The sequence below is a fragment of the Octopus sinensis genome, linkage group LG2, assembly GCF_006345805.1.
Source record: "Octopus sinensis linkage group LG2, ASM634580v1, whole genome shotgun sequence".
Lineage (NCBI taxonomy): Eukaryota > Metazoa > Mollusca > Cephalopoda > Octopoda > Octopodidae > Octopus > Octopus sinensis.
Genome location: NC_042998.1, coordinates 70,538,886 through 70,608,709, shown reverse-complemented (window position 1 = coordinate 70,608,709; position 69,824 = coordinate 70,538,886). Strand labels below are relative to the sequence as shown.

The 69,824-nt window shown below is 37.4% G+C and overlaps 3 protein-coding genes across 9 annotated transcripts in view; 2 read left to right on the top strand and 1 right to left on the bottom strand.

Annotated features, from left to right (window-relative positions):
• LOC115224877 (ras-related protein Rab-27B-like) overlaps nt 1-3,318 on the top strand; it is a 31,698-nt gene extending 28,380 nt beyond the window's left edge. For all 3 annotated transcript variants that reach the window (XM_029795834.2, XM_036514087.1, XM_036514084.1), the window contains 2 exons: nt 542-769; nt 2,010-3,318. In XM_029795834.2, the coding sequence (XP_029651694.2) occupies nt 542-769; nt 2,010-2,205 (424 nt within the window). In that variant the 3' untranslated portion in view covers nt 2,206-3,318. The remainder of the gene's footprint in view (nt 1-541; nt 770-2,009) is intronic.
• Nucleotides 3,319-15,498: 12,180 nt separating this feature from the next.
• Nucleotides 15,499-37,366, top strand: LOC115224868 (ras-related protein Rab-27A-like). The gene is made up of 7 exons (XM_036514069.1): nt 15,499-15,702; nt 18,519-18,681; nt 25,908-26,014; nt 30,368-30,462; nt 32,003-32,230; nt 35,055-35,325; nt 37,168-37,366. Exons 2-6 carry the CDS (start codon nt 18,519-18,521, stop codon nt 35,236-35,238), a joined length of 777 nt encoding a protein of 258 aa, XP_036369962.1. The 5' UTR covers nt 15,499-15,702; the 3' UTR covers nt 35,239-35,325; nt 37,168-37,366.
• A 13,421-nt stretch (nt 37,367-50,787) lies between these two features.
• LOC115232652 (SAM and SH3 domain-containing protein 1) overlaps nt 50,788-69,824 on the bottom strand; it is a 382,483-nt gene continuing 363,446 nt past the window's right edge. For all 5 annotated transcript variants that reach the window (XM_029802657.2, XM_029802662.2, XM_029802660.2 and 2 more), the window contains 9 exons: nt 67,380-67,451; nt 66,255-66,389; nt 65,614-65,674; nt 63,934-64,079; nt 61,782-61,997; nt 59,617-59,767; nt 56,594-57,774; nt 56,275-56,406; nt 50,788-53,832 (listed from right to left, as the gene is read on the bottom strand). In XM_029802657.2, the coding sequence (XP_029658517.1) occupies nt 53,542-53,832; nt 56,275-56,406; nt 56,594-57,774; nt 59,617-59,767; nt 61,782-61,997; nt 63,934-64,079; nt 65,614-65,674; nt 66,255-66,389; nt 67,380-67,451 (2,385 nt within the window). In that variant the 3' untranslated portion in view covers nt 50,788-53,541. The remainder of the gene's footprint in view (nt 53,833-56,274; nt 56,407-56,593; nt 57,775-59,616; nt 59,768-61,781; nt 61,998-63,933; nt 64,080-65,613; nt 65,675-66,254; nt 66,390-67,379; nt 67,452-69,824) is intronic.

The window sequence follows — 69,824 nt, the reverse complement described above, 5'->3', positions numbered from 1 at the left end:
GACCACAACATACCAAGCAAAACTCAGTATATGTAATGAAGTATCTTATTTCAAATGTGACACCTGACGAGATACAACCGTCAGTGGTGCAATATCTCATCCGTAAGGGAGATATGCAGGATGTGTCGAAACGATCGTTGTGTTGAATAAGGATTCTTGCTAATTCCATTTTTCGTTTCCCTCATTCATTGTGTGTGTGTGTGTGTGTGTGTGTGTGTGTGTGGTGTGTGTGTGTGTGTGTGTGTGTGTGTTGTGTGTGTGTGTGTGTGTGTGTGTAAAAGAAAATGAGATGACAAAGGAATAAATAATTGTAGACTTCATTAGCTTACAATTGTTTCTGCTATAAGATGCACTGTACCCATAGTTCAGTGTCTGAATAACACCTTACAGTGTGTATGTATCAAAATAATATATATATATATATAAAGGCTTGTGGGGTGAATGTGTGTGTGTGTTGTGTGTGTATGTGTTTGTGTGAGTGTGTGTTCGCGTGCGTGTGATAGTACGTGGATCTGTCTAAAATTCCAGCAATGTGTTGCAGGTTTCGAGCCTTGACTTTGTCTTACTTCAGACAAGCCAGGGGTTTCCTTCTAATGGTTGATCTGACCAATGAGAATACTTTCGTCAATGCATTTGATTGGCTACAAAAGGTCGAGGAACTGGCTCCTGTTACAGGCTATGACATCATTATTTTGGCCAACAAGTGTGACCTCAGGAGTTTCAAAGACGTCAACGATATAACTTTAGAAGAATTCGCCATCAAAAACAGGTTCGTCTCTTCAATTGATTCATATCATAAATTCCTTTTCTTTTTGTTTTGTTTTTTTCTTTCTTTTGCTTTACATTTCATGTAACCTTCTATCTTCTAAGTGGAATATCACTTTACTCAGTCGAAACATAGCTAGAGACTTTGTGTATTGCTTCGTGACATGGAAAACCTAATCCCTTGCTGAAAACATTCTCATTTTCTTCCTAACAAGTGTTAGTGGCAGAGTTGTCAATCGGTTGGAGTTGCAAATACCATTAGACGCACCTACAGAGGGAATTGAATGAAACACTGCATGTTAATAAAACATTCGTTAACTTTACAATGCTACTGCTGCTTACAACAGAGAACTATTCTGCATTCATACTGCACTGGCAAAGACTTGGTGGATGTAAACACTATGCTGTTATATGTCTAAATGTCATGGTGGATTTAGACACAATTCTTGCTGTCTTGGTTGGAGTTCATACAGTAAAGTATTTGATACTTTGGTACATGTAAATGCAGACGAGTTAACTGTATCGTGGGCGTAGACATAGTGTAGTTAAGTGTTTTGTCGAATACAGGCTTAATACACTTCAATGTCTTGGTACGTTGGTATATATAAACACAATATTAATCACAATATCTAAAACACTGATTCCTCAGATGTTTTATCGATAATCTTCCACTCGGACAAATACACGTCTTGGAATTTTAATCATCCATGGTATACGCTTCCTGAAATATACATTACATGGCATACAATGTATTATACACATTACATGGTATTTATATATACATATTCCATAGTAGATTCTACATCACTATATGATATGTATAATATAGTATATATTCCATGAAAATATGGATAACTAGTCCATCTTTCTACCACTTTTACCAACATACGTCACCTTAACCATATAATTACTGTATAATGTGTTCTAAACTCGATTTCGACGTTCATCCATCAGCAGCCCGAAAGTAAATATCAGTTGTATACTGTGGTTCTTTGAATCGACTCTGATCTCATTTGTAGCTCGTCAAAAACAAAAATTATTATTAATCTTTCCTCTCTTTACATTTGTAAACCAAACATTATTCAGACAGAATTATTCGATTTGATTTTTAATTGTATCACAGTTATGTGTTAATTGGTTAAATGAACACGTACTTCATTAGAATTCTTTGAAAGTTGATGTAAAAGTTTTTTGAAGTTTTGCCATAAATGTTTTATTATTTATCCATGTTACTATTTCAACAGCCTGGTCTATCTTGAAACAAGTGCAGTCACTGGTAAAAATGTTACAAAAGCAATTAGACTCTTGTTACGAATGGCTGCTTACCGTAGACATGGTTCTCTTACCGATGGATGCCAGGAATTGAAAGAAAGCGACATAAAACTTGGTTTCAATAAGTTAACTCAGAATAATTCTATTTGCAACTGCTGTACCAACTGAAAAAGAATTATAAGTATCGAGATAAAGTACTAAACTAGATTGGTATTCTGGTTTTTACGAAGATTCAGTTCCAGAAAAGAAAATTCATTTAATTATTCTTAAACAGTCGATAAAAAAATAGACACGCCGATTTTTTTCTATGTTTTGCAGTTCATTAATAAATCTAGTTATGTTAAACTCGCCTATTAACCCAGAGAATAAGATGAACTAAATTAGTAGAAAGAAAAGGACAATAGAATCGCGTTTATAGTAACAGTGGGTCGGTTTCATTCTGTCTATGGTATACTATGGTATATTAACAGTGGACGAGGTATTAGTGATAAGCAGCAAGAGACAAAAGTAACCAGTAGGTGGATCTCTAATACGAGGTTGTCACACAAAATTACTTTTGGTTTTAGAGTGACTTGGCTTTAGATTCAGGAGTGAAAAGTGAATCAGAGATGAAGTATTCCATAGCACTTAAGTCAGTCTTACAACAAGCATTCATTTGATCAGGTTGTCCATTCTTCGTAGCTTGGTGAACTGTAGTATGATTAGATATATTGACTGAGTCAAGGACAAAACGAAGCACCTGCAGAGGTTTTGCACGCGTAGCTTATTGGTTATTTATTTCGTCTTCATTCCCATACAGCAGGGTATTTTTCTTTTACGTTTTGTCAAAAGGGAAGGCAGTACCTAAGTCACGATTAGAGAGTCTCTGACGCAGTTGGGGAGGAAGTAGAACATTGTCTTCATACTGCAGTTCTGATCTGAATGCTTGGACCCTCTTAAAGGTAGCCAATGTGTCAGGTCGTTGTTTTAAATCGGGTGAGGGTTTCAGTATACCACCTAAATCGGCCATGGTAAATTTCAAACTCTAAGAGCCGAAATAAATACCGTAAGATGTTTTTTCTTTTTTCTTTTTGTATTGGTGCTTTTTATCGACTTCGAATAAATGAAAGGTAACGTTGAACTAATCGGGGTTTGAACTCAGAATGATAATAGATATTTCTTATTCCATAAAACTTAAATACATTGAACGAATTTGGGGAAATTCTGGTAACTTTTTCAAGTTTTGCAAACTGGAATACTTTTGAAGTTTATTAACTCTTGAAATAAATTTGTTGTTTGATATCTTTAGTTCCAAGCTGCTATTATATTCGAACACAACCCAATACCTGCTCTTTTATTGTAAGATATAAACATTAAAGTAGAAAGAAGAAGGCATCTCATTATTACTTTTAACTAATTTAATATAGTCAGATATCGCAGCGAGTTAGTAATTCTTTTAAATTATAAATTCTACCATAATTTGATTTCCTGACATTCATATGATAGGAAGACTATAGTTTTGTTATTACATTTCTTTTTTTGTATTGCTTTTTGCACTTTTTTTTATTTTAATGGCATACACAGTCGGGAAAGGCCTTTGAGACTGGTGGAAGTAAGGAACGTTATTCTCAGACTGGTAATTTGATTCGAATGTTTGGAACAGTGAGGACTCCGTTAAAGACACCCAAAGATCGGGTGATAGTGTTAAACCGGGTGACTAATTATGTCTGCCGCTCAAAAACAGGAACGGTCTTTCTCACAAACTTCCACACAGTTTCGTCAAACAAATTTTGCTCACAACACTGTTATCCATCCGGAGAGATGGTAAGAGCCAAATGCCCAAAGTACCAGGCAGTATTTAAGAACCCGGAACATATAGTTAAGATGAAAACCTCGTAACAAAACACCCAAGACTGCGTTAGCACGAAGAATGTCTTCCTTCAAACATTTGTGAATGAGGCAAATATGAATTATTAAACATTTCTAATGAGTAGGTAGAAGGCGGTCAAAAGATTTATTTTAGCTCCAGCACTTCAATGGCGTTTCTTTCAAAGACACAGACGGAAAAGCCTCGTGAAGGGACGTGCATAAATAATGCACAACATTTTTCTGACAATCCAGGAATGGTACTATTCACAAAAAAAAAACAACAATCATAATAATAGCCCTTTCTGCTATAAGCACATGGCATGAAACTTTGAGTGGATAAGGTTAGTCGTTTCCATCGACCCAGGTGTGCAACTGGTAGGTTATTTTATAGACCTCGAAAAGATGAAAAACAAAGTCAACATCAGCAGAATTTGAACTCAGAACGAAAACTGCTGCGCATCTGGCCCAGCGAGATAATTATTCTACCAGCACACCGCCTTAATAATCATTTCTATTATAGGCACAATGCCTGAAATTTTGGTGAGGGGTTAGCCGATTACATCGACCCCAGTACTCAGATGGTACTTAATTTATGAACCACGAAAGGCTGACAGGCAAAGTCGATCTCGGAGGAATTTGAACTCAGAACGTAAAGACACGAAATGTCGCTAAGCATTTTGCCCGGCGTGCTAACGACTCTGCTAGCTCACCGCCTTGGTGATGAGAAGAAGAAGAAGAAGAAGAAGGAGGAGGAAGAGGGGAGGGGAGAAGAAGAAGAAGAAGAAGAAGAAGAAGAAGAAGAAGAAGAAGAAAAAGAAGAAGAAGAAGAAGAAACTTTCAAAATACAAAGATCTGGAAATATAGGTAATTTTAATGTGGACCGTAAAAACGGAAACAATTCCTATAATAGTAGGCGCATTAGGTATGATAAAAAAAACATAACCAAAATATCAGGACTTACAAATGTAGATAACATACAGAAAATGCACCCCTGGGCACTGCACACATCCTAAGCACTTTCAATACAGTAAAAGAAAGTGCACCACAACACACCACAGTACATACCCAAGGCACACAGAGCTGCGTTCGGTAATGCAGTGAAAGCACGTGATACTACTACAGTGAAAGCACGAAAGATAACTACACTCCCTTAAAATTTGAAATAGGAAGAATTTGGAGCATGCGAACAGTAAAGGTCGTGCCTATGATAATTGCTGCGTTTTGATTGTTTAAGCAGCAATAGTAGCCGAGGACGTAGGCAGCGAAAGAGAAGAAGAAGAAGAAAACGAAGAAGAAGAAGAAGAAGAAGAAGAAGAAGAAGAAGAAGAGAAGAAGAAGAAGAAGAAGAAGAAGAAGAAGAAGAAGAAGAAAAATACGGACGTGGTATGACTGTAATAGGGTATTGGTGGAATCCTCTTAAATGGTCAAGTGACCTAAAAGTGCCCAGTTGTGGTTGTAATAGTAGTGATTGGAATTGTTCCGAATAAATTCATGGGTAGTGACTGTTCTGAATATATCGATTTTAATATTTGCGTGGGTATTATTCTAAGTCCCTAGTAGTAGTGTCATTTGTGGCGGACGCATTTAAAAGGGGGTTATATTTCGTGATGAAATATGAGTCTTTGCTAATGCGCTGACTGCAGGTTGTATTGTCCCTGAATTTATAGAGGGGGGAAAGTTCTGAAGCCAGGTTGTTCGTTAGTGGTGCAAATGTCGATGTGTTCGCTGAAGGCTATTTTTCTGTATTCCCGAATTTTGATCTGAGATCTATGTAGAGCCATCCTTTGACATAAACTGTTTTTTGGTTTGGCCTATGTATTGCTCTCGACACCCTGAGCAAGTTAATACATATATTAGGCTTTCCAGAGCATATGTGAAGTTGTTAGTCAGCGCATTAGCAAAGAGACATATTTTATCACAAAATATAAATCCCTTCTGAATGCGTCCACCTTAGAATAATATCGATGCAATATTAAAAACGATATATTCAGAACAGTCACTACCTATGAATTTATACGGAACAATTCCAATCACTACTATTACAACCACAACATGTCACTTTTAGGTCACTTGACCATTTAAGAGGATTCCACCAATACCCTACTACTGTCATACTACTCCCGTATTCTTCTGCTTCTTCTTCTTCTTTGCCGCCTCCGCCCTCGGTTACTACTGCTGCTTAAACAATCAAAACCATAGACTCATATCAAATATTCATTTAGGACTACTACGACCTACTACCTGCTACAAAGCCTTCATAAGAGTAAAAAAGAGACAGACAGACAGAAAAAGGAAAATGTCCCTTGTATTTGAAAACTATCGAAATATTTTTAAAACATTTCATTTAATTTTTCCACAATTTCATTGTTTTCATGCTTAAATCTAAGTTGAAAAAGTCGCAAAGACTGAAACCGGTACTAAAACGCTCTTAATGATAAGATTATTTTAGCATTTTCTACCTTGTCTTATTTTCCTTATCTTTCTATATATATATATACATACACACATATGTATGTTTATATATATACATACATATATATGTGTGTATATATATATATGCATGTTTATATATATATATATATGCATGGATGTATGTATTATATATATATATATATATATATATATATATATATATATATATATATATCTATATATATATTATATATATATATTATATATATATATATAATATGTATTTATATACATATATGTATATATGTATACATATGTATGTTTATATATATATATATACATATATATATATGTGTGTCTGTTTGTATATACACACATAAAAGACTCCCATTTTCCCGACCGTCAAACCATGTATACATATATATATATATATATATATATATATATATATATATATATATATAGTTCAAATTTATAGTAAAACAAAAGACGAAGACAGGCGTAGGAACAAGAAGGACGTGTATTGGTTTGAAGATCGGGAAAATGGAAGTCTTTTATGTGTGTATAAACAACCACACACAGACACACACACACACACACATACACGTACACACACACATGCACATTTTCTATATATTAATTTTATCTATGGTAAGCGCATTATTTGGGGGTAGGGCGCGGATCGAAGAACACAAAGAGTTAGGAAACACTGAAAATCATTTCTATAGGCGCAGGAGTGGCTGTGTGATAAGTAGCTTGCTAACCAACCACATGGTTCCGGGTTCAGTCCCACTGCGTGGCATCTTGGGCAAGGGTCTTCTGCTATAGCCCCGGGCCGACCAATGCCTTGTGAGTGGATTTGGTAGACGGAAACTGAAAGAAGCCTGTCGTATATATGTATATATATATAAGTGCGTGTGTATATGTTTGTGTGTCTGTGTTTGTCCGCCTAGCATTGCTTGACAACCAATGCTGGTGTGTTTACGTTCCTTGTCACTTAGCGGTTCGGCAAAAGAGACCGATAGAATAAGTACTGGGCTTACAAAGAATAAGTCCCGGGGTCGATTTGCTCGACTAAAGGTGGTGCTCCAGCAAGGCCGCAGTCAAATGACTGAAACAAGTAAAAGAGTAAAAGAGTATACCCAACAGTACTTTCCTTCAAAATAAAACTATAAAGCAAAGTTATAGAAGAAAGAATTAAGTAAAAAAATTCATTTACGAAGTACTACAATGAGAGCTCGAGGAAACTAATGATTAACAGATGAAAAACTCTTCGTAAAACAATCAATTATCATACTTTGCAAATATTCCCGAAATCCCTCTCAGTACACGATCTACGAAAAGGCTTGCGATAAATATTAATTATATCAAGGGAAGTAACTTTACCAATACATGAAGTTATTTCCCATGTTTGTTTGAAATATTTATTTTCTACAACGATTGATTTTATTTTTAGAAGGCGGTGGTAGGGAGGGGTTTCTCAACATTGCAATTAAAATTCAAAATTTATTTGCAAATCAACTTTATAAAAAAGAGTATGTTGAACTTAATTCATTGAAAAAATATATGCACTTTTAAATGAATATTTTGTGATAATATCAATTTATGGAAATATCTGATTTTTATCAACTGAAAATCTCAAAACGAAAAATGTTTTTTTTAAATAAAAATTTGAATTTTAAATATCCACACAAATATTGTAGCTTCACTTGAATTTAGAAAGTATCAGCAAATAACTCATGGCTCAATGAGATATAATTAGTTTCTCTTTTACAAGATCAGGTGGCGTAACGTTCTTGGTGCAGCGATGTTCTTGCAGGAAATCAACGATATGGTGTTAAGTTTTAATCAAATTTTGATTAAAGTTTTAATTTGAATTTCAGTTTCAAGAAATCTCTTTTCTATATAAATTATTCGGTTTGAAAACCAGGAATTAGAAGCCGTAGACAAAAAATGTAAAATTTAAAGAAAAACCGAGGTAATAAAATCTTGAAAGATGCAACATAATCTCTGAGAAATAAACTCCATAAGATTTCATAAGAATGGGTCTCGTCGAATCACAGTGAGATATAAATGATTCTTACAGGATAGAGCAAAACTGAGGGGAAGGCTTTACTCATGGAGAATTTATCATCATACCAGCACTTCAAACTTATGACAACTTGCAAGGGTTTCAGAAATAGATTAGTACAGAGGATGTTGGACAAAATAAAAGTGTCCAGGTAATGTATCTAGTTAAGTATAGTCAACCATGAAATTCAACTGTTTGACGGAGAATAAAAACTAGGAAAAGTGGTTAGGATGGGACCTACCTGGAGGGAAACACTCTACTGAAAGGTGGCGGCAGCGGTAGAGGGGGTAAGGAGAGGAGGAAGAAGAGGAGGAAAGGAGGAGGGGAGGAGGGGGAAGGATGAGACAGAGAAGAAGCGGAGCAGGAAGGGGAGAAGGACGAAGAGGGGAGGAGGAAGAGAAAGGGAAGAGAAAAGAAAGAGGAGGAAAGGAAGGGAGGAAAGAAAGTGGGGAAGGAAGGGCAAGAAAGGAAGAGGAAGAAAAAGAGGGAGAGAAAAGGAAGAGGGGCAGGAGGTGGAGGGGAATGATGAGGAGGAGGAGGAGGAAGAGGAGGAGATTTGCTAGCTTCGAGGATCAGACACCTTGTGAGGAGGAGCATGGCTGTTTTAACTGCGTTATAAACATTCCTCGGATCTATAATACTGTTAGTTCACTTGGCCCTATAAAATATATATATATATATATATATATATATATTGACACTACCTAAACACTGAATAGATCCTTAATGCTGTTACCATCGACCTGTCCAGTCCCTAGGTAAGGCGGCCCTGCTGGGTGAGATAGGAGTGAGTCGTTAAGCGATTTGATGCTAACCATTTGGGTAGCATTTCTTCGGTTGCAGCCTTGCATGTATGTAAGACAGAGAGAGGGGAGAGGGAAAGGTGTGAAAGAGGGAGGGTGCTGTGTGCGTGTAGTAACACCGTTCTGAACGTGTGAGCAATACTCGATCTATTTGTATGCATATACCAGAACATGTCATAAGTTTTACTGGTGGCTAATTAATTTACGAGTATTTCATTAGCATAGGCGTTCCCTTTCCCCTTCATCTTCTCCTTCGTAAAATAACAATGAAATACACTCCATAAATCTCACATTAGAGAGAATAGATCAAGAAATCAAAGAGGAGCTGCGTGAACAGGCGACGTCCTAACGACAAAAATTAATATCATAGATACAAGGTCACAGGTCTATAGGCAAGGATATAATTGATTAAATTCATCCTAGTACTTTATTTTATTGAATCTGGAAAGAAGAAGAAATTTACCTCGCTTGTATTTGAACTCAGAACGTAATGGTCTATTCTAAACAAATCAAACTTTAAGATAGAGAAAAAAGTAGTCACAAGTTTAAACCTCAATACTTGAGTGTTATTTCTGCCAACAACAAACACGGAAATAAAAATAATGGTTTCAATTTTTGGCACAATGCCAGCAATTTCGATGGCTGGGTTAAATAGATTAAATCGACTCCAGTGCGCAACTGGAACTTATTTTATCGACTCCGAAAGGATGAAAGGCAAAGTGGACCTCATCGGAATTTGAACTCAGAACATAAATACGGACGAAATGCTGTGAAGCATTTTGCCCGACATGCTAACGATTCTGAGTTTGACTGATTGGAAGAGTTAACATGTACATTCCCTGATGCAGTACTAGACAGTGGCTTTCATGGATTCTGATCTTAACTGATTGGAAGTTTTGTCAAGCACATGCGTTTGCTACAGCAAATATTCTACTCCATACCGCAGATTTGCACGTAAGTTTCTTGAGCTTAACCAGCTGAGCATGTCCCTTAGTGGCTGACGATATGTGCATCTCTGATCACCAGCAGAGTAAATAGTGGAGGAGCATGATAGCCATATGTTGAGAGGGGTTCTTTGGGGTTTTAATAAGTCACCGATGCAAACATGGAGGTTTCATTCATCATCCTTAACCTTTATTCAGGGATCTTTTGAGCGAGATGGGTTGTTTGACCTGAAGAAAATTCTAACTGGGTTCCACTTGCAAGATCATGCCCAGTTTATCTTGATATGGGGTCACCATGTCACGTACATATGATCGTGATGCTTGTGCCTGGTGAACTCTTATCAGATGGGTAGTCATGATAGGTATATTGGGCTTCGTATATTTGTACCCTACCATCACTGACAACATGCCCTACTCTCTCACTCAACAACAACAACAACAACAACAACAATGATAATATAATAATAATAATAATAATAATAATAATAATAATAATAATAATAATAATAAAGGATTATCAGGAGGGTTTTAAGCACTTGAAAGACATCGAAAACTTGTGAATACCTGAGGTAGTAACCCGCAACCCACAAATCTTACAACGAATAAGACCGAACCTGAGCCAAACCAAAATAATGATAGTAGTAGTAGTAGTAGTAGTAGTAGTAGTGGCAACAACAATAATAGTCTCCCGTGAAATTCGATGGCAAAGGTTAGAACGCTAGAAAATATAACATATCTTGTTTCTTTAAAATTACAAATGAAACCTATTACGTAATTGTTTCTGGCCACCGACCAACCTCTCATCCGTTGGATGATGAACATCAACCAAGCTGATAAACCGCATAGGCAATGAATAAGGACGAGACTGCTCAATCCACCAAACGAGCCAAGGTGGAAAAGCTCCAATCTACAAGAGCCCATTTCTATGTAGGGCAGTTTATGATGGGAAAAAAAAATCTACTCTGAAATTTGATACTATGTCATGTGATCAAATCACATGCCACATAGCTTGTTGGGCAGAGATAAACAGGAACAAAATGCATAAAAGGAGGTTTTCGTTAGTTCATTCCTTGGTAGTATTTTAAGAGTAAAACATGTGATTGGTGTGTGAGTTTCTGAAGGAGTAAAAAATTGAATACATCGGCCTGATTGAGAGGGAATAGAAAAAATCGCCCCAAACCAGAAGTTGATACGCCACTAATTACGACGCAATTAGATATATACATAAAGATGCAGTCTGTTTTCTAATATGTGTGCGGAAGTTCACTGCGAAGGTCAGACCCGATATCTTACAGAGGCTTCTAGGGTTTGTTAAACACTACGCTTCTGTTGATTATCCAGTTTCTTATTTCTAGCAATTATTATAGCGTATACGTGCCCGAGATAGGATACTTACCTTATTCTGGAGGTAGGGTCAGATTCTGAATTCTTTTTATCGTACAGCCAGGTGAAAGACAGTGCCTACGTCATTTGCGGGGCTTCCCAGATTGAAAATAGTAACGAAGAGGAAACAATCATACAATCGTTGCTATCGTAAGAAGGGATACCGAGTTAACTCCAGACAGACAGAAGAACTGGTACCGATATTTTGTAGAAGAATGAACCCTGCTGAAGATTTCCAAACACCAAGTGGTCATATCAAATAGGGAAATATCTAAAGTATGTTATAAATTAAAAACTATAGTTGATGTTAGTAAATTTAAATCCGAGTCCCAAAAGTACGAATAACAAAAATATTTCAAATGTAGTGGACGGAGAAGACGAAAGACATTTCAGCTAAGACTTAACAGCGTATGCGGCCAAATACTATTTCTTCGATATTTAACGCGTACATTGCATTTTATTGTTTGTCCTCTCTGTGTTTAGCCCCTTGTGGGTAGTAAAGAAATAGGTATTTAGTCTGCCGCTACGTTCTGAGTTCAAATTCCGCCGAGGTCGACTTTGCCTTTCATCCTTTCGGGGTCGATAAATTAAGTACCAGTTATGCACTGGGGTCGATATAATCGACTTAATCCGTTTGTCTGTCCTTGTTTGTCCCCTGTGTTTAGCCACTTGTGGGCAGTAAAGAAATAAGTATTTCGCCCGTCGCTACATTCTGAATTCAAATTCCGCCAAGGTCGACTTTGCCTTTCATTATTTCAAGGTCGATAAACTAAGTACCAGTGAAACATTGGGGTTGATATAATCGACTAGTCCCCTCCCCCAAAATTTCAGGCCTTGTGGCTATAGTAAAAAAGGATTATATGTAGCAATAACAATATGATCAGGTCTCAAGTCCATATATTCGTTATTCAAAATATTTACAATACTATTAGCAATCACTGGTTTTTTAGAATAACTAAGCTGAAAAAAGAAGTACGAATAACTAATTTTCTTATGCTTCTTACTGTAATAAATGATTACAATTCCTAAAACTGGTTTCTCCTTTTCCTTTTCCTTTTTCGGTGTTACTGAAATATCATTGGCTTCAACTAGCAACAAGTTGAATTTCCATTTTCTTTATCACTAATTAGATCTTCTTCAAAACATTCCCAGTCAACAGTTTGAGGAGAAAATCTAATTGGCAATATTGGTGCAGTTTTATTTTTGACATCATTTGAGTATCTTTGTTCACATTTTTAAAAATATCTACTAAATGATCGTATGTTTTGACTAATGAATAGCTATGAATATTTAATGCAACACTGCCTTCAGTCTTTACACAGTCATCATTTATTCATTCTGTGTCGTCATTGTTGTAGTTCATGTTAGTGTTGTTGTTATTCATTTAAGTATTGCTGACGTTATTCGTGGGTTTTGTTGATTTTGCACGTTGTTATTCTCATTAGTGGGTTTTTGTTTTTTGCAATTAAGAATTATTTTTGTGTTATTCGTTTTCGTGCTGTGACAAGGAATATTTTTTGTTGACAATAAAAAAAAAATTAGTTTTGTCTCGTTGCTTCAAATGAACAGCAACAACACAAACAGTTTTCAATCGCAAAAACTATCCCTTTGACAAAAAGAAAACGTCGATGATGACGACGGAGAGCCTGATGAACTGAAACAATGCTTTTTAATTACACTACAGAAACAACATTACTTGGAAGTCATCTACAGCTTGGTAAAGTTCATCTGGCACGTTAAAAATAAAAGGTGGAATTGACACAAATTAATTTGTACATCCAACTTAAACTAGATGTTTTGTTTTGAACGTTGTAAGTTGTGGTAATAGTCCTGAGAAATTTTGTCGTATAGAATATCCAATGCTAAAAAAAAAGGCATAGATTATATCGGTGGATGAAATTTCGTCGACACCGACGGATGGGACTGTTATATCACGTGATTTCAGTGTAAATTGCGCTTTGTCAGCAACAGGCTCTACAACCGAATACTGGATCGAAAATCCGTCGAACCGATACAGTTTAATACTACCTAAACAATCTGTGCTTTAATAGCATCTAACGTATATACGAGATGATTCCTTAGGATGATTACCGCAGTATACGGCGTCCAAAGCAACATATCCAATTTATGTTGGATGTGCATACAAAGTTTGCTTCTGTCGCTTTTAGCTAAGTTATACACAGCCCGCCAGTTTTCTGCAACATCACTTTTCATAAAGATCTGTGTGGAAGCACTCCGTCGGTTACGACGACGAGGGTTCCGGTTGATACAATCAACGGAACAGCCTGCTCGTGAAATTAACGTGCAAGTGGCTGAGCACTCCACAGACACGTGTACCCTTAACGTAGTTCTCGGGGATATTCAGCGTGGCACAGAGAGTGACAAGGCCGGCCCTTTGAAATACAAGGTACAACAGAAACAGGAAGTAAGAGTGAGAGAAAGTTGTGGTGAAAGAGTACAGCAGGGATCACCACCATCCCTGCCGGAGCCTCGTGGAGCTTCTTAGGTGTTTTCGCCCTATAAACACTCACAACGCCCGGTCTGGGGATCGAAACCGCGATCCTACGACCGCGAGTCCGCTGCCCTAACCACTGGGCCATTGCGCCTCCACCATAAAGATCTAACGTCTGAAACGTTAAGATTCTTTCCCTTCTTTTAGGTATTAAGCTAATTCAATATTTGTTAAAGCTTGTCCCTCTTGTCTTGTTTTTTTTTCTCTTTTTCTTTAGCTCATTACTTTTGGAATATATTTTTAACGCTTACGTGGACATCTGGTACATACATACACATACATACACACACACACACACACACACCTAGCACCTACATTCATATATATATATATATATATATACATATATTTGTGGAGGCGCAATGACCCAGTGGTTAGGGCAGCGGATTCGCGGTCGTAGGATCACGGTTTCGATTCCCAGACCGGGCGTTGTGAGTGTTTATTGAGCGAAAACACCTAATTCTCCACGAGGCTCCGGCAGGAGGTGGTGATCCCTGCTGTACTCTTTCGCCACAACTTTCTGTCACTCTTTCTTCTGTTGGCCTGCTCGCTTAGCTAGCGGGGTGGCGTCATTTGAAGGCTAAAACAATGCGAAGCGCATTGTGACCAGCGATGTGTAACAACATCTAATAGCCTGGTCGGTCACGGTGATATATATATTTAGGATTCAGGTTTTATTGAACCCTAATTATATAACGTAATGTTTTAAATATACCGTAAATGGTCTTTTTACATACTGAACACTACTTGGTAAAATAATTAAATAATAATTAATTAATTTTACCCTTTTATTATTGACTATATATATATATATACATACATACATACATACATACATACATATATTATATATACACACGCACACATATACACACACGCATATGTATATCTAACGTTAGTCAAAATGTTTGTCTTCGGTTTCTTTAATGCTTTATATTTGTATTACACTTAGTTCAAACAAAAAAAAAATTCTTTGGAAATTGAGAAATTTGGTACAAGAGGGTTACATGAACATTCTTTAACTAGAACAATTCAAGTCGACTTGCAAGTCGGCACCTGGAGAAATATGTCCATTCTAGACATTATTTATTGCTCGACCAGTGATTGATGTTTGGTTCGGTCTAGACCTCTAGAAGAAAGACCTTTGACAAAGTTACAAGCGGTGTGGCTAATCTTGCCCAGAAATGAGGGGGGAAGTTTAAAAACAGCAAAAGCACTCACTCCCTAGACTCAATCTGGTTAACGTACATTTAACAGGTTGCATTTTATAAAGTTAGACAGTCTGATTCCCTCTACAGGAACTGATCTCATTTGTCATAAGGTCTGACTGTTGCCAACACTCTATACATATAATAAATTCCTATTGTTCATATTATCGTCTCTGATACTTCTCGTGAAACTACTGCAGCAAAGAGAATGGCGCCAATTCCATATAATCATTTTATCAGATGCTGTCATTCTACGAGCGAGCGTTTTAGAAACGTTAGAACTGTTTGTGTGTTAGAAATCCTCTGACGTTGGAATACTATATTGGCAGCAAAGTCGACGCAATATTAAAGAGATGTTCGCTATAAGAGCGTTTCCATCTCTCTTCAAATGTGTGTTGTGTTTTGGTTTAAAAAAACCATTATTTTTCCAATCCAAGCTTTGGTCAGACCAGGATGACATAACAAGGATCGAGATAGCATAACGGTGAATATATTTTCCTAAATATTATTTGTATCTGTAACATGACTAACCATGCATATGCAGAGGGAGAAATGGAAGTAGATAGAAGTTAACATCTCTATTTACTTCTTTCACTATTTTCAGTCATTAAGACTGCGGCCATGCTGGGGCACCGTCTTGAATTCTTAGTTGACTGAATCGACCCCGGTATTTATTTATTCTTCTAAGGCCGGGTGCCTATCCTATCGGTCTCTTTCACCGAACCGCTAAGCTACGGGTACGTAAACACACCAACACCAGTTGTGAAGTGGTGGGGAGAGGGACAAAATGACACACGCACATAGATATATACGACGGGCTTCTTTTAGTTTCCGTCTTCCAAATCCACGCACAAAGCTTTAGTCAGCCCGAGGCTATAGTAGAAGACACTTCACGCACGCAGTGGGACTGAACCCGGAACCATGTGGTTAGAAAGCAAACTTTTTACCTCACAGCCACGCCTGCGTTTGCTAGTATATTGACAGATAGATAAATTGATTCACTAATAGATAGATAGATAGATAGATAGATAGATAGATAGATAGATAGATAGATAGATAGATAGATAGATACATACATACATACATACATACATACATACATACATACATACATACATACATACATACATACATACATACATTATTATGGCTGCCCCCTCGTTATCGAGTATGGCCATTGCACGAAGCTTAACTGTTACTGGTGCTGTGATCAAATGTGACTTTTTAGCCCAGCTAGAGATCTACAATGTCTTGTACAAAATTGGCAACTAAAACCTTTACTGGTAATAGCCGGCTGTAGTTGTAACTAGGCTTCATGTACCTTTGCATGTCGTTTAAGTCCTCCTGCCGAATTACACTCTCTTCCACATGCCCGACAGATATGATTAGTATGGTGTGTTACACCACCACCAGTGGCCAGGTTGTCACTCATCTGTCTCGTTTTATGACTACGAAGATGACTCATGAGTCCAGCTTTACTGAGGCAGGGTCTTGCACAGACATTGCATGTCAGAATCAAAGGAAGACATACATACATACATACATACATACATACATACATACATACATACATACATACATACATACATACATATGTAACTATATGCATGAGAATGCATACATAAAACAAAACATATAAATCTGCACGTATACATATTTACGCATATACAAAAATACCGTGTTGATGTTGTTGAAATTCAAATAAAGGAGCCTTGGATCTAGATTAGGAACCGACTCTTTCTCTGTTAGGAAGAAATTTTGAAATAAAACTGAATTATGACATACATATAAATATCTATTAAAATATACGCATCAATCATTATTCAAAATTAGAATTTTCTTTGCACAGTGGTCTGTTGTGACAGGAAGGAGTAAATTTCTGGTCATCTCATGATCACTGTTGTCCATCGATGGGAGAACATCCCCACTTTCAAGCCACACTCTCTTGCAACGCAAGCTGACCAAACACTTTACAGAATTTTAGCTCTGCTTGCAGGGCTTAACAGTGGTACCTATTTGGAATTATGTAGAGTTATACGATAGTATTCTGGTATCTTGACCATGGCATATTAGGTTGAAGTATATACCCCTGTGATACAAACCTGTAGTTAGGTGGATTGAACTTTTTTCTTGAAAATACATTAAACGGCATCCGGGAGTTCATGAACTCTAAGGTGCATGGAGTTACCACTTCGTCACCACTTCTCAAGGTCCACTCTGGTCCGGGAAGTAATTTTTAAGGACTCCAGATATTGGTCAAGTAGTAGACGATTTTGTGACTAAAGCTTACTGGAATCGAGGGAGAGCTTTTTCCTAGACATATGTCGCACAAACCCATTGGTGCATGGACATATTCTGCTGTTAGGTAAACAAATCCTACGTAAGGGTTAGATAACGCCTATGTCTCAAGAGTGAGATTGTGTGATTAGAAAACTAACAGGGTACACTCTAATTTCCAGCAAATACAGCCTCTACTGTATCTTTCCCCAAAAAAATCGTGAATATCAGACTTTGGCATGGAATCCATGCTTGTTAACGTCTATAGATATGGAACAAGAATGAGAAATACTGCACCAATACTATTTTGTAGCATTAGGTCAGGCCCCTGTATTCATTGATTTTTCTCTCCTCCGCGTTACAGGCGACGACACCCGGGTTTGAAACAATTTGTAACATGTAATATATGTTGATATTGATTACAGCGCCATCAATTCATCGCACGAGAGTTCACCGCCATCAATTCACCGTGAAGAAAATTTACTGTGAACTCTAGAGATTAAAAATAAGGTTTATTTATTTATTTTTTTTTTACTGTGAACTTATCTCTCCGTAAACTTTCCTTGTGGTGAGCTTTCCTCATAGTGAACATTCTTACAATGAACTGTCTTTGCAGTGAACGGTAAACTTACTGAACATAGTTGATATTTGATTTTCTTCCCCATAAACAGTATTGTTCTTTTTAAAAGGGTAACTTGTACACACACACACACACACACACACACCACACACACACACACACATACACACACATACACGTATGTCTGTATGTATACGCGTAGCCACTACACACTTTTTTTTTCTGTGTCCCTTTCTGTAGAAGAGCGTAGGCTCGAAACGTAAAAGACTTCTTCAATTCCCGAGCGTTATACTAATGCATCTGTTTGTTTTCTACACCACCTGTCTTCATCTTTTTTTTTTTTTCGTGAACTCTCCCCTATATATATATATATATATATATATATATATATACATATGCATAAATTTATTTGTTTATTTGTATCTACATCCGTAAACAAATAGATGAGTTTGGACTCAATGAAATGCGCACACACATCACACCCAAGAAAGATCGATTATTCGATTAACAGTGACAGAAACAGAAAATCTGTTTACAAAGATGTGTGTAACAAACGTGAAGGCGGATCGGAGAGTGATTATCAGATCTACAAGTTCCTTTTGGTAGGTAAGTAGGCTCTCTCACTTATATTGCTTATAATAACTCTTATAATGTTTACTTATACATAACTTACTAAAAATTCTCTCTCTCTCTCTCTCTCTCTCTCTCTCTCTCTCTCTCTCTCTCTTCCTGTCTAAGATACACCTCTCATTAATTAATAATTACTGATCCCAGTAAGGCGGCGAGCTGGCAGAAACGTTAGCACGCCGGGCGAAGTGCGTAGCCGTATTTCGTCTGCGGTTACGTTCTGAGTTCAAATTCCGCCAAGGTCGACTTTGCCTTTCATCCTTTCGGGATCGATAAATAAAGTACCAGTTACGCACTAGGGTCGATATAATCGACTTAATCCGTTTGTCTGTCCTTGTTTGTCCTCTCTGTGTTTAGCCCCTTGTGGGTAGTAAAGAAATAAGTATTTCGTCTGTCCTCACATTCTGAGTTCAAATTCCGCCGAGGTCGACTTCGCCTTTCATATTTTCATGGTCGATAGAATAAGTACCAGTCGAGCATTGAGGTCGATATTATCAACTTACCCACTTCCCTGAAGTTTCTGGCCTTGTGCTAAAATTTGAAAGCAATAATTATTATCTAATGATGCTGTCGTCACACTAGTTTACCGTTACAGCTAAATTCTAATCTGTGTTTTATTTAAATAGTTATTTACTATATATGTCTATATCGTGAGCAGAAATATGAAACGAGTACTTGTCCTTTGGTGGTATGCTCTACACTGCTAACAGATTAACCTGTATGAGCTGAGCATGTTTTTCGCTGGCAGAAGAAACCAGCCAATGCAAGTCCTAAAGAAACTCATGTTGATCCCTTTTTCGGCAGCAAAGGCATCACTTACATCCACTGGGCTCATTTTTGCAAGACGGTTCACAAAGAGTGTTTCGTGAAGGTTTTGAGGGAGCTCAGGAACAAATTTCGTTGCAAGAAGCCAGAGCTCTTCCACTCGGGTCGGTGGCACCTGCACCTGGACAATCCACCAACCTGCAAATTCCATTCTGGTAACAAACTACTTGTTGGTGATGGGCATCAAACCTGTCCCTCACCCTCCCTACACCCCAGACCTTGCTCCCTTTGACTTTTTGTTGCTCTTCAAGCTGAAGGAGAACCTCAGGAGCAGTCGTTTTGAAGACATTATATAGGAAAATTTCAGTAGCGCCTTTACGAAGAGGCTTGAGCGCTACTTTGAATGCGATGAGAATTTTGAACTTCTTTGACATGTTTCTCCTGAAAAGATTTCTAAACTTCTGGAATGATCTTCATCTTAAAAGGGCAAAGACACTCTTTGATCATGAATGACCATGGGATTGCACCTAGAAAGTTACCCTCCGAGGCGTAAGTCCGGGCAAGGTTGTCGCCCATGCATGCCAGCCTCCCCTTTCTAAGCCACCGATGTTCTCCAAAGGAAAGGCAAAGGCCGATACAGCTTTGCACCAGTGACGTCGCAACTCATTTCTACAGATGAGTGAAATGGAGCAACGTGAAATAAAGTGTTTTGTTCAAAGACATGCGCACAGCCCGGTCCGGGAATCGAACTCACTACCTCTTGATTGTGAGCTCGACGCTCTATGCACTGAACCATATACTATCAAATTCTATGAAGATGGCCATAATTTAGCAGGAAAATAATTGTCTCTACCTGATTTCCTGTTAATCTTTGAAACACTTTTCTCTTTATATTTAATATCACTGAGTAATTAACAGCCATAGTTTGCTCACGTTAATTAGGAATTTAATGAAAATATTTGCAGCACGGATTTTTGTCAGTGAACAGGTCGCGGATTTTAGCGACGAAAATATTTTGACAAATTAAACTTAAATGTTGAAGTGAATCGAACGGCTTTTGTGTGTTTCTTAAATGGCTTATAAACACCTTCCACGCTGCAATTGTTTTCGTTTCAGCACACGGTCTCAGATCAAATTACTTGCTATGCGAGTACATCTCCGTAATTTGCTAGTTCAAATTTCAAAAATGACAAAGTCTTCTTCAGTTTACTATCCGCTGTTTTACTTTCGTTCCATAATAATCTCATTTTGCAGCAAACCAATAATTTACATTTTCATAGGGCTGTAGAAACAAGGAAGCTCTAAAATTTCTTATTTTCGACGATGTTAGCTTAATATATTAACTAAGTGCTTGTTAGCGAAGATGTTGAATGGAATGATCTTGAGACAGTTTGGTTACGAAGTGACATTCTCAAGCAAACACGCAAGCGCACAGTTACGCCTACGCGAAACGATATCTATTACAAATAAACAACACCAAAGCAATGGTTTTCAACCTTTCGTCTCTCGACTGCATCTTTTATGGAATGGTGTTTCACAAACGCTCCTTCATCATCTTTAATATATAAACAAAAATCAGTAAATTATTTTAATGAAACTGAAGCTAATTTTACTCAGTGGTTTATTATCCATATTTTCTTATATTATTCCATCCAGAATGAACCTGGTTTTACATACTTGTGTGTACTAGTGCCTCCAGTATATAGTTTTTACGAAAATTACTAAAGGAACTGAAGAAACTTCATTGGACTTTGACGCATCATCAGTCATAGTTTTACTCATTAACAACCTAATGTCCTACTTAAAATTGTAATCACGGTTTCAAAATTATTTTCTAAGAATAAGGAAAATCACAATTCTAAACATTCTTGACATTTGTCGACCCTTACATTACAAGACTACCACTCAGATAATGGACCACTGGGTTTAACAATATATCTTTGACGGCATTGTGCAATATAAATCCCAACTAACTTCCTTTTTTTATTTTGTTCTTATTTGTGTAGCAGAGTTTTAAAATTTCTTTGTTTTAAGTTTTTTGCCAGCTTTCACATTCTCCGTTTCGGAGGACACATCTACTTATAACTTTTCGTTTTGGGACATTTTACTTTTATTTTTTTGAATTAGTTATATTAAACATGGGAGATTAGCAGTTTGGCAGAAAAAATACATTTTAGAGTTATGGGTTAGAATTTTAGGGTTTTAAGTTTCGGGCTTAGGGTTTCGGGGTAGGATTTAAGATTAGGATTTTCGGGTTTACAGCTAGAGTCAGAAATTTAGGATGAGCATCAAACGGTGAAAGCAAATAATAGAAAACGAATGAATTTGTCAATTTATTTTTTCTTTTAACATACAGATGCAATATATAATGTTTAAAACATAAAAATCCTGAAAAAAATCCATTTCTAAATGAATTAAAAAACAAAACGGTACGAAAGAAAGGATGTTCATGGCACGAATCATATATATATTGTATATTATTATAAATTTCATATATATTAAGTATAAATTGCTTTCAAATTTTGGGATAAGGCCAGCAACTTTAGGGGAGGGATTAAGTCGATTACGTCGACCCCAGTATTTAACTGGTACATGTTTTATCGACTGCGAAAGAATAAAAGGCAAAGTTGATATCAGCAGAATCTGAACTCAGAATGTAAAGACAGACAAAATGCCGCTAAGCATGTTAACCGGCGTGCTAGCGATTATATATATACTACAGTATTCTTTTCTACTCTAGGCACAAGGCCCGAAATTTTGGGGGAGGGGGATGTCGATTAGATCGACTCAGTACACAACTGGTACTTAAATTATCGACCCCGAAAGGATGAAAGGCAAAGTCGACCTCGGCGGAATTTGAACTCAGAACGTAAAGATAGACGAAATACCTATTTCTATTTCTTTACTACCCACAAGGGGCTAAACACAGAGAGGACAAAGAAAGGACAGACAAAGGGATCAAGTCGATTATATCGACCCCAGTGCGTAACTGGACTTAATTCATCGACCCCGAAAGGATAAAAGGAAAAGTCGACCTCGGCGGAATTTGAACTCATAACGTAACGGCAGAGGAAATACGGCTACGCAATTCGTCCGACGTGCTAACGTTTCTGCCAGCTCGCCGCTAGTTCTCCAGTATTATATAGTCATACAACATGAATGAAAAAGATATGCTTTTGCCACTGTGATTAAGATCAGGAAATGTCGCAGAGGTACAACAATTATAATTTTACTGTTTACACATTTCATGTTGCTTATACAATTTTATTAAGTTAAATCAAATTTTGAAAATAATTAGATTTATTAACTAAAAACAAGATTTTATAAAAGCTATTTCTCATCAATATATTTGCAATAAATATGTTATCAGTAAAAATGATATCATTAAACTAATATTCTAGTCATGATGTGTGAAGAAAACAATTTACAAAAGACGACAAAATTTTCCTAAGAGTTATATTTTCATCTTATGAGTTAATTATTCAAACCATTGCTTTTCTTATTCTATTTCCTTCATTTTGTTTTATTATGTAATTGCTTGGAAAACTCTACGCTTACGCGCACTCGGGATAAGCTCCACGTGCTGAAAAGAGAAAACATCTGTTAAGGGTATCGCATGTCAGTTATTTAGAAGTTTGATTTTGTTCCAAAATACATATTACAGCCACTTTGAAATGCATCGCCAATGATGTTCTTAGGATTTTTGGTAGTTTCGGGTCATTCAGCATCAGATCCCGCAACTCTGCCAGGTTGATCCCATCGGAGTTCAGCTAGTCCCGGCTTCCTAGCAGCAATAAGCCATGAGTCGACCCTCTTAATGCAAAGTCATCTAAGAAGCTTTCTCCGCAGCTTTAACCATTTTACTGATACGGTTATTCATTGCTAAAGAAAAAAGGATAAACCAATTATCTAGCTTACCTGAGCAGTTTTTCTTGGGCAGTGTTTTTGATAAACTTTATATATCCAATAGGTGGAGGAGACCCCCATCGGTCATGAATGGCCATGGGATTGCACCTAGAAAGTTAGGTGCATGTCAGGGCAAGATTGTTTGTGGAAGGCTAGCAGTCGCCCACGCATACCAGCCTCCCCTCTCCACACTACTGATGTTATCCAAGGGAAAAGCAAAGGCCGATACAGCTTGGCACCACTGATGTCGCAACTCATTTCTATAGCTGAGTGAACTGGAGCAATGTGAAATAAAGTGTCTTGCTCAAAAACACAACACACAGCCCGGTCCGGGAATCAAACTTACAACCTCACGATTGTAAGCTCTGCGCTCTAACCACTGAGCCATGCGCCTTCACTATATGTCCACTATACAAACAATACTTAGGTGACCGGTAATGAAGTCACAGGGGGAAAAAATGTCACAGTAATAAAGCCATAATTTTGGCTAGGAAAAAAAGTCTCAATTAATTTATGGGATCTGGACAAAACTCCCCTAGGACAAAACCCCCTCGGACAACCCCCACTCCAACCCCGGACAAAACCCCCTGTGCCTTTTTTTTTCCAGTGACTTTTTTTTTTACCTGGATTCAATATTTATGTCGTCCACTCATTCGGTTGTATGAGACTTGCAACTCTTACTCTCCCACACTCTTAACTCTTACCCTTTATCTTTCTTTCTGCTGCCTGTTCTTACTACTTTATCCCCTTTAGTAATCGCAAATGATTGCTGTTTCACAGAGTAGAAGTATAATTCTGATGACATAGTATTTTACTGGTACTGACAAAGAATAACGGTTTTTTGTGGGGGAAAAATGTCTAAAATGTTTAATTATAAAGTACTTCGGGAAAGAAATTACAATAGCACGAATCGGTTGTATTTACAAGGGAGGTAACTTTGTATGTGTATTGAAGAATGGTATAAAAATCGCCTCTTTCTGCAAGCCATTCTCTCTCTTTCTCTCTTTTTTCTCTCTTTCTTTCTTTCTTTATTTATTTATTCTTAATTTCTCTGTTGTGTAGCTTAGACATATATAACACATGCATACACACACATTCGAAGAAAAAGTGAAGATGGTAAAAGAGTAGAAGTTAAATAATAATAATATAATAATAATGAAATTATTGTATACAGTGCTCAGGTGCACCACAACTTGTCAGAAAGTGCATATAAAGTACATGCAGTAATGTAGAAATGTCTGGAAAGCGAACAATGTATGAGTCATACATGCTTGTGTGTGTATGGAGGGGAGAAAATCAAGTGTAGTGTTGGCGAATCTCAGGAAGCATGGAAGTTTTGAAGGATGCAGTGCTCCGACAACTAACAACTTATGCCGGCAGTTTGTTCCATGCTTCAGCAACTCTCAGCGTGAAAAAGTGTTTCCTGAAGTCATGGGAGCTATGCTGTTTTCTTACTTTGTAAATATGTCCACGGGTGTTAGATGGGTGGAGTTTGAAAAGGTGCTCAGAGTTATTGTTTGTACGATGGTTGATAATTTTATGGGTGTCTGCCAAGTCAGCTGCCAGACGTCGGAGTTTCAATGTGTCCATGCCCAGGGAAGTAAGGCGTTCAGGATATGGCAAATGCCTGATGGAGGGTATTCTTTTGGTTGTACGTCGCTGAACAGCTTCCAGACGATTGATATCCTGGGCAAGATAGGGGTTCCAGACCGGTGATGCAAATTCCAGGTGAGGTCTTACCATAGCTATATAAAGCCGCAGATAGATAGCCGGAGAGCGGCTCACAAAGGATTTGGTGAGTGATGCCAAGACACCCTCAGCCTTCTTGACAATTTTAGCGATGTGTTTTGTCCAACGCAAATCACTGTCGACAATAACACCCAGGTCACGTTCACATGAAGACTTTTTGAGACTAGTGTTGTGGAGGGAGTAGGTGGACGCTGGGTTTTTCCTCCCAAAATGCATGGTGGTACATTTGTCCACAGCCAGCTTGAGTTGCCAGTCCATCATCCACTGCTGCATTGTGTCCAGGTCTGCTTGCAATAGAGATCTATAGTGTACAGGATTTGACCTCTTTATTTCGAGGTACAGCTTGATGTCGACAGTCTATCATATCTCTCTCTCTCTCTTGCTCTTTCTCTCTCTCTTGCTCTCTCCCTCTCTCTCTTGCTCTCTCTCTCTCTCTCTCTCTCTCTCTCTCTCTCTCCTTTCCACTTCACAACAAACGAACCAACCAGACACCAGCACATAAGAGTTGTTAAATAATTATACTTAAAGGAAAAAGTTTTAAATGCTTATATATATATACACACACACCGTATTTTAATGTGTATAAGGAACCCTTGTGTATAAGGAACCGTCTAAATTTTGGGGCTTAAAATTTGGAAAAAGGTTTTGTAAGGGATTATAATGCTATCCATGTATAAGAAACTCCCATAGTTTTTAAACCTAATTTTTGAAAATACCGTGTATGTGTGTGTGTACATATATCCTAAAATATACTGTAGTAAGGTGTGTTTTCTTTTTGCCGCCAGGAGATGCATCAGTGGGAAAATCAAGTTTCCTAAACCAATACATTGAAGGAAAAGCCCCATCAACGTTTATACCAACGATTGGTATCGACTTTCGGAACAAGAAACTGGTCAGTACTGCTGGACAGAAGCAGTAGGGAGGAGAGGAAACAGTTTTGTATTCCTTTACATTTTTAAGGATTGTTTCAATGAAAAGTAGCTTTCCTAATACAAACACATTCTCTCTCTTTCTCTCTGTCTCTCTCTCTCACACTTTCATTCTTTCTCTCTTTCTCTCTGTCTCTCTCTCACACTTTCTTTCTTTCTTTCTCTCTCTCTCTCTCTCTCTCCTCTCTCTCTCTCTCTCTGTGCAGACAAACAAAAACACATACATACATACATACATAAATACATGCATACATACATACATACATACATGCATACGTACATAAATACATACATACATACATACACACACACACACACACACATACATGCATGCATGCATGCATACATACATACATACATACATACATACATACATACATACATACATACATACATACATACATACATACACACACGCACATACACACAGGAGCTTTGGCTCATTGTCGGCTGTGTACTCGGCAAGCTCGTCAACATTAAAACATGTCTCACGCAGCAAATGTGAAGAGAGAGTGTTTGTGCCTTCCCGGTTTGTTGAAGGTAGGCCATAGACCGGCAAGGCACTACCGCCCATATCAAGTACAGTATCTTCGAACGTAGTTTGTTACCACACAGCCACACCTGCCCCTATGTATGTGTGTGTGTGTGTGCGCGCGTATGTGTGTATGGGTAGATATATTATGCATGTATATATGTGTATATATATATGTGTACATATTACATGTACATCTATATATATACATCTACACATAAAATACAAAATACAAAGTTATATCTTGATATCGCTAGTGATAAAAATACTCAAAATATATAACAGACTGGAATTGTAGGCCCGTCTCTTGCAATTTCGATCAATTGGATCTTGTCCTCCCTCTTGTATAGAAGTGTATGGCTGCAGCGAAATTCATTTTTGGACTTTCTTCTATCGAAGACATTTTAACAAAAATGCTTCCGTAATGACGGTGAAAATATTGTCAATTTCCCCAAACAGGGACACAATTCAATTTTTAAACAATAACCAAAGCCCCTTCTCCGAAAGGGGGAGGGTTACGGTTTACAATTATTTAACAAATGCAACACAACAACGTTTCCCTGACGAGGAACCAACAAACATGATTACAATAGTCAAACAGTAATAATAATAACAACAAACCTTTTTAATTTATCCCCATTTATGTGAAACCACTTATTCAAGTTCAAGTCATTGATGCAATTTTATACGAATTGCTAACACACACACACACACACATAATAAGGGTGAAAAATTGAATATTAATTTGATTAATATGAATTGAAAACCAGTGGTGTAGCATATAAGACCATAGCGGATCTTCCTCTAGCAAAAAAGATGACCAGTATTAATGGCTCATCCCTGTTATATAAATACTTTCACTTTAATAGTTTCACACTTGCAAAGAGAAAGTAGGAGAAAGTGTGGTGGTAATAGCAAGAGTAAACCATTTGAAATGAGAGAGGAAAATCGTAAAATATTGAGTTTTCTCGAATTTTTGCTTAATTGGGGATCAAATTGAAAAAACTTTACATGCCATGACCCAATCGAATCTACTTGGAAAAATCATAGGTAAATTCCAATTGAAGAAATTCTATATTGTAGAATTGTATTAAAAAGAAACATGGGAACAGGCAGAGAAAATCTGCCTTTTATCATGAGATGCATACATACACACAAACACACTCACATACATACATACATACATACATACATACATACATTTATCAACCCCGAAAGGATGAAAGGTAAAGTTGACCTCGGTGCAATTTGAACTCAGAACATAGCGACCTATTATTATTGAAGCAACGTAAAGCGGTGAACTGACAGGATTGTAAGCATGCTGGACGAAATGCTTAGCAGTACTTCACCCGTCGATATGTCCTGAGTTCAAATTGCACCGAGGTCGACTTTACCTTTCATCCTTTCGGAGTCGATAAATTAAGTACTAGTTGAGTAATCGACTATCCCCCTCCCCCTAATTTCAGGCCTTGTGCCTATTATAGAAAGGATTATTGGAGCAACAGGGTGCGTACCAAGACGCCTTGGGCAAAATATAGCTGAACTTGGGTCTTGAAGCAAGAATGCACCACCGTAATTCCTAAACTTCAGATATCTGGGTCGATAAAAATGTGCAAGACAGTCTTAAAATTTAAAGAATGATAAATAAAACAGATGCTTTCCTTCACAACCTTTCTACCAAGCAGGTGAGAGTCAAAATTAATCCTAAACTTAAACGAGGGAACGAAAATATACATGCACACATACATATACACATACATACATAAACACATACGTAAGCAAATATGTTTGTAGTTTATGCTGAAGAATTACAAAAATAAGGAAACTTGACGCTTCTGCCACTAGTAGAACAACATCTGACAACCAAAGAATTCACCATGGTGACCAATAATCTCACTAAGTCATCTTTTTAATCTCTGAAGTTCTTGACCGTAATTAATCATTACGAGAATGTGTTTTCTCCTGTCTTCAAGTGTAATTTGAATTATTCTTCTACTCTTCTACTTGTTTCAGTCATTTGACTGCGGCCATACTGGAGCACTACCTTTAGTCGAACAAGTCTACACCAGAACTTATTCTATCAGTCTCTTTTGCCGAACTGTTAAGTTACGGGGACGTAAACACATCAGCATCGGTTGTCAAGTGATGGTGGGGGACAAACACAGACACAAAGACACATACACATAAATATATATACATATATATATATACGAAGGGCTTCCTTCAGTTTACGTCTACGAAATCCACCCACAAGGCTTTGGTCGACCCGGGGCTATAGTAGAAGAAACTTGCCCAAGGTGCCATGCGGTGGGACTGTATCTAGAACCATGTGGTTGGGAAGCAAGCTTCTTACCACACAGCCACACCTTACTTACAATAAGTATATCAATATGCACTTGCCTATTGTTTTTTTCATGCAATACGCGTACCTGGATGTTCACACCTCCACCGATACTACCACCACCATCACCACAAGTTTTCCGTTTACCTTACATAGGCACAATTCTTTAAATCTACGTAGAAGGAACCCGTAGGATAAGCTTGTGCTCATACCTTTCCTATGTCTCTTTTCTATCGCATTGTTTATAAAGAGACGTATTTGTTTATGAAAGGTCGTAACTTACAGTGATAGCTCTGAATTCTATAGAAACAGAAGATAATATATAATCTTAAAAATGAAATTATAGCACTGTTCACACGCAGTAAGACACTGTATAGATTTATAAACTTGTATTTTGTAAATGGCATTTTGGTATGATTACAAAACAAAATAGTGTTGCCTTACCAAGTCGTTAACATTCAAAGGGTAATGAAAATGCACCATAAATGTTACCTTCCACTGGACGCTTCAGGAAAGGATGAGCTTCAATGATAGCGGTACACAGCTTGTTGGTTCACATAAGCAGATACAGTTATAGTAGCGGTAGAAGAGTCAAAAGCTCGACACAGCACGGTTATGGAAAGTGCCTCTGATTGTTGTGTATTCGAGAGGAGTGGAGAAGGAAGAGTTTTAATGCAAATGCAAAGTGATCGTCTGTGTAACAACTACTCGTTCCTTGATGTGGTGAGCAGTAATCTAGTGTGAATGACATTTAAACACGACGTGTATTGTTCAAACCTATTTATAGACACCCGTCTATCCACATATCATCATCACCATCACCATCAGCACCAATACCACCATCCTCTCCTTCCTCTTCCTCCTCATTATCATCATCATCAGGCGAATTGGAAGGGTCGCTGGAACGTCGGATAGAATATCTCGCGGTACATTTTCTGATACTCAGCGCTCTGTATCCAAAACCCACCGGGGTCAAACTTTACCTTTCACCCTTTTAGTGTCGATAAAAAAAAAATTGAAGCTACCGATTTAGGGCGGTGAATTATCAGAACTGTACGAACGTCGAACCGGTTATCTTGAGGTATTTGTTCAGGCTCCTGGTATTCTCAGTTCAAATTCCGCTCTGGAATTTGATTTGTACTTGATTTGTAGATTTTATCCGTGATCCAGCCCCTAATACCTTGGGTTGCTATAACGCAAGCATCATAGAAGACTGAAAGATACCCTCAAACCAGGGCCAGGTCTCTGGTTTGAGAGTATCATCCTCCTTCCAAGCGTCTCATCTCGTAGGCCCTGGAGCCCTGCCTTGTCTTCTGACTAAAGATTTAGAAAAACATCATCCTCATTGCCATCATCGTTGTCGTCTTCGTCTTCGTCATCATTATCGACAGCAACCACATGTATTCTGATGTGATCAAAAGAAATCTGTTCTCTGTTTTGCAGTCCTACAAATATTCTTACTCAAACGCTCAAGGTTCAGTGGCGGTTGCCTACCACAAAGTCTGTGTCCAGCTGTGGGATACAGCTGGTATGGAAAGGTAGGTAAGGTAATGGCCGAAATACAGACTTTCTTCTCTGATCAGCAACATAACCAATGGCTCTCTCAGTTGAGTAACCTTCTCCACTTGGATACTTGGTTATGGTGTTGTCGTTGTTCTTGTTATTGTCATTGGTGTTTTTATTGTTGTTATAGGCGTTGTTATTATTATTTTCGTATTTTTGTTGTTGCCCTTCTTATTGGTATTGTTGTTTCTGTTGTCATTGCTTCTTTGTTGTTGTTGTTGTGCTTGTTAATGTTCCTACTGGTGTTGTTATCGTAGCCGTTCTTGTTGACGTTAATGGTGTTTGTCTTTGTTGTTATTATTGTTGTTGCTGCTGCTGTTGTCGATGTTACAGTTGTCGTTTTTACTGACATAGCTGTTATTGTTGATGCTAAGATCCATTTCAGCTTTGATCGAACAAATTCTACGACTAGCTGTATCTCAACCGTGGCCACCCGGTTCTTTTATTTTCAAGCATAATATCTTCAAGAGTTCATTGTCAAATATGTCCTTCCTTTTTGAAATATGTGATATATGATTTGATGTAGAATTGGGTGCAATTTCTAGGATGACTACCGGCCACATAGAGACTCTTTTTATGGCCAGGTATTGTCCACGATCATTAATAGAGGCTACAGATCGTTCTTATTTTACTAAAAAAAATATTAACAAATTATACTTACAGCCAGTTATAGATATAACTGTAATGATAATGAAAATTAATTATTTGATATTATAATCTAACAATATTAATGATGTAAAGTGACAAGTATGCGTTTGAGCTAACGACTACATTAACACATGCTCTGTACCTTTGCAGTGATCTCTGTCGAAAGCTACACATTAGCTTAGCGAATTTAATCATTATTAGTGACGCAGAATATTGCAGAAGGGCCCAAAAGCCATAATGAATACCTTCAAAATCCAGGATAACAGAATTCGGGAAAGTTCTAACGAGAGAGAAATCAAAGACGGGGACATCAAAAGAAGTGTGATGAGGAAAATCATCACATTTTCAATTGAACTTTTGTTTATCTCTTTCAATCGATATATGCACAAGTTGTGTTTATATTTATACACACTGCATGTCTTAGTCAATATATGTGAGTTGTATATATATATATATATATAATATATATATATATATATAGATATATATATATATATATATATATATATATATATATTGCGAGAGAGAGAGAGAGAGAGAGAGCTGGAGGGAAGGAGAGATATTGATACATACATACATACATACATACATACATACATACATACGTAGGTGCGTGCGTGCGTGTGTGTGTGTGTGTGTGTGTGTGTGTGTGTGTGCGTGTGTGTGTGTGTGTGTGTGTGTGTGTGTGTACAGCATGTTTAATATTGATTAAATTACATCTATCAGTCAATATATGCTCAGCTTAGAGTGCTTAACCGTCACTCGTTAGCGCATATGACTTAGTACCTTGTAATTATATGAATATGTACGTATATTAATATATAAAGCTATTCCCCACCTAATTGTATGGCCTTCTTTTTCAATCAGGTTCCATTCCTTGACAACGTCCTACTTCAGAGACGCAAAAGGATTTTTCTTGATGATTGATCTGACCAATGAAAATACTTTCGTAAACGCTTTCGCTTGGTTACAAAAAATGGAAGAATATGGTCCCAGATCTGGCTACGATGTAATCATTGTTGGCAATAAAATAGATCTTGTAGACCGTCGCAAAATCAGTGCAGAGACTTTACATAAATTTGCTGAAAATCACAGGTTTGTTAGAAACAATCATCTCCTTTTAACTGTCATAAATTTGTTTTCAACACATTCCATCGAAACAGCTATGTAATTCCTGGTATATTAATATACTAATGAGTGAGGGCGCGTGGCTTAGTGGTTAGGGCATTCGGCTCATGATCGTAAGGTTGTGAGTTCGATTCCCGGCGACGCGTTGTGTCCTTGAGCAAGACACTTTATTTCACGTTGCTCCAGTCCACTCAGCTGGCAAAAATGAGTTGTACTTGTATTTCAAAGGGTCAGCCTTGTCACTCTCTGTGTCACGCTGATTATCCCCGAGAACTACGTTAAGGGTACACGTGTCTGTGGAATGCTCAGCCATTTGCACGTTAATTTCACGAGCAAGCTGTTCCGTTGATCGTATCAGCTGGGACCCTCGTCGTCGTAACGGCGGAGTCTTTTTTTAGAATATACTAATGTAGTTAATGTGCGCTTTAGAGATATCCTGTACTTAATGAGTATTTTTTTATTCATTTATAATCGAGCGTGTGTGTAATTTTTTGTTATATATGGATGTGTGTATATGTGTGTACCAGCATGTATATGTCTTCATGTGCGTGCTTGCATAGAGCTTGCATATGTGTTCTTGCATGATTGTGTGTATCTGTGTAGGTACGTGTGAGCTATAAATAGCAACTTAAATAATATAAATGCGCCCTTTTTAAAGCCTAGCCAGGCTCATGGGCCCGGTTTCCCGGTTTCAATGGCGTATGTGTTTCCCAGCTGGACGGGACGCCAGTCTATCGCAGCGTTACTCATTTTTGCCAGCTGAGTGGACTGGAGCAACGTGAAATGAAGTGTTTTGCTCAAGAACACAAGGCGTCACCCGGTCCAGGAATCGAAACCACAATCTTTCGATCATGATGCTGACACCCTAACCACTAAGCCACGCGCCTCCACAAATAGCAACTTAGTCCCGTATAATATAATGCATTACAATTCTGAAAGGGACGCGACGCATTGCACAATGAGAGCCCGAGTTACGTAATGCTTTCAGAATGAGCGACTGGATAATGAAACTGATTAGCACAAGATTGTTTCAATCTCTGACCTACAGACGTGCTGTATTCTCTATTTTTCTGTCTTGACTATTGCCACTACAGTGGTTTCTGCACTTCGAAGTTGACTGATCTCGTCCTTCTGTCACCCAATTATTCCCAGTTCATTCATCTCTTGTCTCGATCCTATTTGCATTGTATCTAAACTCCTACACAAACAATTATGTCAAGTCCCTCTTTCGCAAAACATCAGCCCTCTGGAAATCTCTCTTTGCCAGTGTTTCCCCTCCAGAAGAATATAACTGCATCTGGAGACCATAAGGCAGCCACTTCTTTCAGATCAAACTACTTAATAAAAATTTCGATCTTGTGCTTAATAAAACTTTAATTCGTACCATTATATTCCTGCTATTCGCATGGTGTCTATTCTCACTCACCTCATTATGTCATTTCCTCACCAAATGGGGAAGATCTCTTCTCCAACTTGAGACACTAGTGTCGCTGAAAATAGTTCTAAAATGCAATGAATATCTGGTTATATTCAGTAACCTTAGAAACATTAGTTTATAAATATCGTTTAATATTTCGTGAATGCAGCTTTTGGACTTATCGTTTGATATTTCACGAATACAAAGCGGCGAGCAGGCAGAATTGTTAGAACGCGGGGCAAGATGCTTAGCAGCTTTTTGTCTATCTTTACATTCTAAGTTCAAATTCCGCCGAGGTCGACTTTACTTTATATCCTTTCGGGGTCGATAAGAAAGTACTAGTTAAGCACTAAGGTTGATGGTAGTCCACTTGGCCTCCTCTCTCGAAACTGCTGGCCTTGTGACAAAATTGGAAACCAATATTTCATGAATGCAACTTTTGAAAATACGCCGAATGTATTTATTTGATTCAAATTTGACTTATTCACATGACTATCTTTACTTATCAAAAACACATTTTAGTGACTTCCAATGCGTATGTAATTACTCACCTGATATTATCTTCAAAGGGATGCACCTCTACATAACTGATATACTTTTACGTCAAAGGTGTATATCTTTACTTCCTATAAAACACATAGAAATATATCTATATTTATTTGTTATGTATTTACCCCGCCCAGACATAGTTATCTCCTCAGATTTCACCAAATAGGTGATAATGTGATCATGTGAGATCTGATTGTGCCTGGGAAGTATACATGAAGGAGGCTCACGAAGCTAAGACTGTCAAATACTTGTAGCTGGTAGAGCAGAAGTCTATGATGACGGGCGGGCTGCGAGTCAACTGCTGTAGGATATCCGGGTTTTGTAGGACGTTCACTCTGCAAAGCTCTAACAACTGTACTTGGAGATACTGGTGTAGCAAAGGGGGAAAAAGTGGGGAGGCATGCAGCCGTAGAGAAGACCACTAGATGGCTTTGGATAAAGAGGGACGACCCATGGATTGTTGCTGTTGGGGTCAAATCCTCGCTCAGCTGACTGAGAGGGTCTCATATTGAATGACTTGAAACCCCCTGGGACCCTACGAACACCATTGAGGTTGCATCCAAGAACATTCGTGAGATGTATCTTGGAACAAACGAACTATCATTTCTCGTCAGACATAGCATTCGCTTAAATCCTTCCAACCTTTAGAGCTTCCTTTATTTTGACCTATGCCCAAGCTTCTGGTGGCTTGTCTTCTCATCTTCTCAATGTGTATCCACCACATGTTATTGTTAATGTACTTGAGTCCATGTTGTATTCCAGTTTTCCACTCAATGTGTATCCAGCCCCTTTTTAAGAACTTTCCACGAACTTTTCTGTCCACAGACTGCCATATGTTGAAACGAGTGCCAAAACTGGGATCAACATCGAAGAATCTATCGATATGATGTTACACTTAGCAATATTCCGTCATAGATTATCATTCCAAAAGAAACTAATCCATGAAGAGGCAGTTCCTGCAAAACTGAGTCATAGCACCACTCGACGAATTAAATGCAGCTGTATATAGATCAAGTGCTGTAGTTAAGTGAAGCTGGTAACAGAACTTGTCAGCATATGTCTTGAGTTTCTCAACATATTCCAGCAATGGTTGCAGGTAATATATTCACATTTTTGATGTTGTTATTAAGAAAAATTTCAAAGCTCCAATCTAAATAATTCTAAAGTAATTTACCAGTGGCAAAGGTTTTCAGCACTCTATCTTAATTAACAGACATATTAAGCTTTTGCCTGCCCATGTTATTTTGGTAATTTTGTCTCAAACGTCCGTGCTTGTTTTCAGACTTTTTGTGAGCTCTTTTTCATATGCTCTGAGCAATATAAAGCGTCCTTTAAGTTTCAAGTTACTCTGTTAGTTGAAAAACATTTGGAATACGTGTCATATATGATCCATGGGTGCCAGGGAAGTATGTCCTGTGTATCACATGTAATACACATAGCAGGCAAAGGGTTCAGCAAATGAAATTTTGTATCCTTTCACACATTCACACAAGGGTACGTTCATTATCCAACCCCACCCGTTTCCATATTTCTTCATGCCTCTGGTATTTACTTCCATCCACACACTTTCTAAATTCAAGTACCTTCAGTGTAGTTTCTGTTTCCCATCCATTTATGATTAACGAAATAAATAACAGAAATATTCTGGAGGAGCGGAATGTCAATTCACCAAATTCTTCTCCTGCTTGTTTGTAATCTTATGTCGTATCACCATAACTATTTTAATTTTTGTCAATTAACTAACGCATTGTGTTAAACGATTTGGTTTTATCTCTTTAAATTTTCAGCTCAAATCCTACCAGTAATAACTATATTCAGAAGACTCTTCTCATTCACAATAATACTCTTAATTGAACGAATACTGACTCATAGGATTTAGATCAAATCTAATGTAAGCGCTTCTAATACAAAGCAGTTTTGTTAACTTTAGGATAAAGTTATACGGATTTTATGGAGTAGTTAACTGAGATTATTATTATCCTGTCGATAAAGAAAATTCTCTTTCAGACATTTAATAAACTAATTTGATGATCCCTACGGGAGAAGTGTTTTGGGATGGTTATCATTTATTGTTGTTGTTGTTGTTGTTGGTCTTCTTCTTCTTCTTCTTCTTCTTCTTCTTCTTCTTCTTCTTCTTCTTCTTCTTCTTCTCCTCCTCCTCCTTCTCCTTCTTCTTCTTCTCTTCTTCTTCTTCTTCTTCTCTTCCTCCTCCACCCCCTCCTCCTCCTCCTCCTCCTCCTCCTCCTTCTTCTTCTTCTTCTTCTTCTCTTCTTCTTCTTCTTGTTTTATATCTCCCTGTCAGCTCTGATCGAGGACATATGATGAAAGGGTTTTCAACCATTAACTCCTAAAACATTATCTAGTTTGTCCTTCCATTTTTTTTAAAGAAGGCTGATTGTAATCTGAGTAAGATTTCGCTATGATTTATACCACTTGTACCCACCATATAAATACTTCCAGACTTCCTCGTTTCTTATTACTATTTTGCAGGTGTGTGTGTGGGGGGGGGCAGGGAGAATGTAAGGGTCTGCAAAGAATCTGGCCAAAATATAGTGGAATGGTGCAATAAAAAGTATTTTGGAATTAGAATGTTACCTTGGTTATTTCTGAAAATCCTCATCATCACCCCTCACTACTCTTAGAAGTTCAACTAACATTATTCAGTATCTTTTTGTGCTTACTTTCGAGGTGAAGGGTAAGGTTTTCAAATTATATTCAGTTAATTCATTTCAACTCAAACTCGTGTTTAATGAATTTTAATTTTATATAACAGCACTGATCTTCCACATATCAAATATATCGAATCGCAGACCTTTTAATCTTATATAGCAACACTGACCTCTAACATTATACTGTATTGTTGATCTTTTGAGATTGTATCGCATCACTCACCTTTCACATAATATTTTATCGCTGGCCTTTTATGTTATATTTCTAGTGTTCTCTGTGGGCTCTCCCAGGCTACGACAACAGTACCGCTTCACTGTCACCATTCTGGTCCTCATCGTTGCTATACCTTATCCTGAGGAGAACTGTGATTAGACACGGCTCCTCAGAATTCAACCTACCTCCGAAGGAACTGGACATCAAGGGTTCAGAACGGGTAATACACATCAATAAAATATATGCAATTATTAGGAGTTCTCTCCCTTGGTTTTCTTAATAAAAACTATCATTGGCTCTAATTTTTTTATCGTTGTGAGTGTAATTTCAATTTACTAAACACATTTTTACGATTTACTATTATTATGTTACCATATATATTTAGATATAATATACATCCATATCCTAGGTATTTTAGCCCACTTTCGATGGGGTGAGGTTTTCGGATTATATTCAGCTAATTTATTCCAACTCGTGTTTAATGAAGTTTGATTTTTTTAATAATATACTGCAATACATTTTGTATGTTTGTCCACACTAAAACATAATGTTGAGTCACACAATATGTACGTTATCTTATACCTAAATATAACATATGACTGCACATTAAGTATGTTAGTTCACACTTAAATATGATATGCGGTCATACATCAGTCTATGCGGTAAATACATTTAGAACCAAAATTAGTTGATCTTTAGGAGGCAAATCACTCTGATTCGTTACATTAATCTTATTTGAGCGACAGGTAGATCTAAATGGTCCGACCTAACACCGCTGCCTCTGCATAAATTTGTATACTCGTATGTTTGTATGTTTGCCATGTGTGTGTCTGTGTGTGTGCGCGCGTTTGTGTGTGTGTACTATGCGAATATGCTTGTATATTTGTAACTATGTATGTATGTATGTATGTATGTATGTATGTATGTATGTATGTATGTATGTATTATGTATGCGTGTATGTGTGTATTTATGGATAGATGAGAGGAGCGCGAGTGGCAGGGTTGAAACCTAGCTGAATTGTTACGAAGTTCGCTTCACAGTCTTGGGGTGTTGGGTTCATCCGACTCTGCAATGTTGGGTTGTAAACCCAGTTTCCTGGAAAGCTGGTTAAATGTCAACACTGCTATTTAAAAAAATGCACGGTGTGCTTCATAAGAATGTATTATGTACAAAGACGCTGTTTTGCGCTCTCTGATTCGTTATCGGTATGGTGAGCTTAAATTTCTAAACAAAAGGGCACAACGTTACTGTACAAGAATTAAAGGTTGAGAAAGAGGCACTTTCGTTTCACACAAGAATGAGGTGAATTTCAAGAGGTAATATCATAGACCGAGTTGGAGTGAGGAAAACTTAAATGAAAGAATTATTTTTCGAGAAATTGAAAGGATAATTAATGCAATTGTCACGGGTAGTTTTATGGTGTTTTGTTGATGATGCTGTGATAGCTGGTTATGTTAATGAATGAAAATACGTTTCTTGGCTGCGTGAGGAAGTAACTGGATAATACACGCGAACATTCATCTGGAGAATTTATTGTCGCATATAAAGGCGAACCTCGCTGGCCGTTTACAGTTAACAACTGCAATGGTTACAGACCGGGTGAGATATACTGCTCTGGGATTACAGAAAGCTACTGGTACGACAACATGCGATTTACCCAACATACTTGGAATCAATTGCACTATTATCGTGGCGACGGAGGTTCTTGAACATCTGTCTGTCTGGGCCGTCTGTCTTGGCTGTCTTCCGGGGTTGTCTAACTGTGAAAATGCGCGCCGAGCGGGTTTTATACGGAACCAGAAGTCAAATTCCAGAATGTTCGAGAAAACCCAGTCCAGACATCTGTTTACGCTGGTTGGTCGGTTAATAGACAGATCACGTGGAACTATGATGGTTTGGTCGTGATGCCTGGCCGCTTTCGAATCACCGCTACTCAATCAAATTTGCAGATATACTTTATCACAACCAGTGAAATAGAACTAGCCTACCTGAATGATATTTGATTAAACTCATTGCTGTCGGCAAAATATCTCAACGCAACCTTAATACCCTTATAGTCTGCAGGAATAGATTAACATCGTTCAGAATGAAGCCTGAATTGTAGATCGAAAATCTAATGATGGATCGTTTCGACACTTTTGGGAAAATGAGGGAAAGCCTTAGACTGCTGGAAATAAAGGAACAGAGAGCACCAACAAAGTCATGATGTTAGTCTAGAAGCAAAAAAAAAAAAAAAAAAAAAAAAATTTCGCTACATGATTAATTCGGTTCTTATTTTCCCGATATTAGTGAATTGGATTATCAACTTATTCGAAATCCTTTTAGAATTAATTCCGGATCATATATGGATAATCTTCGATGGGCTGTTGTAGAATATATAACGACTTCATGGCCATAGATCTTTCTGAAACCACTTCCACAATAAAATTATGGTGTTCCATAACAACAGCTTGCCTATGAGTGTCATTCAAGAATGTGTGAAGGGTCTTTTGCTGCTCCCAGATATTTAGCGTCATTGTCTGCAATGAATATTACCAAAAAGAAATAGCATACGTGTGTGTCGCACAGAAACTGTGCCTTGAATTAAGTTACTTGTTAGAAGAGTCAGGCTTATCCATTTCATTTCTAAAATATAACATTATGTTAAACGACTAGCATATTGCTATTGTGCAGTTTTTTTTTCTTGCATCCAAACATTTTACAATCTATATTTCACAGTATGTCAACAAACACGGTAAAAAAATATTTTTGAAAGACCTCTGGGCTAACGTTTTAAAAGAAATGTAAAGATTTATTGGATTATATTGGCTGGAGTACACTCTGCCTAAAACTGGAAACAGAATGGTCACGGCAGAAATATCTTTGAACATAAGTCTAATCAATATAATGCCTAACAAGTATAGCAAAATAATATTCTATTTTATGATGCAATCGCGATCAACATTGACAAGGGTGGTAACTCCATTACATCCGATTATCTCCCTTGGTGTATTGTTCATAGAGTTATTTCCCTTAGCCTTTCTGTTTTAGTGTTTTACATCTTTCAGAGTGTAGATGATATTATTGGTTCTATGTTTCATTCCATAACGTTGCATTTCGATTGAATATCTTCGTTCGAGATATTGCTGGCAATTTAACAAGATGAGTGAATGTATCGACAATTTGAAAATTTTCTGAGAGGGATATTTGATTCAGGAAAAGTTCGAAAAGCATATTATCGAAGTCTGCAAAGTTTTACACGAAAATGTGGATTGAACAATATTATAGCAGGTTAACTATGCCAATTTTACTTTATTCATTTTACAAATTTGTAAGCATTCTCAATTGAAAAATTACTGCCCCCCCCCACACTCTCTCTCTCTGTTTTTGTTATTTTCTTTTTGAATATATCTTTCGGTTCTTCCAATATATGATTCAGTGTATTATAAACTCACGTTGATATATAATCTGCTGATGAATGAAATTAGAATTGATATTTTAAAGCGAGAAGAAAAGTATTTTCATTAATGTGGGGGGGGGGGCTGTACGAATATGGTGAAAAGATATTATCTATGTAATAACATCTCCCTTGCTCTTGGTTTCCCATTTCTCTCTATCATCTCTATTCTTTTTACTACTGTTTGTTTGAATTCGTTGTTATTATGTTAGTTAGTTAGTTAATTTGGCTCAAAAGCAAATAGCAAGGCCATGTAGGGGGACATGGAGTTAAATACAGGGTGGTGTTCATGGAAAGAGTTCAGGCCACTTGAGGTCCAGGGAGGCTTTGAACAAAGCGGTCGTCGGCATCTTCACCATCTCGTCTGGCAGCTTGTTTCACGGATCCGCAACCCAGACGGAGAAAGCTCCTCTCCTTCGATTGAGATGAAATCGTCGCAGGTAGAGCTTTTCGGAATGACCCCGCAGCCGACGCTCTGGAGCAGGAGTGAAGAACAGCTCTTTCGAGAGGTTACAGTTTCCGCTTATGATGCTGTGGGCGAGAATGAGATCACCACGGCGGCGGCGTTTTTCTAGAGAAAAGAGGTCGAGCGTCCTCAGCCTTTCTTCATAGGACAAATTTTTGAGACCATGAACCATGCGGGTAGCCAGCTTCTGGACTCTTTCGAGATGCTGTATGTCTTTGAGGAGATAAGGAGAAGAGGCTTGAATCCCGTATTCCAATATGGGTCTCACCAGCGTGACATAGAGTGGTAGGAATATGGCTGCTGTGAGCATTCCGAATGACCGTCGAATCAAGAACAGAATTCCGCGGTCGTATGTCCAAATTTGGCCAATTGTGTTTTTTTTTTGTTTTTTTTTCTCAATATAATTGCTTGTAATAGCAAAATATTTCTTTTAGTCAAACTATCGTATCCCTAGCTGCTCCAGCTGCTAAGATATCAAAAATTGCCAAAGTGTAGTACAACAGTTTTGCTATAGAATGGTGAAAATACTTTTCCGTTTTCTGAAAAAAAAAAGCAACATTTTGGACTTACAACAATGAATGTACCTTTTCCACTTGTAGCACGATAAAATAACGAAACGCGTATTGCCTGTATACTTAGATAAATATCACTTTTGAGAGAGGCGTACACCAACTTCTCAAAGTCCATGAATATCTTTAGTGGAGTTTATTTTATTACAAGCATTCAGACCAGGCTCCTAGTGGAGTGTTATCCTCACCACTCAACATTTGTTCTTCACTTGTTTCAGTAATTAGAGTGCGGCAATGCTAAGGCACCACCTTGAAGAATTATAGTCGAATGCATCGATCCCAGTACATATTATTTTATATAACCTGGTATTTATTGTATCTGTCTCTTTTGCTGAACTGCTAAGTTACGGGATGTAAACACACCAACACCAGTTGTCTGTCAGTGGGTGAGGAAGAAACGCACACACACAACACACACACACATACACATATAAATATTATATATATATATATATATGTGTGTGTGTGTGTGTGTGTGTGTATATATATACTCTTTTACTTGTTTCAGTCATTTGACTGTGGTCATGCTGGAGTATCACCTTTAGTCAAGCAAATCGACCCCTGGACTTATTCTTTATAAACCTAGTACTTATTCTATCGGTTTCTTTTGCCGAAATGCTAAGTTACGGGGATGTAAACGCATCAGCATCAGTTGTCAACCGATATTGGGGGAACAAACAGACACACAAACATATACACACACATACATATATATGTGTGTATATATATATATATATATAAATATATATATATATATATATAATATATATATATATATATATATTATATATATATATATACACACACACATATATACGATGGGCTTCTTTCAGTTTCTGTCTACCAAATCCACTCACAAGACTTTGGTCGTCTCAAGGCTATTGTAGAAGACACTTGTCCAAGGTGCCATGCAGTGGGACTGAACCCGGAACCATGTGGTTGTTAAGCAAGCTACTTACCACACAGCGACTACACATAAACACATGGATATATATATATATATATATATATATATATATATGTAACCCTACAGTCTCTTATGTGGTGGTTTAATAAAGTATGTGATTGAGTATTATCGTGTAATTCATATTTGATTTAGATGTATTTCTCCGTTTTCTTATCTTGTATATATATATATATATATATATTTGACAAGTTTCTTTCAGCTTCTGTCTACCAAATCCACTCACAAGGCTTTGGTCAGCCCAAGGCTGTAGTAGACAATACTTTGCCCAAGGTGTCATGCTGTGGGACTGAACCCGAAACCATGTGATTAGGAAGCAAACTTCTTACCACACAGCCATGCCTCCCAAGAGAAACTATAGATTATCTCTTTAAAATGTAAAACACATATGTTCCTCTTTAAAACACAAATCTCTCTACCGTTAACTTTGGTCCATCTCTATTATTGTGCCAGTTACATTTTGAACATATGTAGACTCCACTCCTGCTGTCACTCTCTTCTCTCACCTAGATATCAACAATAAAAACTTTCAATTACTCTGACTCAATGTTTTCCGTTCCCAAACTTTCAAATACATCTGCTTCCTGAAATGTGCCATCCATCAGCTGCTCATCGATCATTTCTCTTCCTGCATCAAGGACATCTGTCTCAGTTCACTCACCTCCAAAGTTATTATTCTTGATGACATCTATGCCCACATCTTTTCTTGGTACTCACACTCATCACACAGCCATGTTACCAGTGTGAAAACAGAGAAACTTTCAAAATCCCAGGAAGGAACTTCTATATGATTACTCGCCTTATTATAAATAACAGCTTAATATTCCTCACACAGCCATATTAAAAAAAAAAGATATATTGTATAATGTAGTTTTAGACATACTACTTTGATACACTAAATAATAAATACTGGTATACAATACATAATCATACACACATATAAACATACATATATACACACACAGACATACACTCTCACTTGCATTCAAATATAACAGTTTGCCCATTAGAAAATGGGCAGTTGGTAGGATTTATGCAGTTGCAGCTTGTGTTTTCACATCAGTTGTAGCAAATAATATTAACTAAGCATGTGTAACTAAATTTGATGCTATGGGAATTAAAAAGTTTATGAAGCCAATGGGTTCTTAAGAACTGATTTTGAAATAGCTGTAGTCAATTGGACCACCCTCACACCATCCAATGGCATTGCAGGTCATGGGCATGACAGCCAATGAATTTAAGGAAAGATACAATCAATACACACATTTATTTAGATGTAAGGATAGGGATAAATCCACCTCCTTACTCTGCTGCATCAGGAGACTCTGGGACTATCAAGGCAACTTTCATAACATCACAGAGAGCATCCTTAACAGAGCGCTACCTTCCTTACATGGTATTCATAATTGTCAACTCTGACTCTGTAAGAAACTGCATATGCTCCACATGCCTTTAGTACCTGGTAATAGGAAATGTTACCTATCTTGTTGCCACCAGAACTATGCACTGTTAATGAACTTCAAGTTATTTACCACTGATAACCTAGATATACCACCCTAAAATAAGCTGGCCCATATGTATTGGCAGGATATATAATTTCTGCTGCCCATTGCAAAGACGTATGAGAAGACCAGAGCTTGTATGTTGTCATCTGACAGAGTAAAGGAGTTCTTTCAAATGCTAGCTGAGGTGCTACAAGGAGGTATGCTTGCACCTTACTTGTTTGAAATTGTATTGGATTATGCAATGCAGCAGGCTATAGACAACAGTGATGACCTTGGTTTTATCATAAACCGGGAACGATCATGGAAAATGCCAGCAGTAATCATCACAGACTTGGACTTTTTTGATGATATTGTTCCTTTCTCAAGCCATGCTTGGTTCATAGAGCCAGTTTCCCCAGTTTCCTTGGCATATAGGTTCCCCACCGGTCCATCACAGGTGAGCTGCAAGATGCAGGAGGAAAGAGTGAGAGAAAGTTGTGGTAAAAGAGTCAGCAGAAGTTTGCCATTACCTTCTGCCAAAGCCGCATGGAGCTTAGGTGTTTCGCTCATAAATACACATATTGCCTGGTCTGAGATTTGAACCCCACAATCCCTCAACCGCGAGTCGCTGCTCTAACCACTAGGACACGTGCCTCCACTTTTTGATGATATAGCACTCATATATAATGAAATAGATCAAGCTCAACAGCTGCTCAACAAAGTAGAAACTGCTAAAATAGGACTGCATACAAATATCAAGAAAACAGGACATATGTCTTTAATCAATCAATTGATGCTGAACTGTTAGCTTTGAGTGGTTCCAAACTGAATGTTGTTGAAGATTTCAAGTACTTTGGTGGTTGAGTGAGCAGTTCAGAAGCAGACACCAAGATCAGGAAGGCATAAAAGTATGGACAACTTCACAAACTAAAGAAAGTTTGGAACTCCAAATTGCTCAGGCCAATTAATATCAAGCTGTTCATTGCAACTGCCAAATTGGCGTTTATTGTGTAGCAATGAAACATGGATACTGACAAAGAAATTATCAAACAGGCTTAATGGGTGCTCCACAAGGATGCTATGAATGGCAGCAATATATGACAAATGAATGCTTTTATAGAGACCTACCAAAAGTTAGCGAGAAGATCAGGCAAAGATGGCTGCGACTATCTGCTTGTGCCACTCTGAACTGAAAGCATCGAAATTAGTCTTGTGGAACCCACTTCATGGTGGTGTAAGAAGAGGAAAACGTCGACAACTTGATTGCAGATACTGGCCTAGAATGTATCCAGGATATCAAAGCAGTGATGATAAACTGAGAAGTGTGGCGGGTGGACTTTATTGCTGCAGCCCAGGTTGGAACTTGTTCAAAATAATAAAAATAATGGAGATTACAGCCTCCTATAACTCATTTTGGTCATGTAAATTCACATGTCATCTGACACCATCAAATAGGTTACCTCCCCATGTGGTAACTTTTGTCTGCTTTCCATGCTGGCATGAGTTGGATGGTTTGACTAAGGACTGGTAAGCCAGTAGGCTGCACCAAGCTCCAATCTAATCTGGCAAGGTTTCTACAGCTAGATGCCCAACCACTCCAAGAGTGTAGTGGGTGCTTTTTACATGCCACCAGCACGGGAGGCAGTCAGGGGGCACTAGCATCAAAAGACAACTAACTGATACTAACATCTTATCTGTCCTACCATATGTAGTATTCAATGTAAAGAGCTGATGTCACTGAAATATCCTGCAGAATACAAAGTGACACCAACATGTAGAACTATCAATAAAGTAACTGATGACACTATGATAGCAAAAATAACCATGAAGTCATTCTAAATTTCTTTCAAATTCTTTTCTCTTTCTGATAATGTGGACATCTGATGATGTGGATGTCTCCTATACCCATGAAACTTTAAGTAATGTTGAGCTGTGTCAAAATGTCATTGCATATGTGCAAGTGTGTGTTGCTAGACATATAGTTGTGTTTGTGGATATAGGTGTGTGTGGTGCATTTGAGGAAGAATTTTTCCCCTCTTCTCCATTTCCCAAATACCTTCACTTGATACTTTTAAAAATTTAGAATACTCAGAATCTTTTATTATATATTTTTGTAATGATTAAAATATAGAAGCCAAGAGTCTTACTTCTGGTGAAAAATCTCCAATTCAATGACAATAGTAAGCACTCTGCCATTATAAACTTTAAACGTAGTTTCTCATTGCTTCAACTAAAACATAGTTTGGCCATATAAATTTCCATGTGTGTAATATATGTGTGCATATATATGTATATGATCAATATCCACAATAATGATGATGATGGTATATATATCATCATCATCATTTAATGTCTGCTTTCCATGCTGGCATGAGTTGGATGGTTTGACTAAGGACTGGTAAGCCAGTAGGCTGCACCAAGCTCCAATCTGATCTGGCAAGGTTTCTACAGCTAGATGCCCAACCACTCCAAGAGTGTAGTGGGTGCTTTTTACATGCCACCAGCAAGGGAGGCAGTCAGGGGGCACTAGCATCAACCACATTCGGATGGTGATTTTTACGGACCACCAGCATGGAGAACCAGTCAGGTGACACTGGCATCGATCATCCACGCTCATATATATCATCATTGTGGACACTGATCATATACATACATACATACATATATATATATATATATATATATATTACGGAGATGTACTTGCATAGCAAGTGACCTGATCTGATATCGTGTGCTGGAACAAAAATAATTGCAGCATGGAAGAAACACAAAAACCATTAGATTCACTTCAACATTTAAATTTAATTTGTCAAAATATTGTCGTCGCTTTGAGATCGCGACCTGTTCACTGACAAAATTCTGTGCTGCATCTGAGAAAGTAACAGTTAGTTCATGATATTTATGTATGTATGTATGTATGTGTGTATGTGCGTATGTATGTATGTGTGTACATGTATGTGCGCATGTATGTATGTAAGTATGTACATATGTACTTATGTATGTGAGTATATAGGAGAGTGTGTAGACGTGTCTGGGTGTGTGTACATGTGAGCGTATGTTTATGTACTGATATGTGACAGTTCAAGTTATATACATGACTGTTACTTTGTTGAAGGTTGTATATATACACCCATATACATGTATATAGTCACACACACACACATATATATATATATATATGTGTGTATGCGTTTGTCCCTCTCACCACTGTCTGAACACGTTTGACCGTAGATCTGTTGTATCTAGGCTGACCTGTGTACTAAAAAGCAAGGAAGGACACGTTAGAAGGTGCACATCTAGAGAAACTATGCCTGAATAGAATGCTTTCATATCATAACTGGTACAGCTATGATCATAGGTCTGCTTGATTAGAGATGACCAAAGGTTTAACAACAATAATATAACAATAAAATTAAGACCAAACACTTTTTAATTTTCCTCAATTTAATTTATTATCACATCTTTGTATACTTTCTTTTCATGCAAAAAAAAAAACAAAAAATTCAAGAGATACAGAAAAGCTGCTCTGATTGGTCATTTGCAGGGTGACGTTGCAATGGGTACATAACTCTTGAGAGCTGGCAGCAGAGGGCAGCACTCTACTGCTAGCCATTTTTTTTAACCTTTACAGCATCACATCTTTTCACTGATTATAATCTTTTTTTTTTACTTTTTTCTTTATATTTTCTTTTTAATTTTGTGAAATATTTCAGAATAACAAACAACTTGAGAGGCTTTGTGTGTGCATGTGTATTTGTGTGTGTGTGTGTGCTTGTGTGCACACGCATACATAATTCTAAATACCCCTTTCTATCTATCTGGTCAAGACTACAAATCTAAAATATATATACACAGGATTTACATGTGTATATACATTGATTTATGAGTGTGTATGTATGAGTACAAACACGTGTGTGTGTGTGTAAAGGTGAAACTCTGTGTTTAGGATAAAGTACTCAATACATAAAGAAGAGTGAATATTTTATTAGAAGTTGAAATTTCTGGAAGTGTAGCACTGAGTGTGATGTTACTTATTATTCAAATGATGGAAGTAAGAAAACAGTATGATGATGATATATAAGCAAAAATATTTGCAAACATTGAGATTCTATAGCTGAAGCCAACCTTAAGAAAATGAATCACCCATTCAGTTATAATGCAAATAACACATGGCATTGCCATCTGTTACTGTGCAAAAACACATTTTGTTTCCCCATGTTCAGTATCATATGTATAAATCACATACAAACAAGAAAGTTGGTCATTGATAACAATGTTTTAGTATTAATGAACATCTTTTCTTATTTATATATCAGAGCATGACAAATTCTTTCTTTAGGAAATAAACGACTTTGCTAGTTGGTAATTAGTAAATTACTTGATAACATAAACGATTCCAAGCTTAATCTCTGTTGAGGAATTCTTTAACCATGCTGCTCATTAGTACAACAATGCAGTATAACTTCAAATATACAATATATTATACACAGTACAATGCTAATATCAAAAAATGCAAAAATTGGAAACTAAATATTTTAAGGTTTAATCCTCTCTATAGTTTAAATGTTCATTCTCTTGTCGCACAAACTGTCCTAAACCTTGCAAAAAAAAAAAAAACTATGTCCTTATAGAACATTTGGTTGAGTTCCAGTTGCACTGCTGCTTCTATAGTCAATATGAACAGAAGAAACATTTCCAGCATGAACACACAAAATTTTTCTTAATGTAATTTCATTATCTGCTAATTCAGTGCTATATGTTTTTCTATAGCATTAGTTTATCAAGCTAAGGATTTATTTACAGGTAATTGATACAAAAAAGCAATATAGAGCTTACTGAAAATCTCTTTTAGAAAAGATTCTGAATGGATACATTCAGGTACTCAAATAGATGTCTTGTTCAAATATATCTGGAGTTTAAAGGATGATACATTTAACAATTATAAAACCAAGTGGTTCATTATAGAACACACATCCTACAATAATAATCCTTTCTACTATAGGCAGAAGGCTTGAAATTTTAGGGAAGGGGGCTAATTGATTAACTGGTACTTATTTCATTGACCCCGAAAGGATGGAAGGCAAAGTTGACTTTGGCAGAATATGAACTCAGATCATAAAGACGGACAAAAAGCCACAAAACATTTTGCCCGGCATGCTAACAGTTCTGCCAGCCCTAGGTCCTATTATAATAATGATACCAGAAAGTGTGATCTCTGTCTTTTACAGAAAGATAACAATCTATTATAGATTTTGAAATTTTTAACAAAAGATCAGAATCTGTGAATTCTTGCACAGATGCTTCCTTTGATATTCATTGGGGAATTGACTACAACAAACTAGCTAAATTATTTATTTACTTCCTACATAATGGATTTTTCCATATTCTGAAAGATAGATTATAAAAATATTCATGAACAATATAAATTTATTAACAACAGCCACCACGCTAGCTCATGTGAATTTTATACATATGAGCCTGAAGGTATGAGATATCATATCACTCGACGAAACTGTGTGTTCTTCAAATAAAAATTGAAAAGATGAATGTGTGACACATTTTGAAATGTTCTTCCTCAGCAACTAATCAAATATGTATGTACTGTTGCCAAATCATATTTCAATGCTTCTAATAAAAATACAATGGAAGTGATTCCTTCTCCTTTTCTTCTGATTTGCTCCTCTTCCTCCAGTTCTTGAAATTACTGAGCACTGTTACTTATACTAATAAGAGATCACATTTATTTATATATATATATATATATATATATAGACGCAGATGTGGCTGTGTGACAAGTAGCTTGCTTACCAACCACATGGTTCCAGTTTCAGTCCCACTGCATGGTACCTTGGGCAAGTGTCTTCTACTATAGCCTTGGGCCAACCAAAGCCATGTAAGTAGATTTGGTAGACAGAAACTGAAAGAAGCCCGTCATATATATATATATATATATACATACACGTATATGTTTGTGTATCTGTGTGTATCCCCCCCATCATCACTTGACAACTGATGTTGGTGTGTTTACGTCCCTGTAACTTAGCGGTTCAGCAAAAGAGCCCGATAGAATAAGTACCAGGCTTACAGAGAATAAGTCCTGGGGTCGATTTGTTCGACTAAAGGCGGTGCTCCAGCATGGCCGCAGTCAAATGACTGAAACAAATAAAAGAATAAAAGAATATATATATATACACACACACCACACACATATATGTACATACACATATATGTACATACACATATATTTGTATATACACTTATATACATAAACATATATACATATACTCACACGCACTTATACGTATATACATACATATATACCTACACATGCATATATGCGTATATGTATGCCTGTATATGTATATGTGAGTGTTATTTAATGTTCTTACCCTTATTTTTGTTAATATCTCTTTCCTTGATTCTCTCACCTTCTGAAAACTATTTCATTCCACCCATTGTTTGTCTTATCATCTTCTTTATTGATTTATTTAATTAATTAATTAGCATAATTCATTGATTAATTGTTTGTATCAGCATGATTTAAGATTGTGATTACACTGTAGCCTCTGCACATTTTCATGTAATGAATATTTAAACCGAGTCAATTGATTAAAATCGTCACAGTGGCTTGTACTCTTCAGAATATCAAGTACTCCACAAACACCCACACACACACACATGCATATAGAGATATGTGTGTGTTTGTGTGTATGCATATGTATATGTATGTGTGCATGCGTGTGTATACTTTGGGTAAACAAATAGGAGAAAAAGTACTTGACAGATGTCAGAGTTTTTTTTTTTCTAAAGCTGATGTTTAACTCAGCTGCTGCTCAGAGTTTCTTACCACATGCAATACTTCAGGTGATAAAGCAATCAATGTTTTTTTAGTTAATTCTTTTATTTATTTTTTTTTTTCATTTTCATTTTGGGCACCTGAAAGAGGCATATAGCTGAAACTTCTAAGTAGCAACAGAGTAAACCATTTGCTTTGAACAGATATATATATATGCACACACATACATACATACATATATGTGTGTATAAATACACATTTTTAGATGCACATGGGGAATGACAGGGTGAAATAAATGTATTTTGTGTGTGTACACAAACACACACACATTTATGTATGCAGGCACACTTATACAAACACACACACTAGTGTATATAGGTGGTAGTGTGGAACTATGAAGTTTGTTTTGTTTCTGTTTTTTTCTTTGTTTTTTTTTTATTTCTGTCTGAGTGTAGAATGGTACCAGAAACATACGAAAGACAGTTGTGGCAGCCCCTTTTGTCAGTCAACTGTTGCCCATATACTGTTTGTCTCTTGACTGAAATGAATCTCATCAGAAAACCATCCCTCCAAAAACTGTTCTAAACATGGAATATATATAGAGATTTGTCTTTTACAGATTTAATATTTTAGCGAAAAAAAAAAAAAAAAAAAAAAAACTCTACTTTCACAAATTTGAAACTTCATCTGAAACTTGGTATTTCAGATGAACTTTTGAATTAGTGAAAATGGAGTTTTTTTGCTAAAATATTATATCTGTAAGATATCATCATTTGCTCTATAGTAGTTTATCTCATAGAAAATTTTCTGGCTCTTTGGATTTTTTGTCTCTTTTGACCATTGATTCAAGAATTTATATATATATATAAATGTGTGTATGTAATGTTTAACACCTATTTATTGTTCCATGTATCTATATCTATCTATCTGTAACATCATGCCACACTGCTGAACTATATTCATGCAATTTCTCTCGGGTTAAGACACTCAAATCTTTAACCTAAGTAACTTGCCTCAACTATAACATTAATTATAAAATAATTGTATTAAAGATGTGTGATGAGTAGTGGATTAACACCTCTTACTGTGTTGCATTATCCAGTCAGTGGAGAGACACATAACTAGAGGAAGATTGTGTAGTGAATGGTCAGTTTGAAAAGTTACGTTTTGGGGAGAGGGTTGTATGGACAATAGTTGTTATTGTTGTTTAGCACCAGCTCTGCCCAAATCCATCAATGATCCGATACATTCCAAAAGTGATCATCCAGTCATTTTATATATCAGGTATTAGATTACCTAAATAAGTCCATTATTTAAGAGGGTAGGGTGTGGTTGAAGGAGATTTAGCTGCTTTTCTAGCAGGTTGAGTAATTTCATTGTGGCTCCTTCATAGGGTCCAGAAAGTCGGGATTTAGAGGAAAAGGCTCTCGTCTTTTGCAGGGAGTTGCTGTAAAGTAAATGTTTGGGTATACTCTTGGAAGTATCGCAGAAATGGTCCAGCAGTAACACTGTTAAATGGCACAATGAACAACAACAGAGGACGAAACCTAATTAGTGACCCCCTTTGTTTTATTATTTAGGGTTCTAATTATAGAGAATAGAACAGCTTGTCAGTATATACTACAGCCGCATGGTAGTTACTTGTCTATAATTGCAGATCATTATCTCACCACAGAATAGATGCTTTGGTGAAGAATGGAGTTTCAAGTAGAGACAAGATCTTTATCTCTCTACACACTGGAATACTGGAGTTATCACCACTATTACAATGGGATATATATATATATATAATATATATATATATATATATATATACAGACACTCATGCACACACATAAATATACATATATATATATATATTAATGGATCTTGATCAGAATTTCTGACAATGAGTAACGGGTTTTCAGTTGTTCAATCAACTGAATTAGCATGTAAGTGGCTGAATATCCCATGGTTATATTTATCTCAAAAGTAATTCTCCAGCATAATCAGTGTGACAAGGTTGGATCATTGACTTACCGATACAGACCATCCCAAGTTCACTCACAAGGCACAGATCAATCCGAGATGCTTGCCCAAGATACCACGCAGTGGGATCAAACCCTGGACCTTGTAATTGGGAAGCAATATACATATACCCCTACACACATATGTATGTATCTTTCACTCTGTGTGTGCATGTGTGTGTGTATGTGTGTGTGTGTATAAGTATGTATATATATGTATTTTTCATCTTAGTCACTTAGACCTCTCCAGACCCTTGATCCTTTGATGTCTGTTGTCAACAGAACCACAACTACCCTCTTCAGTCAAATTCTCTGTTTGCTGCTTTTGAGAGAGGTAGCACTGCATCTTCACAGACCTGCAAGATCCACCTGGCATATATATAGGCACATATACACTCATGTACACATACATATATATATTTGTGTGTGTGTGTGTGTGTGTGTAGGATGTTGGCACCATGTTGCTTTTAACAGAATGGGTGACAGAGGAATAGATTGCATGTTATACATGAGTGTCACATTGTGAAAGATAAAACCTGTGCCTAGAAGAGAGAGTATATGATTGTGTGAGCACATGTGTGTGCATGTGTATATATGTGTGTGTGTGTGAGTGTGTGCATGCACATGCATGTACATATGCATGTATAAGTGTATATATCTTTTGTGTATGCCTTAAGATACATCTTAAATCTATTTATCCTGTGGTTCTATACTTGGTCTTTCACGGAAGCAATCTTAGTTTTTCTCGTTGGGGACGCCAAGCGTGATCGAACCCACTCCAATGCATGCATCAGTCGTTTGATATGCCGAGTGTCATGTACTACCCGCTGGACATCATTATCTGTCATGGACAACAAGCGTTCCATTGAAGAGAATCCCATCTTGATGAGATGCTCACCATACATTGGCAGGCCAATGGAGATCAAAAAATCTCTCAATGATGATATTTTCAGGTCACATGATGATAGGCAGGCTTTGGCCAATGATTCACTGGTCATCTGTAATAGAAAATATAAATATATAAGTGGTTTTGATGGTGGTAGTGGTGGAAAAAAAGATAATGTTAATCAACACAACCTCAGAACAAACTTTAATCCTTTATCATTTAAATTAGCCAAAATATCCTACCTGTTTTATTTTCAAACTGTCCAGATCCAGCCTCTCACATCTACCATACAATGCCATTCTAATAGTGAACAACTGAAACCTCAAAGCTAATGAGATAATACCTGATTAATTCAAAACAATATGAATAAATAAGCATTATATTTGACAGAGTAACCTGTATGCTAAAGAGTTGATATAACCATTATAATTTTAATGTAACCTCTGTAATACTGATACTCTCTCATGCATTGTAACATTGATGAAATTACTGCTTCACGCTATCTGATGTCAGTCTGCCCTCATGATTATCCTAACACATCTTCCTATCTGTCATAACACTATCTGTAATGAGCCCATCTTCACAGCTCAACCCTAACATATCAATGACATCTCACCCATCTTTTGTATCATCACAGACTCTGTGGTCACTCTCTCTTCACAACGAACCTTGACATATCTCCTTTATTTCTTGTGTCCTTACACCACCCATGGTGAGTCTGTTCTAACACCTAGCCTAAATATATCTTTCCATCTCTAATATCATCATATTATCTGAAGTCTGTGTCCCCTCGACCCAAATAACTGAAGCCATCTACCCTATTGATGTCTTAACGCTGTAATACTGCATCCATCCTGATAAAATTTCTACTAGAGTCATTAGCATCCACATACATTATTTCAGTTGAGGTTTGACTGATAATAAATACAGTCTGTGGAATGTCTTGACAATAAACCCACAAAATATACATTCTTGATTTTCATACAATGCCATATTCTAACTCAATTCAGTTTACTAGTATGTGTTCTATAGCTTAAAAACAATTTTCTTCCTTTGATCAACTCTATAAACAATAGGCTAAGAATTAGTCATAACCATATATGTAAGAAGAAATATATATATATATATATATATATATATATATATAAACAAACAATATATACTAACTTTTACAGACAATATAGACTCTTATAAATAATATAGACTAACCAGGGCTATCATTTATGCAGATTTTGTTGCACTGCTTAACAATTCTGCATCTGAACATATTTCAAAGCAGCTGAACCTCAAATATTTTCCAAAGTAAAATCAGCAAAAGCTTTTTTAAGAAAATCGTGACTGGCATAAAGTTATGACCACTAGTTGTATGCATTAATATTTTATACATCAAGATTGATGGATAAACAATGAGTGAGAGATAAAATGCCTTGCAGTATTTAGTTATGGCTCAATAGTCGATTTTAATTCAATTCTGACATTGGTCAGTTTTACCTTTAATTCCACCAGGGTTGATGGAATAAAGTACCAATCAAGTATTTGATTGAATATGTTTGTAATGTTTTCCTTCTCGAGCCATGCCTAGCTCATAAGGGCCGGTTTCCCGGTTTCTTGGCGTATGGGTTCCCCACCTGAACGGGACGCCGATCCATCGCAGGTGAGCTGCAAGATGCAGGATGAAAGAGTGAGAGAAAGTTGTGGCGAAAGAGTCAGCAGAAGTTCGCCATTACCTTCTGCTGGAGCCATGTGGAGCTTAGGTGTTTTCACTCATAAACACACACATCGCCCGGTCTGAGATTCGAACCCGCGATCCTTCGACCGCGAGTCCGCTCTCTAACCACTAGGCCATGTGCCTCCACTGATTGAATATACCCTATCCTATATTTGAGGTTATGTGCCCATGAGAGAAATCAATATTTAGCATATCATAAGCCATAATTTTAATCCTTAAGACATCTTAGATCATAAGTCTTATTTGTTTTTTGTGTCAGTCATTGGACTGTGGCTGTGCTGGGCAAGACATCATAAGTCTTCAATTAATCACGAAACAACAATCATCCAACCATCTGACACAACACCAAAATGTTCTTAAAACTTGACTTCATATAACCAGTTTCTCCTCCCAAGAATAATATTTCTTACATAGGTCACAGATTCAAACATTAATATTTGACAGAAAACCTCACTAATTTATGAGAAGGTTTAATTAATATGTTCATCTACTGTAATTAATCACACGTAATGCTTATTTATTCACATTATTTTGAATTAATCATGCATTACCTTACAACTTTGAGATTTCAATGCAGTGTTTCTATATTTTTAGAATGACATTGTAGGGTTGGTGTGAGAGGCCACATCTGGCCAGTTTGAATATAAAACAGGTAGAATATTTGGGCCAGATATAGCCAATTTGAATGCTAAAGGATTAACTGACAAGCAGTCTTTTAGTTAACCATTCTATATTCAAATTTCAACCAAGGTTACGTTATGCTCCCTCTGCTACCACCACCTAAATCCAAGTCATTAAAACAGAGAGAAATAGGTGAATACTCACTCCTTCCCTTCCATATGACAGGAGTTGAGAAATTCTCACTTGCTCCATGACAGCAGCAATTCCCCAAACATCATGTCGCAGTTCCTCAGCATAGCGTTGCACCAACAGCGGTGGGATGCCACAGTAACCATTCTGAAACAGAGGCAATAGTGACTATGTTAATATTTACCTGTAGAATTCTTATGCATATTTAGAGCCAAGTATATATATATATAACATGTTTACATACTTATATTCTCGCAAACACAACACAACACACACACAAACACAATGTTCTGCTTACTGAAGGTATTGATAAAAACAGAAAGTGTTGTATTACCTTGTCACTGTAAGGCTCTAAGGAAAGATCAATCTTCTCATCAGATAGCTTGGCCTTCACTAGTGGAATTAAAGATCGACTGGGGGGTTTTGGTGGCCGTGGAATAGTACGATTTGGGGAATCTTTGCTGCCATAATAACTTCCTTCAATAGTTCTTCCCAAAGTTCCAGGGAAATATATTTGATTGGGGATGTTATCTCCTTCGAGAAACATTGGTGGTTTACTTCCATAAATCAGCTTTTGTGTTCTCAGATGGTTCTCATTAACACTGTTACCTTTTTTACGGAAAGGGTCCATTTGTGTGCTCACATCCCTTTTGACCATTGGGGATGAAGACAAAGAATCTGAAAGTATGATGTGATAGGATGGAGATACCACTCTATCCATCATCACCAAACTTCCATTTGTCTTAGCAGAACATAGTTTGCTGGCTGATTTTCTCAGTGAAACAGGCTTTGAGTTCCTGTGGGGCGAAATGTCAGAGAGGTCACTCTGCGTTCCATCGGATCCCTCCGATCCACAACTGCGTATCGGCGTCTTGCTGTCAACAATAGCCACATTGATCGGGCCATGCTGCTCGTGCTTCTTACTAAGATGATGTAACATTGGGCTGACATGGCTGCATTCTGCTGTCATGTTACAGAAAGAACTGGAATGTGAGATATATCCATTGGCAATACTTTCCTGTGCAGACTGCTGGGCACTTGAACAGCGCTGGACTCTAGTGAGAGGTGTGGCTTTCTTTGGAGAAGCCCGAATCTCTTTCTGAGCAAATCCATCTGTAATTTCACATACCTCTCGGTCCTCGGCAGATAATTCGAGATCACTGATTTCATAGTTGGTACTGGGTTCTGTCTGTCCAGCCGTTTGACAAGCAATGCTTTTCTGTGGCTGGCTTTCATCTTTGTTTGTTACATCTGTCTCCGATATACTGTTGTCAGTAGCAGACTGACCCAACATTTTCTTCTTATGAATATCTTCATCAGAAGGACGAGCAGATTGCTGACCTTTGTGGAGTGAATTGTCACTACTAGCATAGAAGCCTGAGTCCCTACTCATGGGCTGAATGGGCATTGGAGGGGGTGGTTCAGTGTTAAATAAGGTTGGGGGTGACAGACTAGAGGGGGTGTCAGCTGGAGTGTTGCCATCACATTTAGCTGGGACATCAAGAATATCAGGGGCTGAAATGAGAGAAAAATAAAAACAATGTCAGAATACCAAGAAGAATAAATGTGTTAGGAACAATTTCAGAAAATAAAAATAGTGGTGATGGTGATGGTGGTGGTAGTGGTGTCATGGTGGCAGCTGCAATATGGTGGTGGTTGTAGTAGAGTTCAATGTAATTGGGAGGCAGTGGACATAGGGGCAGTTGTGGTAGATACTGTAGTGGCTGCAGTGATGTAAAGTAGTGATGATGTCTGAGTGGTAACAGAGACTATATCAAGATAGGGTTGTGATAATAATGTTGGGTGGTGGTGGTGGTGGTGATGTTATGTTGATGCTGTAGTAGTAGTAGTAGTAGTAAATTTGTGGAAGGGGTCTGTATAAGATTTTCTAGTTAATATCTATCTGCAATAAATTGCTTAGACTTAAAGAGTACACAAAATATTTTAACAAATTTTTTTATAATAATAATTTTTTTTATAACATTTAGTTATGAAAATATAAGGCAATTTTTTAAAAACACTGAATGGCTGTGGGGCCCCATTTGAGTAAAATAGGAATCAAAAGGATCCACAGGCAAAAAATGGATGAGAAACACTGTATTTAATAGGAAACACCTATAACTCAATCATCGTATAATCAACATTGGAGACATGATAAAATGGGAAATCTTCCTACATACGAAATGAAACCAGGACTATTATCTCTGAACTAGAAAGTGTACCTAGTGTAGATAGAGTGCTTAGGTGACCAAGTGTTCCCAGAGAAACTACTGTACTTAATTCACTGCTATATCCTGTCTCTTTAATAATGTTCTATTCAATATAAAGACAATGATTTATCGCTAGTGCTTAAATAATCAGTCAAGATTTTAACCCAGTCTAAGGAGGTAGGAACGTGGATAACTTAACCGAAAAGAATATGACAACCTCTATGTAGTCACTGAACATAATAGAAATAATAGTCAAATTGCCTTCAAATTATACCCTGCTATCTTTAAAAAGAGAAAGAAAAAAAGCATATTATAATTTATTCCTAGCGCATGATGCTGAATAAAATATGGGATGGTCATAGATGGAATACCTTTGCTTATATGTCTGTTCAATCAGAGCTGATCCAGGTTTGAGCATAACCACTACAAATTTTCCATCAAAATTAATATTTCAGGAAAAGAAGAGAAAATCAGGAGTGCATTCACAGAGTTACTTCCCTTGTGTATTTTTTTAATCCTAAACTTCTCCCTCCCCCCTCTCTGTTTTAAACAGATACTATCGTTTAGCTCCAGATCAGCTCCAATCAAGCAAAACTTTTTCTTTTTACCAGACATGTCTATCTAGAATTACATAAGCCAGTGAGTCATTCCCCTTTAAGATAGTGTAGTGCAATATGAAGGAGATTTGGTTGTTGTTTCTAACTGATCAAGTGACCTCATAGAGATCCAATGTTAGCAAGAATTTTCAAGCAACAACAGTTTCTAAGTAGATAGTCTACCAATCTGTTTTTATGACAATAACACTTATTATCAACAGCTCAGTTCACCTGGCTGTAAATAGTCCATTCTCCTGTGTCTATAGCAACAACAATACTTCATTCTCAACAGCCCAATGGGTTCTAGATCTTTGACAGATGTGGAATAAACAATGAAAAGCCACACTAATGTATTTCTCTTGAAGATACATATGTACAAGTTTCACTGAGTGTATAACTTATTGAATGGTAAGGATTACTAGACAGTAACAACAATACTTGGAAATTAGTCAAATTGTTTATTGACTGATACCTAAGCATAAACTGCCACATTCGTAAGCAAAGTGCTAAAAACGCATGAGTTAAAAATTAAGTAAGAAAAGAGTACTCACAATTACAATCGACAAGGAGCTCCGCTGCAGTCAAAAGTTTGGCACGTTGTTCTGTATCACGAATATTCAACTCGCTGAGGTCATCTTCATCAATATCAACAAACGTTTCCAGTTTGTCGTATCCATTCAACAAGAAAATACTCGTTAAATGCTGCAAGCCAGCATGGTGATTTGTTGTGGTGTGAAGGAATAGAGGAAAGAAATAGAAAGGAATTCATGAGAAGTGAAGGCAGACATGTACAAATAGATTTATGAAGAATGTAACATGATTAAGAATTTGGGAATAATTTACTGACATATTGTGAAACATCTGGGACAGTTAAATTAACAGAACATCTTACATCTAGACAAGAGTTTGTCATTTCATTTAGAGCTTTTGCTATTGCAATGTATGTGTGTCAAAGACATCTAATTATTAACAGTCCATTGTAGTAATTAGGTATTGCTGTTTAGTATACTGAACATGTGTGGCCTCATGGTTCAAGTGCTGGACACACACTCATGAGGTCATAGGTTCAATTTCTGGACCAAGAAATGCATTGTTTCTGTTGAGCAAAGCACTTCCATTTCAAATTGCTCCAGTCTGTTCAGCTGAAATGAGTACCAACCCAAAACTGGTGCAGCCCTCTCTCCCTCCAGTTGTCACATACTAGATGTTCTGCTCAGCTAAATATGGGAGGCTTGAGAGGATGTCTATATCTGTACACAACTACATAGCCACCCAAGACAATTAGAGAAAAAAATGGTGCATGTTACCAAGGCATACTCCCTTGCAAGTGATAGGTGTGCTGCCATTTACTTTTTTACTCTGTTTCTAATCTAGGTACTTATCTATCATCAGTTCCAGTCTACTTAGCTGTATATAGGTACAAGAGTGTTACACATTTCACTAGTGCAAAGAGTATCTGCTCTGTAGAGTCAACAACTGATACATTATTTGCAGCTAAAATACATTATTTGCAGCTGGAAAAAGTTATCACCCAGGATGAAAGTTTATGTTCAATATACTTAATACAGTACAGAAATATTTATCTGTGGACCCTAAACACATGAAAGGGATAATGACTAATATACATTGATAAAACTACAAATGTCTCAAACAAATAACTAACACAAGGAGTACTCATACTATTAACCCTTTAGCATTTAAACTGGCCATAGCTGGTTCAAATATTTTATCTGTTTTGTGTTCAAACCAGCCAGATCTGATCTCTTACACCTACCCTACAGTGACATTCTACAAATTCAGCAATCATATTATTGAACTCTCAAAGCTACAAGATAATGCATGATCAATTTAAGACAATGGGAATAAATAGGCATTACACTGGACAAAGTAATCTGAATGCCTAAGAGTTAAACATTAGAAACCAAAGTACTACATACTTTTAAATCAATGACTACAAGTGTTTAGCTCCAAACGATTATGTAACAAAAGTAGGCAGTACTGAGTATCCTGTAAATACTGCATATAAAAAATGGTATCAAATTTTGACACAAGGCCTGCAATTTTAGGGGCAGGACTAAGTTGATTACATCGACCACAGTGCTCAACTGCGGCTAATGTACTTATTTTATTGACTTTGAGAGGACGAAAGGCAAAGTCAACTTTGGCAGAACATGAAGCTGGAAGAAATGCTACTAAGAATTTTGTCTGACATACTAACGTTTCTTATTTCTTTATTGCCCACAAGGGGCTAAACATAGAGGGGACAAACAAGGACAGACAAAGGGATTAAGTCGATTACATCGACCCCAGTGCGTAACTGGTGCTTAATTTATCGACCCCGAAAGGATGAAAGGCAAAGCCGACCTCGGCGGAATTTGAACTCAGAACATAATGGCAGACAAAATTCTGCAAAGCATTTCACCTGGTGTGCTAACGTTTCTACCAGCTCGCCACCTTTTATCTGACAAGCTTGCGGCTTGTACTACATATATAAAATAAAGAGATGCTACGTACTTCTATGTTACATACTTAATATAATAAGAGTAAATAATATCTTTAATGGTTTTTTAAAAAAACTAACAATTATTTACTGGTAGATTTCGGCATGTAAATATAACCATTAATGGTAGGAACTTCTATAAAAGTTCAATAAATATATTTTGTATATAAATAAAAGAGGCAGGCAACAGTACTTAATGTAGGGAGTATTACATACCTCTAAACCAATGCGCTGCATCAGTTCCTCAACATTACGTGGTTTCGACCGCTGTGAGTTCCTTCTTCGATGAATTCTCTCCTTGCGTTGGCCACGCGGAGTGTCATCACTAATCATTTCAACATGTGAAAACCGGAAGTTACCAACTTTTTGTCTCAACATACCTTTCCAGATTCCTGGCTGAATCATACTCATCACTTGGATAATGTCACCTTTCTGCAAATGGTGGTGGCAGGAGAGAAAAGGAAAAGAATTAATGGGAATTCTGTTGACAAGATGAAGATACTGTTATGATGTGTTTGTGTGTGTGTGTGTCTGTGTGTTGTTGGGCAGGAGGCAGACAGACAGGTTGAGAAACATACACAGACAAATGATATATATAAGTATATATATATATACACACAAGGGAGTGCTGAAAAGTTCCTGGGCTTTGGGTAAAAGAAAATACTGGAAGATCAGTTAATTATGATTTTATTCAACATATTCCCCTCTTAGATTCACACTCTTATTGCAGTGGTCCTTCAGTTTTCCTAAGCTCTGTAAAAGAACTTGGAAGATTGGGTTTCCAACCAGGCCTTTCACCATACCCTAAAGCCAAGAACTTTTCAGCACTCCCTTATATGTATATGCATATATATATATATCATCATTGTCGTTTAACATCCGCTTTCCATGCTGGCATGGGTTGGACGGTTTGACTGAGGGCTGGCAAGCCAGAAGGTTGCACCAGGCTCCAATCTGATCTGGCAAAGTTTCTACAGCTGGATGCCCTTCCTAACACCAACCACTCTGAGAGTGTAGTGAGTGCTTTTTATGTGCCACTGGCACAAGGGCCAGTCAGGTGTTACTGGTATCAACCATGCCTGAATGGTGTTTTTTATGTGCCATTGGCATGGGAGCTAGTCACATGGCACTGACAATAACTATACTCGAATGGTGCTTTTTATGTGCCACTGGCATGGGTGCTTATCAGGTGGTACTGTCATCGGTCACGACAATGACTTCACTTGATTCAATAGGTCTTCACAAGCACAGTTTATTACCCAGTGATTGAAGGGTACTCTTAAATGGGTTGGTTATGCTGCACTGGCATAGGCCACGGTTACAGTCTCACTTGGCTTGGCAGGTCTTCTCAAGCACAGCATATCTCCAAAGGTCTCAATATATGTGTGTGTGTGTGTGTGTGTGTGTGTCTGTCTGTCTGTGTCTGTAGGTGGGTGTATACTTATGTGTGTTTGTGCTTCATTAAAAACCCAACTTCGTTCAAGTTTTATCTTTCATATTACAGATTTTTCACATTTTCATGTTCTTGCTGTTGGTTAATTTGGAACAATAAAGTTTTTATATTTGTATTCAACATTTCCAGACCTTTACATTTTCATCTTCAGAAACCATACTAGATCTGACATCTGTGTTGTTTCTTATAAAAGTGGTCAAATTTTTGTAGGCTTTATCACCAAAGTCTTCACTTTCTTTTTCACCTTGAGCAGTCACATGTTAATTCTTTAGTGTGTTTGTTGCAAGCATGTTTATTTTGTCATTGCGTTGTGATGTGAGTACAGCTTCCATGTTGTATGTATGTTTGTATATGTGTATGTGCATGTATATATATATATATATATATATATAGGGAAAGTTTACGAAAAAAAACAAAAGACGAAGACAGGTGGTGTACAAAACAAACAGACATATTAGTATAGCGCTCAGGAATAGAAAAAATCTTTTATGTTTCGAGCCTATGCTCTTCTACAGAAAGGTACACAGAAAAAACAAGGAGAGAAAAAAAGGAGGGAAAAAAAGAGAGCAAAAAAGGAGAGAAAAAATGTGTGTAGTGGCTAACAATCTATCATGGCAATCATCATCATCACTTAACATCTGTCTTCCATGCTGGCATGGGTTGGACGGTTTGAAAGGTAGAAGACTACACCAGGTTGTTGTGTCTGTTTTGGTATCATTTTTTATAACAAAATATGTGTTGGTATGTGTGTAAAATTATGCATAAGAGTGTGCATGTATATTTGGAGCGAGTGAGAGCAGTTTTACACACACACATGTATTGCAATGACTGATTTTCTGATATTTCTACAATGCATCTATTAGAAAAGCACAAATCTGTAGCCACAGATAAAAATAAAAATATTTTGTCACTCACCCTTAATACTAAAGCATCTTTCTCCTGTGGCTCAGGGTCATAGTCAGTATGTACCCTAGCCTGCCCTAAAAATGGGCCAGAGTAGAGAGGCATGCCATCTACAGTAGAGGCTATGGAATTCTGGGAATTTGTCACTTGGTATTTGCCTGGATGATAGAAAAAATGGAATATCAGATGGTAGAGCAGATTATGTATAGACTAATGTGCACACATACACAGACATCCCTCCACACACACACACACACACAAATACATATATATATATATATATATATATTATTTCTACAATTGACACAAAGCCTGAAATTTGGGGGAAGTAGACAAGCCAATTACATCAACCCCAGTGTTCAACTGATACTTAGTTTATCGACCTCGGCAGAATTTGAACTCAGAATATAAAGATGGCAGAAATGCAACCAAGCAGTTTGTCAGGCATGATAATGGCTATGCCAGTTTGCCACCTTCAAATGCATGCATACATGCATGCATCCATCCTTCCTTCCTTTCTTCCACACACACACACACACACACCAGGCATGTGCCATCAGTAACTACTTAGGGTAGGCAGTTGGTGACCTTTATGTAGTAAAACACACAAAAAATAAGCGAAACATAGGTGTGCAACTGAGTTGAAGGCAGGTTTACTTCTGCCTTTACAGCGTGTAAAGAAAATGTTGTAGGAGTGTACGCAGCACATGTACTACAGCAGTACTATGCATAGTTTAAATACTGAGATTGAAAAGTAGGAGCGAATATTTTGCATTTTATCCATAGCAATCAGTAAACTTAATAATTTTATTGAATTGGGTGCCTATTTTGCCATAAAAGGAAAATGTTGCTATTGATCTATTTTATTCAAGGTAGGCACTGCCTACCTGTGCCTACTTAGGTGGCACATCCGTGATACATACATATATACATACACACACATGGTGGCTGCCCCCTCGTTATCGAGTATGGCCATTGCACGAAGCTTAATCAATGTTGTTATCGTGCAATGCCTGTGCAAGAAGATTTTTTTTAAAGTGAGGAAAGGCTGTGCACTGAGTCAGTCCCACTCACTAAACAACAGCAGCCATAATCCGAAAAGAAGAACAAGTCAACATCATCGGTAACCACTGAGCCGCAGGTTTTATGTTGGAGTCATCCCAGTTACCTGAGTTACCTTCTCCTAGAAGGATGCCCTAACAAAGGCTAGGAGTCCTTCACTCCCAATGGTTTAACCGCGCGATCGGGTATTCAGTCCGATTATTTCTATGTCCCCGCGCATGATACAGCCTTAAGACATTTATCGGATGGCCGTTGACTCTCAAGAGTTCCTCTGCCCTATGATGGGTTTTGTTTTTCATCTTGCAGGGTGTCCAATAAATACCTTCCTCACCAAGCAAGCTCGGTGGGGTTGCTGGTTTAGTCGCCGACAACCCGACCATGCACACACACACATACATACATACATATATATATATATATATATATATATATACACACACACACACACACATATACATGCAAAGACATATGAACCCACATCTGTAAACACACACACACTCACTAACACACAGGTTCACATACACACACTCACAGGATCACACAGTGATGAGACACTGTGAAAGGGACAAAACCCTTCCAGACATAAAAATGATGATAAATGGCTCTCTAGGAGAAACAAAACCAACTTACACCTATTAAATATTTCTGGGCTTCCTATTACACCATGGACATCGGATACATCTTGGTTCATCTGAAATAGAAAGTAGAATGCTTATACTGCTGTAATTGTGTTGCTGTTGTGTGATGGTGGTGTAGCATGAAAGCAAAATCATTTATATAATGTGTGTTTGTATGGGTAGATATAGAAACAATTACATTTCTTGAAGGGTCATTTTAGCTATTTAAGAATTCACTATTATATTAAATTAATATGTTGTTCTCAAATTTTAGCACACGGCCAGCAATTTCGGGGTTGGAGGAATAAATGACTGGTACTTTCTTGGGAGAATTTGAACTCACGACATGAAGACAGGCAAAATGACGCCTAGTGTGCTCATGATTCTGCCAGTTCACAGCCTTATATTCAATTAGTATATTACTTAATAGTTCAATCTGTTATGGAATATGAAAAAAAAACAAAAACTTTTGAGACATTCTGTGACCTGGTCAGTGACAATTTTACTGAATTATTTCCATAAGCAAGTCACAAAAGTGTGACAAAACTTGTATGCTTTTTGTACCATTCACCATACAAATCAATGTACATGTGTGTATGCATATGAGAGAGAGAAAGAGTGTGTGTGTATGTGCTTTTAGCAGGGTTCACTGACCTGCCGTGACCTGTAATTTGGCTCCTTAGAACGTAGCAGTTTCTTTTTCAGGTCATTCCTCAAATCTTTGCTTCTGTCATTAACACTCAATGACCGTTGTGTGATCATTCCTCGTGGACAACTCTGACTTAGTCTCTGTAATGACATAACAACAACACAAATATACAGTTTTGTAGCAATGCATAAATTAACTCACCCGACACCACACCTGCATACATGTATAAAATGATGTAACAGCAACACAACCAGAGAATATTAAAACGATGTATGGATTATCACTCCACACATAGACATGTATACCTACCTACACATACATATACAATTGGTGAAGGCAAGTGGCTTAGTGGTTAGACTGTTGCATTCATGATCTTTAGATCATGGGTTCAATTTCCTGACTGGGCAGTGTATTGTGTTCTTGAGCAAAACTCTTTATTTCACATTGCTCCAGACCCCTTTCAATCAGAGGAAGATGTTGGCTTGCTCATTAGTCTAGTTAGTGGGATGCCATCATTTGTAGGCTAAAACAATGCAAAAGTACATTATGACCAGTGATGTGTAACATCTGATAGCCTGGTTGGCCATGTGGTCCCATGACATATATAATTATGTATACATTACATGTACAACTATGTAACAACAACACAACTTTGGAATATTAAAACTGCCCTTCAGATTCTAGCTCCCTTCCTATCTTTCTACTATAGTGTCTACTACTCCACTGAACTATTGGTCAATGTAACATTACTCATTGTTCTACAATTTTGTTGAGTCCTCCTTCTACCTCTACTACAGTGTCCACTGCTCCACTGAACTACCATTCTATATATCACTACACCCATTGCTACACTAACTTGTGGTGCCCTCCTTTTATATTATCTGCTACAAAGTTTATTGCATCATTGAACTATCAAGTGATGTACCACCCCAATATATATCTACCTAATGCCTCTTTTCTCTCTCTTAATTGCTTCTTTATCTCCCTCATCAAAGTCTATATTAGACATTATCCCAATCCTTTTAACCCAAGCTGCCTCGCCCTCTGTTGATATTTTAGCTTGACACATCAACCAGCAAGTAATTAGCATATTAAGTAATTAAAAAGAGAAAAAATCAACAACCACATACCATATTTGTTTCATCATGATCGTCGTAGTCAGATGACATACCATCATCACCTGTACTGTAGCTATTGCTTCTCTGAAAAATACAATAGATAGAAGGAACTGATAACTCAGAGCCAGGGAGAACAGTTTCTGTGGTATTATGATGGAATGGTAAAGTCAGAGACAGAGAGAATAGCTGTAGAATAGTAGTGGTCATGTAGAATAGTTACATCAAAGAGAAGGTGAAGTAGTTAAATGTATAAGATTGTCAAGACTGTGTATAGTCATTAGTTGGAGTGTTACTCTCTGCTTGCAGAGTTTTCATAATGAATTGTGTTCATTAAAACGGTTGATTAACACAGTTAGATTATTAACAAGGCCAACAATTCAGGATTGTGAAATAAATGACTGAAGTGACTGTAGTATATTACTGGTATATATTAGAAGCCTTATATTACTGCAGTATATTACATGCTTTATCAAATCTGAAAAGATGTGAGACACAGTAAACCTTTGCAGGATATAAACACATATGGGGATGAGAGTGAAAGATTAATCATGGTTATCAATCACAGACAAGTAGTAGTAGTAGTAGAAGAAGAAGAGCAACAACACAGTAAGTACAGGATTATTTCACATGGCTGGGAGGTGAGACAAGAAAAGAGCATGGCTTGATAGAAGACATATACATTTATTATTCAAAATTTTAAATTGGTTTGATCCGCAGGTAGAGGTTTGTGGCAATGGTTTTCATACGTTTTCACAGCCTTTCACAGGCTTCCTGCGAGTGGTGACATCAGTGCAATTAACATTATCATCACCATCATCATCATCATCATTATTTAATGTCTCCTTTCCATGCTGGCTTGGGTTGGATGGTTTGACAGGAACTGGCAAGTCAGAAGACTGTACCAAGCTCTGCTGTCTGCTTTGGTGTGGTTTCTATGGCTGGATGTCCTTCCTAATGTCAACCACTTAACAGGGTGTACTAGGTGCTTTTTTTGTGTCACCAGTACTAGCAAGGTCACCAAGTAATTTGCATGACAAGACCTCTCAACTGAGAGGAGGGAAAATATTGAAGGAGATGGCTTTGTACCAAGGAATGAGAAATTAAAGTATGAATAGAGAAACAAAGGTGTTTTGCAGTAGAGGAGATACAAGGATACCTCAGGCAGCGTTCTTTGGAGAAGGAATGGACATAGTAGTTAACATATGGTTAGGGGATAGGATGGACACTATATAGGTGACAACAGGAGAAGGGGGTAGAGATGAGGGGTTCAGAGTACCTGGGTATAGGTGACACAAGACCAGCAATCACCAATGAGTAGGAGCTATTGTAATGGAAAAGTATAAAAATCAGAGACAAAGTCTGGAGTGTGCATGTGAGTGACTTCCTGCCAACCAGCTGAGTAATCTCTCTTTAGAGGCAGCCTAAGATGGTTGTATGTGATGCAATAGTGCCTCAGATGTGAGAGCTATACTCCATTGTGGGTCTCACTTGAGTTCTGTACAATGTTAGGAGTTGCTGGAGGCTGAAGTATTGGCTCTGAAGAGAAAGATCAGTTTTAGTGATACAATCTCTAATATACTGAATGTATGTGTTTGCAGGAAAGATCCTCAGAAATGGTGAAGCCTAGCTTTTGTAGTGACCTTAAGGGTTTTAGCTGCATGCTGTTTGTGTTTTGTAGAGTGAGGCATTATAATAATATTATGTATTTTTGCAGGTGAAGTAGACAAGATTGGCTTATCTCCATGAGAGGATATTTTTTGAGATTTACGTTGATGGAGTTCATGTAGATTTAATATGAGATGTCAGAGAGAAATGAAGTGTGGTATCATCACAGTTGAAGTGAGTGCTGATGAAGATGACAATAAAATGAATATGATCTGTGTGGGATACAAAACCAAACTTTGGGTACACCAGAGTGTGAGTCACACAGAAATTCATCAGTACACTCCACATACACAACAAGCTAGTGGTCAGAACCAAGCAACCAGTTAATACTCACATCTTGACCAATCAACATCATCATCGTTTAACATCCATTTTCCATGCTAACATGGGTTAGACAGTTTGACTGGGGTCTGGGAAGCCAGGAGGCTGCACCAGGCTCCAGTCTGATCTGGCAGAGTTTCTACAGCTGGATGCCCTTCCTAATGCCAAACACTCCGAGAGTGTAGTGGGTGCTTTTTATGTGCTACCAGTACAGGGGCCAGAGGAGGCTGGCAACGGCCATGATCGGTTGGTGCTTTTTACATGCCACAGGCATGGATGCCAGTCAAGGCAGCGCTGGCATTGGCCACGTTCGGATGGTGCTTTTTATGTGCCACCGGCACGGGTATCACAACTACAATTTCCATTCGATTTTTATTTTGATGTTGATGTACTGTGTTAAACTATCAACCTCTTAATACTTGCATTTCAATTCAAACCTATATTAAAACTCTTAAAGTAGTTAGTATTTTT

Bases quoted from the DNA above. Each gene is read 5' to 3' on its own strand.
- LOC115224868 (XM_036514069.1), top strand. From the start codon at position 18,519: ATGAGTTTGGACTCAATGAAATGCGCACACACATCACACCCAAGAAAG. The intron at 18,682-25,907 runs GTAAGTAGGCTC...TTTTGCCGCCAG, and splicing joins CTACAAGTTCCTTTTGGTAG to GAGATGCATCAGTGGGAAAA. The intron at 30,463-32,002 runs GTAGGTAAGGTA...TTTTTCAATCAG, and splicing joins GATACAGCTGGTATGGAAAG to GTTCCATTCCTTGACAACGT.